Source organism: Anopheles ziemanni, chromosome 3, assembly GCF_943734765.1.
Source record: "Anopheles ziemanni chromosome 3, idAnoZiCoDA_A2_x.2, whole genome shotgun sequence".
Taxonomy (NCBI): Eukaryota; Metazoa; Arthropoda; class Insecta; order Diptera; family Culicidae; genus Anopheles; species Anopheles ziemanni.
The window spans coordinates 63,353,523-63,416,498 of record NC_080706.1 but is presented as its reverse complement, the minus strand read 5'-3'; the positions used below and the strand labels follow the sequence as shown (position 1 = coordinate 63,416,498).

The following is a 62,976-nucleotide window of genomic DNA, read 5'->3' as shown; positions in this document are numbered from 1 at the left end:
TTGCTGAAAATATTAAATAGTGAAGGGCCCAGAATACTGCCCTGCGGAACTCCAGAGTTGTTAATAAAGGCAGGGGAAAAGGCAGCTCCGATATTAACTTGAATCTGGCGGCCCGTAAGGAAAGAGGCCATCCACCTGACTAAATCGTTATGAATTCCGTACTTGCTAAGTTTAGCGAGCAGGAGCGAGCGCATAGGAGGGGGAGCGCAGAGCATACTAATCCCTCGATAATTTGTCATATCGTATCTATCTGCTTTTTTAAAAACGAGCAACATCCACGACCGCCTCCAGAGGGAAGGGAAGCTTCCTAACTGCAAAGACTTGATGAAGATGCTGGTCAAAATAGGAATAAGAGAGTTCATGGTTGATGGAAGTTCACTAGTTGAGCGTTTGTTTTTGACAAATCCCCAAAAGGACTTAGGATTACGCCTCATACCGAACACCACATTTCGTACATAGTTAGAGTAGGCAGACTTGTTGGCGATTTTGTAGTATCGTGCTGCATTGAGGAATTGTCTTTTTCGAAATGGACAGTCGTTCCTTTGGAGTTTCCTATAGGACGCAGCTCTACGTCTTTAAGCAATCCTCAGCATAGAATGGGATAAGCCTCTCAAGCCCTCTGGGATAGGCCTCCAAGGAGGCTTATTTGGAGCTCTCCGTGGAGGAAAATCCCGTGGTTGAAATCCCCCAAAATGGTGAAAAAATCAGAAGGATATCTTTCTCTGGTTCGGGCAGTGTCAAGCAGAAGCCCTCGATGGTTTGACGATCGTTCGAAAGATCGGGGGGAAGGTAGACCGCCCCAATAATAAAAGAGCGTTGAGCAGTTTTCAATTGGACCCATAAGCTTTCGGTTGTCGCAGAAGTTGTGGAACAAAGGCAGGATGCATATCTTGATGAAATTGCTATTAGCACTCCACCCTCTCTAGATTTCGAGCTGTTTAGCGAGGAGCGATCATGACGGTAAACAATGTATCTATTACAATCAAACAGTAGTGACGAGGGAATAGACTCATCGAGCCATGTCTCGGTTAAAACAATGACGTCATACGGTGCATCAAACGAGGACGTGAAAAACTCTGTAATTTTCGAGCGCAATCCCCGTACATTTAGATAATAGAATTCAAATGTTCGCTCGGAGCTCGTAGAATTTGGTGCGTGGGAGCGAGACCTGGGTGAGGGAGAAGACAACAGATCTCTTATCGTTGAAGAGTAGTGCGGGATTCCATTCTGGTAGTAGATGGTGGGTTGTGAAATGTGTTTCGTTTGGTGTCCAGTTAGACGTGAAGTTCGTGTGGTACGCTGGGTTGTGTTTCTGTACGAAGTGCAGTGACTAGAGGAGTTTGGTGCTGAGACGGTTACGGATGATGTAGGTTCGGCGTAGGACGCCAAAAATTTGCCGAGTTTAGGCGACGATCAACGAATTCGCGAAATACGAGTCCGTTCGGCCAGGTTTCAGGATTGAGTGCCTTCTCGCGCAAACATAAAGGCAAACCGATTTTGAAGGAAACGTAGGTGATAGTCGAAGGTTCACGAAGCCAGGGGAGAAGGGAATAAACGACGGTGTCCCCGGTCCCCACGTGCTTTTGTACCATTGTCTTGACTTGCTGTTTTGTTACATCAGGTGCAATGCGTGTTAGAAAGAGCCAACACTTAGGTTCTCTCTCAGGTACAGGTACCGTTTTGATCGCAAGCGATGGAGAGGTGATGTCAGCTGGTCAGCATTACGGTCAAGTTCACCGTAATCCAGCAGAACTTGCGACGGAATGCGACGGCCCAGGATTTGTTTACCCAGTTGGCACGCGAGCGCGGAGCAGACCTTGCCTTGTTGTCTGATTGCTGTTGTTCGATGGGACGCGGTGGTAGTCAAACAGCAGCAGGGTATTCGATCCTGAAACTCGAACTCGATTCCCGATCCAGCGCATCGTCAGCGTAACGGAAGGGATGGTGGCGGTGGAGGTGAACGATTTCACCTGCATCAGTTGCTATGCACCACCATCCTGGAATCTTCCCCGGTTCAAGCGGCTCATGGGCGACATTCTGACAGTGGCGCACGGACGACATCGCGTGCTCATGGCAGGGGACTTCAACGCCGCTGCAACTGAATGGGGGAGGACCAGCACCGACGCAAGGGGCCACGAGATCCTCGCACTGGCAGAATTGCTGTAGCTACAGGTTATCAACCGTGGAAGAACCCCTACGTTTACTAGGAATAGCGTCGCTCCTCCGGTGGTGAATGACATCGCACTGGCCAGCCGGAGCATGGCCGGGGCAAACGACTGGACCGTGCTGCCTGACTTTACACCAAGCGACCACCAGCCGATCCAGTACACGATTGGCGTATCAAGTCCTACACGCCAGGCACCGGCTGTCGGCACCATGCCACCACCATCGGGCCGGAGTACACCTACACCGGTTTGACGAGGTGGCACTTGAACCGGCGACCATGGTGTCGTCGCTGCGAAGGGCATGCGATGAGACAATGCCAAGGCTGACCGGCGCCAGAAACCGGAGCAACGTTTACTGTTGGACGGAGGAGATCGCGGGCCTGCGCACGGCATGCAAGCGCGCCCAAGTGACCCTTCGCCGCACCAGGGACCCGATGATGCGATCCTTGCGCGCCGGCACCTTCCGCGCTCTCCGCAAAAGCCTACGGAAAGCCATCAACACGAGCGAACGACGGTGCAATGCAGAACTCGCCGACACCATCGAGGACGGCCCGTGGGGAGAGGCATACCGCGTCGTGAAGGGGTGGGTGAAGGGCGCTCGTATGCCCCAGGAGAGCGACCCGGAGATATTGGGCGGCATCGTCGAGGAGCAGGCATTTTTTCACAATTTCCCTTTATTTACTAATCGTACATAAGGTTGTTGCACTGAACCTTGAAACAAAAGAAAAGACAAGCAATCACATTTTGTTAATGCCTTGAATAGGCAATTACAATTGTACCTCCCTTACCGTGAATGCTGGACCTCAAGGGCGCCATTTCCAGCGGGGATTCCTTCATAGCATCTGTGACAATCGTTAATGGTTCTATAAGCTCTGTAGTGTTCTTTCAAACTATCACTCACTTGACTATCTGGTCACTTTTCTTAGCTTAACGACTGTCTTCACTTTACGCTAAGCGACGGCTAGACACAGCGGTAATTGCACGAATATTCCCGCCGTCCTGCGGGAATCCCGCTAATTTGTCTTTTTTTCATACACATGTTATAAATAGCTTAAAGCACCAAACATACTAATTTATTCCACTATACTGTAGGATACCAATTTATTTCACGTGTAAGATATTATTTTATTTTTAGTGATATGTAGCCACACGTTTCAGCGAGTAAAAAGAGACCATCGCATTTGAACGTCTATTTATGTATAGACTATATTATGTTTACTACCCCCTTTTATTATTTTTTAGTTTTTTATTTTATTCAGCGATTAACATTGTTATGGTTTGTTGGTTTAGATAAAATGATTAAAACTTTATTACTAATTGCGTACAAAAATTACATGTTAAAATTATGACGCGCGTGTGTGTGTATCCGGTGTATTGCGGCCAGCGCTGCCGTACGTCCGTGCCGGTGCGCGGTTGGGAAGCGAGCGAGCTCGGGGCCGATCTTCTCGAGCGCTCCACGGCAAGGACTCTCCACATCGAAAAACCCAGTCAACAAGGACAGGGTTGAGCGGAAGCGTTACGCGCGCGCCCAAGGTGCCTACACAACAAAAATAAAATCATTCATTCATTTAACGCAGGCAGAGATAAGGAATTATTATAAGGACGACTTTCTTCGAACTGTCATTCGGTCGAGCCGGTTGGGCCTGAGTTTCGCTCCTGACTATTTAAGTTAAACGCCGTGTTTTGTTGCTCCCGCCGTCGTATTTTCCGCACTAGTAGTGTTTTTTCCTACCGCTAAGAAAGACTTCTTGCCGGCTGCCTTCACTATTTGGTTCCTGTTTCCGACGGTTTTGTCTAGCTTTGCTTGCTATCGCTGTTTCGTGTTTTGGCGCCATCGCTTGGGTATACACTTTCCAAGATGTCCTGCGCATGCCGCGGACGACCAGATTTTGTGCAGTGTATATTGCGAGGGAGCATTCCATCTGAGCTGCGCCGGTTTGTCCCGCGAAGCGACTAAGGAGTTATGTAAAAATCCCCAATTAGGGTGGTTTTGCGCCGAGTGTACGGAGTTCCGTAAAGGAAATAAAAACGGCTTGATTGGTGAGCTTGCTGTGTTGATAGAGAAGCAAAAGGCCGAGCTTCTCACGAAATTGAACGGCTCCCTTCTCACTCTGTGGGATAACCGTCACCGATGTCACCGCTAAACAAGCACTCAAGAGAATTGCTAACACTCACATATCAAACTCACCGCACCGCACTGCATCGGCTTCACAATTACAAGGCCGCACTCCCGTTTCCGTTACCACTGCCGATAATGCGCCGAAACGCCGACTGATCGACCGATCGCCGCCCGTCGCCGCCCCGCCCCTCCCTTAATGGCCCATGGAACGGCGGTCCCACCGCTCAATATTCGGACTGTCCCCCCGGAAGGGGAAGTGCGCACTTGGCTCTACCTGAGCTGTTTTGCCCCCAATGTGACGGACGACGATATCCGTACTCTGGCCAGGACTCAGGTCGGCACCAACGACGTAATTGTGCGGCGGTTGGTACGACTGGATCGCGATCCCGCCCGCCGACAGAGACAGCGCTACTCTCATCTACGAGGGCGCGGAGAATCGCTTTCCGTGAGTTTATTCACCGGCCTACGGAGACTCATCAGGAGGTCTGGCGTCCAAGCCAGCATACCTCGTCTCCAATGGATCAGCCTTGCCCGCTTGCTCCTTCGGTGATCGAGCCTCCTGCTCCTCGACACGAACGGGATGGCTCGCCTATTGTCATCGCGTAGCGCGCAAGGCCCTCGCCTAGTGTCCCGCACCGTACATCGCCCGCCACATACTCACCTCCATCATTATCGTCCCGCATGTGCCTGTAGATGCATCACACACCGCCGCCACTACCACTACCATCACTACAGCCGGATCCCGTTACGCTGTATCGGTGTATTATCAAAACGTGCGTGGACTCCGCACAAAACTGGACGATCTGCGTTTGGCTGCCACCGAGTCCGATCTTGAAACTATTGTCCTGACAGAGACCTGGCTGGAGGACTCCATTCCGTCTTCCCTATTGTTCGACGAGTCCTTCGTCGTCTTTAGGTGCGATCGAAAACGGCACACTAGTGCTCGTTCGCGTGGTGGGGGAGTACTAATCGCGTGCTCTGCTTCGCTTGCCTGCTCTGCCGTCGTGTATCCGTTCCCGTCATTGGAGGCGGTATGGGTACGCATCCAGTTTAATGGTGTGGCCCTTCTCCAGGGCGCTGTGTATGTGCCCCCCAATGCCCCGACCAGCACGTATGAATCCTTAAATGACTGTATTGGTGTGGCCCTCGAGCGCCTGGACCCTGCCGGCAAATTTTTGTTATTCGGAGATTTTAACATCCGGATCCTGCCGATCCGTCGTACTTCGTGCCATCCGACTTCGGGCCGAGGGAGCGTAGTCTTCGTCGACGGCTTGCATTTCAACGGGCTTGTCCAGCTTTCGGGAATCTCAAATGCTCGCGGTCGCTTATTGGTCCTCGTCCTTGGCAACCCTGCTACGTTCTGCGGCGTCATCAGCCCCGCCCCTGTCCCACTGGTTTCTGAAGACGTCCACCATCCCGCACTGGAATGCAGCCTTGATATTGGCCACCCGCCCACTACCTCTTGCTCGCCACCTGTGCGCCCCCGTGAGCTGGACTTCCACAAACTCGACCGCACTCGATTGGAAGCCCTCATCCGTAGCCATGACTGGAGATTTCTGGATTCGGATTCGTCGTTGGATGCTGCCACCGCTAATTTTACGGCAACCTTACTGTCCTTCCTCTCTTCTTGTTGTCCTGTTCGTAAACCTCTCCCCATTCCTCTGTGATCGTCACTTACGAGCATTGAAATCGGACCTCAAACGAGCGCTTCGGGCCTATCATTCTCAACGATCCGCCTTCCGTTTGCGCGTCTTCAAATATACAGCGTCCGCCTACCGTGCATACAATCGCTTCCGCTTTGCCGGCCACATTGCCCGCGTTCAGTCGAGGCTTCATATGAATCCGCGATCGTTCTGGAGGCATGTGGACAGTCGGCGTGGTGTTTCCCGCATCCCCTCCTCCATGTCCACCAACACCCGCTCCGCGTCCTCTCCGTTGACTGTCAGCAACCTCTTCGCGGAACACTTTGCTGGACTCTTTGTCCATCCCTCCCGCTCCACAGCATCCCTGTCTGAGGGGGTTGCACTTACTACATGCGACGCCGTAAACTTGTGCTCTATTGACATCAGTGAGGCTTCGGTGCTTGCTGCCCTCTCTCAGCTTAAACGCTCCTTCAATCCTGGTCCTGACGGTATTCCCTCCTCTGTGCTCATCCATGGTAGACAGGCCTTGGCCCCTGTTCTCGCTCGCCTGTTCGCCAGGTCGATCAGAGAGGGGGGTTTTCCCTCTGTGTTGCGGTCTGCCAGGATGACCCCGTTCCATAAGAGTGGGTGCCGTTCCACTCCTTCCAATTATCGAGGTATCTCTCTAACCTGTGCCGTGTCGAAAGTTCTCGAATCCATTGTTCATTCCTCCCTCCTTCCCTCAGTCCACTCCTTGATCCCGCCCTCTCAGCATGGTTTTATGCCAAGACGCTCCACTGATTCAAACCTTATGTCCCTGATGCTCGACCTGTATCCACACATTGCTGCCGGGAGACAGGTAGATGTAATTTATACCGACTTCAAGGCAGCCTTTGACTGTTTGTCACATAGGTTGCTCCTCGCCAAGCTTAAGCGGATGGGTTTCGGTGGGTCTCTCCTTCTCTGGCTTGAGTCCTTTCTGGCAAATCGGACTTATAGGGTCAAGGTTGGCGGGGCTCTCTCTGATCCTTTCGTTGGGCAGTCGGGTGTTCCTCAGGGGAGCGTCCTGAGTTCCCTCCTTTTCGCACTTTTTGTCACCAATTGCGCCGGGGTTCTGCCACCTGGGTGATGCCTGATGTACGCGGATGACATCGAGATTTTTCTTCCTGTATCCTCGTCTCATGATCTCCTCTCCCTCCAACGTTTTGCTGATGCCTTTTTCTCCTGGTGTATTGCCAATGGCCTCGTCTTGTGCGTGCCAGAACTTTTGCGCCGCAGCTCGACTGCGCATCGAGCGCGCAAATAAGATCCTGGGCCTAATAATCCGCATGGCTTCCGAGATTCGGGATCCTTTATGTCTGCGTGCGCTGTATTGCTGCTGGGTGCGTCCGATCCTGGACTATGGATGCGTCATCTGGTCTCCCGCTGGTGTCACTGCTCTGGATAGGCTGGAGAGGGTGTAGTTCTCTCGTATCGCCGTGAGGCGCCTTTTGAACGACCTCAGCGCCACCTTACCTCCCTATACTGTCCGGTGCCAACTTCCGGGGCTAGACAGTCTTAAGGACCGGCATAACCGCGCGCGTGCTCTGCTGATTGCTAACATCCTCCTTTCCAACATTGACTCTCCTTCCCTGCTTGCGGCTATTCCCTTTTACGTTCCTTTCTATCAACTCCGTGAGCGTCCTCCTCTATTTATCCCCACCCGTCGCACACAGTTTGCGCAGAACGACCCATGGTTGCGTGCCCTGCGTGCCTTCAATGCCGTGAGTGATCGGTTTGACTACAACGTGTCCCTTGTCAGCTTTCGCTCCCACCTTGTGTCCCATACGTCATGATCCTTCTTCGTTTCCTTTTCCGTTACGTTATCCTTCCTGTTCCCCGCTCTCGTTCCAATTGTATAGCCCTCGGGGCAAACAATGTATTTATAATAAAAATGAAATGAAATGAAATAAGCTAGCTCCTAATTTTACCGAGTATGCGCGGTCACATAGATAGGATCTTAACCAATTCATCATCAGATTGGGAAGCCCGAGGGTGCCAAGCTTTCTGAGAAGGATGGAATGTGGGATGCTGTCGAATGCTGCTTGAATGGATGCAATCTACACTGACATCAATCTGAATTCCGGCATCAATTGAGGTGTGCACGAGATTGGTGAATTCCAATAGGTTCGTTGTCGTTGATCTCTTGGGGAAGAATCCGTGCTGATTTGTAGAGATGTAATTCTTAGCGCTGGCAAGCAGTGGGTCGTATATCAGTAGTTCAAAAACTTTGGCGCAGGCGCATAAGGACGTTATGCCACGGTAGTTTTTCGCATCAGTTTAATCATCTTTTTTGTGTGTAGGCGTCAACCAAGACACTTTCCATGAAGCAGGGTACACCCCTATGCGGAATGAAGCGTTGAAAATCTTGCAGAGAATGGGGGCAAAAATATCACGACAGCTCTTCAATATCATCGGTGGGATACCGTCTGGACCAGGGGTGTGCGAGGGTTTTATTTTGTCGATAGCTTTTATGACCGATTCAGTATTGATGCCTGGATTGACTGCGGTAATTGGCGTATTTGTGAGAGCTGCTGTGATTACGGTCGGGTCTGTTATGTCAGGAAGGAAGGAGTCTTGGAACCTTGTCACAAAAATTTCGCACATTTCGGGCATTATGTTTCCAATCAAGCCGTTGTATGAGACAGAACCAGGAAGGCTTGATGGTTTTCGCCTACAGTTGACAAAGTTCCAGAGGGCAGCGACGAAACTTGAGCTCCATTCATCGAGCGTAGTTTTGGTAGCATATCCTATTGCTAACTAATACTAACTATACTAATGCTAACTCAAAAACAAAAAGTATTAAGCATTTGCCATATTTAGGCTTTTAACTCTATCTTACTTCTTTCGCATTATCTGTCTATAATTTATCCTAAAAGACTATCTAACTTTACTATACTATTCTACACATTTATTAAAAAACAAATCTGACTCTTCCTCAATTACTTCAAAAATACGTCTGATGACTCTTGTACGATGTTGAAACGGAAAATTTTCCAAATCCCTGGCAATATGTCTTCCAATGTCAGAACAATTGTTATGTGGTGAAGCATCAGGGGTTTTGTCCAGTTTTTCTATCATATTGACTAACATTTTATCCACTTTTGATAGACCCTGTGCCTAGGATTTGCGTTTTTTTCGTCGTGGCTCCACGTTTTCTTCATTTTCTACATCTTCTGGCAAAGATATAGCTTGGGAGGGTTCTAAAGAAGATGATGGACCATTCATCCACATTTTTTATGACTTCTTCCAGGGACTATTTGGACAGTCTGATTTTCTTCCGGAAGCTTAAATACAAAGAAATATTAATGTTGATAAGCTAACACTAAAATTAATTTCATTTTCTTATATTTCAGCTTCCCAGCACTGCGGCGAGGAAGACGGCATACATTTTAACACTACGCTAAGCAACAAGAGTGTTCCAATATTTTCGTCAATAAAATAAATTAGTTATTTCCTAGCATTATAAATAAGAGTTAGTTTTTTAATATTCTAAGCTTTCTAAGTTAGACTAGGTTTTAACAGTTGCACAGAATATTATAACTACAAAGGAACATATAGCATTGTACTTCTGGCTACAGTGGATGCAAACTATAATTTCGTTTTCACGGACGTTGGCTGCCAAGGAAAAGTGTCAGATAGTGGTGTTTTCATAAATAGTCCCATCCCATCTCTGATATGCTGCCATTACGTGAGATACGATCACGATCCGCAAGATATATGCAAGAAGTTCGGTTACATTTGGCCAAAGATTTTGCAATAAACAATCATCTCTACTAAATTTGCATTTACAATTATTGTGTTATTGATAATTACCGAATTTGTAATATTTACCGAATTTAATGTCTTTCTTGGTTTATTAATGTTTTTCATAAACTCCATCGATTTATACGCGAACCACGATGGTCGCCTAGTATCGGTTGCACCTGTTAAAAAAAATCCCATACTTTTATATTAACAAAAAAAAACCAAATTTGGCCTTACATGATCCAGTTGCTTTTCGACACATCATCACGCAATTTTCTTGAATACGTTTTCAGGCATTTCCTTTTTTTTGTAGCTACCGTAGAGGTAGTGCTGAATTGTTTTGCAATTACTACCCAACAATTGTTTTTAAAAATATTATTTTTGTATGCCTTGTCCCTTTCGTTCCACAAGCAACAGCAACAAAATGAGCTTCTTCATCACAATCTGCTGGCTGCAAAAAAAAAAAAAACAAAAAATGACAATAGAACCACATTTTAGTAGTCGAATCACGTGTCGAATGGAAAGCATAGCGCTTAACGTGTTAAACAGCATCTTACAACACAAACCATGTTTATTACGAACGCATAACGCTCGTAACGCTCCGTCCCACAGACATGAAATATTTCGGAATCTTCGGGCCTGCGGTCAACTTCGGGCTAAGCCGGGGGTGGGGGCCAACGTGCGTTCGGCTACTATAAAATGATGAAGCGGTTGAATTCTTCACTTCATCTATCAATAATTGCATGGATATTTGTTGTCCACGGCTTCAAAATCCTTGCAATGGTCCGCCTTGGTCCAATGACAGGCTTCGAAGGCTTAAAAGATCCAAAGCACGTTGGACGAGAAAATGTAGCAAGGCTCGATCGGAGACCAATAAGCGTGCCCTGGCTCGGGCTACGCTGATCTACAGGCGATGTAATTCCATGCGACACAGCCAGTACGTTAGTGGCTTACAGCGAAAATTTCGTCGGAATCCTAAAGGCTTCTGGAGTTATGTCAATCGCAAACGACGATGCCGTACTATACCTCGAACAATGCAGTATGGGAACCGATCTGCGTGCTCAAAAAAGGAGATATGTGAGCTATTTGCTGATAAATTTAGCTCCGTGTATGCCAGTGATTCCGCCTTCTATGTAGACGATGAAGCGGTACTATCTCACTTAGCGCATTCAGCTGTGGACCTGTCCAGCATGAACATCCCCATCAATGAAGAAATCGTTGCTAAGGCTATACGTCGTTTAAAATTTTCATATGTTCCCGGACCGGATGGAATCCCTTCTTCTGTGATTATCAACTGTGCGAGCGCTATCACTGCTCCTGTGTCGTCGCTCTTGAACCTGTCGCTTAGCTCAAGCCAGTTTCCCAGCGCATGGAAATATTCGTGGATGACACCCATTTTCAAAAAGGGTAACATTGGTCAGGTCGAAAACTACCGTGGGATAACGTCTTTGTGCGTGCTTGCTAAGGTCTTCGAACTAATCATACACGAGGCACTGATGAATGCGTGTAAAAATATTATCTCACCTCTTCAGCACGGCTTTCTTCCGAAGAGGTCAGTGTCGACGAATTTGGTTGAATTCGTTGATAAGTGTATTGCGGCTTTTGAGCAAGGAAACCAGGTTGATGCTGTGTACTCGGACTTCAAGTCAGCGTTCGATCGGGTTAATCACCAAGTGTTACTGTCTAAACTGCGTCATTTAGGGATTGCCAATGACTTTATTTCTTGGCTAGCGTCGTATTTGTGCAATCGAGTGTATAGGGTAAAGATTGGGGCAGTTGTGTCACGTTCCTTTATTGCGGACTCTGGAGTGCCCCAAGGCAGCAATTTGGGTCCTCTGCTTTTTGTATTATTCGTTAACGACCTGCCGCAATATCTTCAGTGGGATTCTGTGCTGATGTATGCTGACGACGTAAAAATTTTCAACGAAGTGCAAATCCCTAGCGACACTGACCGCCTTCAATCTGTGATACATAAACTGACTCATTGGTGCCATATTAATAAGCTACAACTTTGTGTGGATAAATGTTATGTGATTAGTTTCCATCGTCGTAAAAATCCTTACACTCAGACTTATGTGCTCGATAGTCAAGAGATTAACAGGTGTACTACTGTACGTGACCTTGGTGCCATACTTGACGCTAGTTTGACATTTCGTGAGCACTATGAGCATATTATTTGTAAGGCTAACAAATCGTTAGGTTTTGTTTTAAGGAACTCTACGGAAATCTCTGACCCTGTGTGCCTTACATCCTTATATGCGGCGCTGGTACGATCAATACTAGAATTTAATGTTGTCTTGTGGGCTCCCTATTACGACGTCTGGAACCAGAGGATAGAGTCCATTCAGCGTAAATTTACTCGCGTCGCCCTACGTAGGCTTCCTTGGTGGACTAGCGGCCCTCTGCCTGATTACCAGACACGTTGCCTGCTTCTCGGTCTGCAACCCCTTGAGCATAGGAGAGGTGTGGCTCAAGCCATGTTTTTGTTCAAATTGCTGACTGGTGAAATTGATGCACCATATATTTTGAGTCAATGTCCTGTTCGTGTTCCTGTTTATTCTACGCGTAATAATGAGTTCCTATATGTGAATCCTACTACAACGAGGTACGCTGAAAATGCTCCGATACTCGCAATGTGTCGTTCTGTGAATAAGTTTAGCAATAGAATAGATTTTAACCGAACCTCTGTTACTGTTAAGGAATCACTTGTCCAATGTTGGCATAGTAATTAGTTATAAATGTTAACTGAAGATTGTTTTGTAAACTATTTGGTAAAACTGACGATTCATTGGGGTAATTCACCTGTTGAATCTTGAATAAAGAATAATAATAAAAAAAAAAAATAAAAGCGAAAGCACAATCATTTGAAGTCCTTTTTCCTGTACCCAGACGGAATAAATAGAGTGAAGTTTTTAAAACTTGCCACTAAGGCCGTTAACGAAAATCACCGTTTTTATTTCTTCAGACCACCAACAGGAAAGAAGCAGGTTGCATTTGCAACAATTTTCGAAAATACATCCATTTCTGATGCAGACGCATGAAACGTTATTTTTTTAAATGACCAGATGTATGAATACTTACTGTTAATTCTTAAAAACTGGTAGTCTTTATTAAAATTAAGGCTGTTCACCGGAGGACAGAAATGGAGCTCTTGCTCCCCCCGCTGACAGAAGTCCATATAAAAAAACGGCTTTAACTCGGCTCCTGCTAGCGGATTTCCACGAGAGGTATATGCATCCCCCGCTGATGGGAAACCTTTCCGTGGAACGGTTGGCGGTTTTCCAACAACCGTTCACCTACACGGGAGTTAATTACTTCGGGCCCATGCACGTACCAGTTGGCCGACGATCGGAAAAGCGGTGGGGAGTAATTTTCACGTGCCTCGCTACACGGGAAATACACTTGGAAGTCGCCCACACGCTGAACACCTTATCCTGCATTCTTGCGCTTCGGCGGTTCATTGCGCGAAAGGGAATGCCGGTGGAAATACGAAGCGACTGCGGAACCAACTTCGTGGGGGCCTCCCGTGAGCATTGATCATGACAGGCTGATGGAGGAGTTCAACGCGCCAGGTCTGAAGTGGGTATTGGGTATTGGTATCGGTTGGGAGCACCTGATCCAGTCGGTAAAAAGGTGTATTGGTGAACTTCAGATGCCGCGACTCCCAACCGATGAAATCCCGGAAACGACATTGGCTGAGATTGAGGTTGTCGTAAACCCCTGGACAATGAGTTGGATTCACCACTAACGCCTAACCATTTTCTCTTCGGAAACTCCAATGGGACGAAACCTCCGATCGCCCTCGATGACGGTTCCACAGCACTACGCACAGCGTGGAAGACATCGCAACAGCTAACCAACAGGTTTTGGAGGAAGTGGGTTGCGGATTACCTGCCGACTCTAGCACGTCAAACGAAATGGTTTCACCCGGCACGCCCTATAAAAGAAGGAGATGTAGTGGTAATCGCGGACGGAAGCTTACCACGGAACAGCTGGCCCAAGGGACGGATCGTCGCCGTAATTCGAGCTAAGGACGGGCAAGTGCGGCAAGCAACGGTGCAGACCCGAAAGGGATTACTCCAACGACCGGCAAAAAAGCTGGCAGTGCTTGACGTCAAGCAGGATGGAAGCGGTGACGCGCCAGCACGAGGTCCGAAGTGACAGCTGTTAGTAAACAACGAGACAGGACGGAGTAAAGTAAATATGGCCCAGTCGACATAATTACTCGGGGGGCAATGTTACGAACGCATAACGCTCGTAACGCACCGTCCCACAGACATGAAATATTTCGGAATCTTCGGGCCTGCGGTCAACTTCGGGCTAAGCCGGGGGTGGGGGCCAACGTGCGTTCGGCTACTATAAATGCGAAAGCACGATCATTTGAATTCCTTTTTCCTGTACCCAGACGGAATAAATAGAGTGAAGTTTTTAAAACTTGCCACTAAGGCCGTTAACGAAAATCACCGTTTTTATTTCTTCAAACCACCAACAGGAAAGAAGCAGGCTGCATTTGCAACAATTTTCGAAAATACATCCATTTCTGATGCAGACGCATGAAACGTTATTTTTTAAAATGACCGGATGTATGAATACTTACTGTTAATTCTTAAAAACTGGTAGTCTTTATTAAAATTAAAGCGGTTCACCGGAGGACAGAAATGGAGCTCTTGCTCTCCCCGCTGACAGAAGTCCATATAAAAAAACGGCTTTAACTCGGCTTTTACTTGGCTTGTATACAGTCAAAGTATAAGCCACAAGAGAATGCACGCTGTGACGTCATCGCTCTCTGTGCTTCCTCGCTCACGCTTCGCTTGCTCTCTGCTGTTTCTTCTCCCACCCCATGCATGCATGTATGTGTTTATATTTTTTCTCCCTCCCACCCTCATTTCTTTCCCTTCCAATAAAAGCACGTGCAATTAAATGTGTGATAAAATCGCGTGGATGACAATTTATTTAATTAGCTGTCAATTATCCATATGTTTACAAACAGTAATATTAACAATTTTCAATATGTTAAAAGCACGACCCATAAGCACCCGCGATATTTAAAGTTGTTCAAGTTATCCATCGATCCAGATACCATCAAAAGTATACGAAGAGAAACCTGTGAAAGGTAAACGAAAAAAGAAATATGTTAAGTTCAAGCAACTCAATATATCTAAATTCAACTTCCATTTTATAGATGGAGCTCGAAGGATCAGTGCAGGAAGCCAGCAGATATATGGCCAACCATCTACGACCGACGACATTCGGGTGTGCCGGCGGATGTCAAAATCTGAGCACCGCCAACTTTATAAGTTGACCCAAGCGGTTGTTTCGGTAAAGGCCCAGATAGATGTGATAACCGACAAGATTCTGCCGTCCACCAGCACACCTGCATGTCGTCCTAAAGTGTTGATGAAGGCAGAATTAGCAGCACTTGATGCAGCATTAGGAGATGAATACAAATTCAATGAATTAGACAGGTGACTTTGCAGTGAAATAGGTGGCAAAGGAGCGTGTCAGCGGATGCATGAAGCATTATATTTATTGTTTAGTCCATATTTCCTAGTGGAATGCAGTTGGACAGGGCTAGGAAAGAACAAGGAGAAGATTAGGTTTAAGGACTACAAAAATGTGCAACAACTATTTAGAGTTGTGGCAACCGAAAATCAAATAATTGAAATGTGTGATTTTTTTGAACAAAAATTGAAAAATGCCTCAAGCCACCTGAAGGCAACAGGAGTAATTAAAAGTGTATGCCGTAAAAATCATACCAGAGTTAATCCTAGTTAATTTCTTTAGTTTAAGTTTAGTTATTATTTGTAAGGTTTGGTTTGGTAAGGTTTGAAATAGTTTAAATGAATGAATTATGAATTTATTTTGAAAAATAGTTATTATTAAATTTGAATTTTTCACGACTGACGGATGGAATGTTTTTATTTAGTTGCTGAGGGAATAGGTTGAATTATACTATTGCATTTATGAGCTATGAGAACTGTAAACTATGTTGTTGCAGAATGCAAATAAAACTTCTTGAACTATAAGAACAGTTTGTTTGTTTAAGTAGTGTTTGAAAAATTGTAATAAATGATGATGATGCCCCACCTCTTTCCCATGCACAAGATTGAGAAATCGAAATTTTTTATACATTTCAATAGCATATGGGTGAAACAATAGAGTTAGCCCACATATACGCGCGCGTGTCTCATATCTTGGCATTTACCGTGTCTAATCAAAATATTATATTTTCTTCATTTAATATGTTTTTTGCAAAAACTAAATCTATCATCATCATCATTTTTAAACCTCAGTTTAAATTGTTAGTTGCATAAGAAGTTATGTATGTTATCGAGAAAAAATGCCCAGTTAAACAAGCATGCATATCGTTAATGAAGCATCTACCTTTGACCCATTGTATTGGTATAGTTAGTCGGATAAGAAGTTGTTATTGAATTGAAAAACGAACATTCCTATTGTTAATGAAGCCTCTACCTTTAACCCAATGTATCGATATTGTTTGTCAGATAAGAAGTTGTTATTTAAAATGTTCATCGAATGAGTTACGTTAGTGCGTTATTAAGTAAGAAAAGTTACAGAGTTTCCCAAACATTACAAATGTTAATGCCCTCTTTAGCCCAGAGCGTTGGAAGTAGGTGAGTTGAATTTATTAGTATGGTTGGTGTAGTGTCTTAGAAATGTAAGTAATATGTAAGCGTAGTATAAGTGATCGATGTAAGTTAGACATAAGTATATGTGTAAGGATTATAATAAAAGGTCAGTCGTTGATCAGCATTCGAACAAGCAACAAGTCCGCATAATAGTTGGCGACGAGGAAAAAAGCGAAAAAGTCAAGTCAAGTCAAGTCGAGTCAAAATGTCTTTGATTGGAAAGATTGAGCCCTTTGTAATGGGAGAAACTATTAAGGAGTATTTGGAGAGGATGGATATCTTCTTCGATGTAAATGAAGTTGAGTCCGGGAAGAAAACAGTGATGCTGTTAACGCTGAGAGGAGCATCACTGAACAGTTTGATCTCAAAAATGGTGCTACCGGAGAAACCAAGTTCAGTGCCGTACGAAAAGTTAGTGATCAAACTTAAAGAACAGTTGGAGCAGAAAGTGAACGTGGTAGCGGAGCTGTTCAACTTTAGGAACTGTATTCAAAAGAATCAATCAGTGGCGGAATATATAGTTGAACTAAAAGCGCTCGCACAAACATGTGAATTCAAGTGCTGTCTGGTGGAAGCGTTGCGTGATCAGCTGGTTGCGGGTGTTCGCGATGATGGCCTGAGAAAGCGGCTTCTGCGTGAGACTGGTCTCACGTTCGAAGGAGCAGAAAGCATCGCGAGAACGTGGGAAGCTGCGGACGAGCAGAACGAAGCTTTTACGAGGAAGGAGCAAGGAGGAGAAATGGCGGCGATTAGGAGTGCGCCAAAAAGAAGCGTCGTTTCAAAATCTCACTACTACCGTGGAAGTGGTGCACCTGTAAAACCAAGTAATGATAATAATTGTCACAGATGCGGAAGATCGAGTTGAATATGTGAATGTGTGGTTTGGAATCTCTTTTATTAACTGAAGATAACGACTGCTTCCACTCGCTGCTAGCTTAAGACTCAATCACTTCAACGCAAGCTAAGGATACTATGATTGCTTCCTCAACACCCCCTCTCAATCATAGCCTCTTTAACAAGCACAGATCTTTCGACAGTTTCCGGATTTCGAACACCCAAAGTTAATCTATGTCTTTTAAAATTTCCTGCCGAAAGACTCTTTGTAAGCATATCTGCTACTTGTTCGCTGGTTGGTATGTACTTCACACTGATGGTACCATTTTCAATACATTCTCTTATGAAGTTGTACCTTATATCCAAATGCTTCATTCTTTTCTGGTCACGAGGCTCCTCTGCTATGCATATACATGACTGATTGTCCTCGTAGATTACCAATGGAACATTTATGACTATTCCAAATTCGCTTAGCAGATTCCTCAACCAAATTGCTTCACACGATGACTGACTCAATGATACGTACTCAGCCTCTGTGGAGGATAAAGCCACTGTTGTTTGTTTTCGTGTAGTCCAAGAGATCGTATTTCCGTATACTTGAAACAAATAACCACTGGTTGAACGACGATCGTCCATGTCGCTACCCCAATCTGCATCAGCAAACCCTACGATTGGTTCGACTCGAGCTTCACGATGGTATTCCAAACAATAATTCTTCGTTCCTTGCAAATATCGTAACACACGTTTCAGATAATTCCAGTGTACATCAGTAGCACCACTCTGGAAACGGCTTAAAATATTGATTGCTATACTTATATCGGGGCGCGACGTTAGCATCAGGTACATCAAACATCCAATAAGTTCCCGATACGGTTTTTCTGTTGCTGGTTCACTATCCTTTTTCTTTTTCACCTTGATATTCGATTCCATAGGAATTGATGCCGGTTTACAATTCTCCATTCCGAACCTTTGCAATAATGCCGAAATATAAGCTGTCTGATTTAATTTCAGTATTCCCTTATTTATATTTCGTAATATTCGTATGCCGAGAAAATTCTTTAACTCCTCCATATCGTCCATCTCGAACTCATTTTTCAAAAGCTGTTTTAAATTCAAAATTTCCTCCATTGAACTGGATGCCAGAATGATATCATCGACGTACAATACCATATAAATGCATACACCATTAATAATCCTAGTGTAAAGACAACTGTAATAAAGTGACCGCCGATATCCTTGATTTAGCACAAATGAATTGAAACGTTCGTTCCATGCACGCGGCGCCTGCTTTAGTCCATACAAGGATTTGCGCAAACGACATACCTTTTTACTCAATCACTTCAACGCAAGCTAAGGATACTATGATTGCTTCCTCAGCAGATCGCACAACCCACATACATGTCCTGCGCGTACGTGGCAGTGTTTTACCTGCAAAAAGTACGGACATGTGTCGTCGTGTTGCAGGAGCAAAAATGTACATGGGCAGGATAGATCACTAACACACATAGCGCGGATCAATGTAATAAGTAGTCCAGAAGTGCGCGTGTTAAAAGTTAATGACACGGACATTGCGTTTGAAATTGATTGCGGCGCGTGTAATACAGTGATGCCGGAGAATTTATATCGAGAAAAATTTTCAAATCTACAATTAGAACAAACAGATTTAAGATTGATTACGGCATCTGGACAAAGATTAACACCGTTAGGCAAAATAACTGTTAAAGTTATCGCGAGCAATAGAACGGTCAAGTTAGAAATAACAATAATCCCGACAGAAAACAGAGGGAACCTTCTACTAGGTCGTGATGCGTTAGATGTATTATTCCCTGATTGGAGAAAAAGTTTTAATTTAAAGCAAATTGATGCGGATAAATGGCTAGTAGAAATGAAAGAAATGTTTCCAAATCTAACAGATGGGAATCATAAACAAATGATAGAAGGATTTGAAGCTAGTTTAGTATTAAAACCAAATTGTACTCCAATATTTCACAAAGCGTACTCAGTGCCGTTTGCTCTAGTACAAAAAGTAGAAAACAACCTAGAGAAGTTAGTACAAGACGGTATACTTGTACCAACACGTACATCAGCGTGGGCGAGTCCTATAGTAGTAAGAGGAAAAAGTGATGGTTCGGTACGGATTTGTTTAGATGGAAAGGCAACTATAAATAAATAACTGACGGTAGAACATTATCCTTTACCGAAAATTGACGATATTTTAGCGAAAATTGCAAATTGGACAGTGTTTTGCAAAATAGATTTAACAGGAGCATATCTGCAAGTGAAGCTATCAGAACAATCGCAAAATATTTGTACCATAAATACCCATAAGGGGTTATACAAGTATACTAGAATGCCTTTTGGAGTACAATCAGCGCCTGCGATATTTCAAACGATTATCGATCAAATATTATTAAACACTCAAGGTATTGCGTATATGGATGACATATTGGTTGGCGGTGAAAACGAAAAACAATGTAAAGAAAAATTATGCGAAGTGTTGAAAAGCCTAGAAAAGCACAATGTGAAGATAAACGAGAAAAAGTCGGAATTTTTCAAACCGGAGATTGAGTACCTAGGGTATAAAATATCGAGGAACGGAATAACAACAAATGAGTCGGAAGTTAAAGCAATAATTAAAGCTCCAGTACCATCAGATGTGATGCAATTGCAAGCGTTCTTAGGAATGCTAAATTATTATAGCAGGTTTTTGCCAAATTTAGCAACAATATTGAGTCCAATGTATGAATTGCTACGCAAAGACAAAAAATATGTATGGTCAAATGAATGTCAGGCGTCATTCGAAAAAACGAAATCAATGTTGGTAGATAACAACATTTTAGTACCATTTGATCCTAAAAAGCCTGTTATATTAGCAGTTGATGCTAGTCCTTACGGATTAGGAGCAATATTGTCGCATGAAATTGATGGAGTAGAGAAACCAATATATTTTGCCTCAGCAACTCTCTCACAAGCGCAGAAAAACTATGCGCAGGTTCACAAAGAAGCGTTAGCGGTCGTTTTTGGTGTAAAAAAATTTCATAAGTACATCTACGGAATCAAGTTTAAACTAGTGACCGATAATTCGGAAGTAAAAGAAATATTCAATCCGTCAAGAACAACGTCGTCGATTGCAGTAGCTAGATTGAGTCGATGGGCAATGATATTAGCCGAATATGAATACACAATAGAGCATAGGCCAGGCAAAAGCATGAGTCATGTAGATGCATTAAGTAGACTGCCATTAGAGGAAGGTTTAGAAATAGAAGAAGATTGCGCACAAGTAAATGCGATTTCGTCGTCCTCAATCATTGACATTGAGATGATTAGTCAATTCCAAAAGTCAGATGCAATATTGAAACAAGTATACCAACAAGTTAAACATGGTTGGGCGAAAATTGTCAAAGCGGAATTGAAAGATTATGCTAAAGTTAGTAATAGCTTAGCAATAGAAGATGGTGTGTTGTTTTTCAATGATCGAGTAGTGATTCCAGATAAGCTGAAAGATAAAATAGTCAGTCTTTTTCATGATAACCATGATGGGTTAGTAAGAATGAAAATGTCAGCAAGGAGATTAGTATGGTGGAAAAGTATGGATAAAAGTTTCGAGCAATGCATAAAGGCATGTCAAGTCTGTCAGTCGAGACAAATCGTACCTAAACAAATAGTCACAACAAAATGGGTACAATGCTCAAGACCATTCCAAAGAATACACATAGATTTGTTTTACTTTGAAAATAGTACATTGTTAATTATAGTCGACAGTTTTTCAAAGTATATTGAGGTAAAAATTATGAAAAATATTAAAGCAGAAAATGTCATAGAAGTGTTAGAAATATTTTTTGCATGTTTCGGATTACCAGAAGAAATTGTATCAGATAATGGTCCTCCATTTAGTTCAGATCAATTTACGAATTTTTTAAGAGAAAAAGGTATAAAAGTCAGTAAGTCCCCACCGTACCACCCACAGTCGAACGGGTTGGCCGAGAGGGCGGTTAGAACAATAAAGGATAGCCTGAAGAAGTATCTATTGGATACAAGGTACAAACCACTAAGTCTTCAGAGGAAACTGAATCAAATATTTGAGGGTATTATGATCCAGTTCCGCGTTATTGCTCGAAAGTTTCCGCATATTTGCTCGAATAGCAACCTTAGTATTTATACAAGTATTTCAAGGTATGTAAATATATAGTTTTTAACAAGTTTCGAGCACTTTGATTTTTAATCAATTTTCAAAACGATCGAGTTATTGGTGTGTTTTATACTATGGCTAAATGGCTAAATAAATCAAAGTGACTTGTCAAAACACAACGTTGATATGAAAAGTGCATCCTGAATTATCATGTTCTTGGTAAATACCAAGATCTATAGAACCCACATATGCTTCGGACACATACGGTCTATAGAGATCCATCGACCAGGAGGTGGTTGAAACTGCTCGACGATAACGACGCGCGTCGTTTCGTATCCGCGCATCGTCTCGACACGCAGGTGGCGTCGTTTTGGATCGTCGAGACGCCCAGCCATTTTTTCGCTTTTTTCAAAGTGTTGTTTACCTTTTGTATGGGCCAGCGTCGAGAAGTTTATCGTTTCCGCGCTCCCAATCGTAATACCCTCAATTGTTCAAGTATAGGAATAGTCCATGTACGGTAACTAAAGTCACACCTTCAGAAAGAGTGTTTTGTTACGTACCACATACAGTAACAGCAAAAGTCAATCCTATAAAAGGAAATAAGAGACAAATGTCAACTATGGAAGAGTCAAGAAGTCAGTCTAAAATCGTAGGAAATCAAGTCGAATATGAAGAAGAAGAATCTGTATTTTACAGAAATCACTTTAAAGAGCACATGAGATGGATCCCTGCAATAGTCAAAAAGAAAATAAGCGGGTTAAGATATTTAATCAGTCTGAATGGAATAATACGAATGGTACATAAGAACCAATTGAGAAAAAACAAAAACCAGATGAGTTCAAAGGATGTCATAATGCCATCAAAGGTAAATATTTCACACAAAAGGAAAAGGAGTGAATCAAGTCCTCCACCGTTAAGACGATCGAAAAGGTTAGAAGGACAACCACGATTTAAGTATCCTAGATAGGAAGTAAACTCCGTTTAAGGGGGAGAATGTAGTGTCTTAGAAATGTAAGTAATATGTAAGCGTAGTATAAGTGATCGATGTAAGTTAGACATAAGTATATGTGTAAGGATTATAATAAAAGGTCAGTCGTTGATCATTCGTTGAGCATTCGAACAAGCAACAAGTCCGCATAATAGTTGGAAAGTGTGAAGCAGAGGAAAAAGAGCAATAGAATTGTGATCAACATGCGGATTAGTTGGAGGAAGGGTAAGAGATTGAGAAGGTAAAGGATAGGCTACAAATTTACAAAGAACCATATACCAAGGAACTTCGACTTCTCTAGAAGCACCAAACATGGATATTATAAACATGTAAGTCCGAAGACGGCATAATTTCCGGCAAATTCATACCCGAAGGTATTGAAATATTAAATTGATCTGTCCAGGATTCATATTGTGTTCCAACTATTATATAGGAAAGCGAAGAAATCTTCTTTGCTTTCTAAAATTTAACAATGTCACGATCTTTGGTTAAAAACCATTGATCTTTGAAATTGGGCAGTAGGGCAAAATTGGCAGTCAAACGGAAACAAAATCCATTTTTGCTCAATTTTTGAAAATTTTTAGCAGATCGGTTGGCAGCTATTTCTATTGAAGTAAGCTCTGTCATTCGGCATACCACTTGCTCAACGACTCGCGTACCCGATTTCACATACTGTTTGATAATCTGCAAATAATTTTCAAACGGATATGCAGAAAAATTATCGAGTGGCCCCAAATTCAACACATCTCCAGAAATATGCTGGAGGTTGTGGACATTTCTGACTAAGTTGCTTCGTCCATACAATTTACTAAAATCCTTAACATATTGATCAAGGAATTTTTTAGCCAAAGGCCAATAGTTCTTGTGTGCCGATGTAGAAAAAATCGTCACACCACAGTAGTACAACAACAAGTGATTGTACTGTTCTGCGAAAAAAAATCTTTCCAGACCACTGGGCTCAAATAATGGAGGAAGGACCGATATTCGGTTCCCTTCCAATAGCGGACAAAATTGAAGGATCGCATAGGGCGATGCACTTCAAGAGGAAGCCTTGTCTTTGCCATGTAATGAGACACGGTTTTCTTTTGATCGGAGGACCAGCGAGTAAAATTCTCAAATTCATGTGTTAGTAAACCCACCACCAATTTTTGAGTCACTCCTCATTCGCATAAATGTAGACGCTCACCACTGGAACGCCGGCTATCAAGTCAAAATTGTGAACATCTTCCAAAGGTGTTCGCCATTCTTTGTGATGCTCTTTTGTAATACGTAGACGGAATCCAGCGTCCGTGCGCAATGGTGCATTGACCGAGTCAAAAATAACTTTCCCCGGACCAATATGTTCTCCAATACAGGTGCATTTTAGGCATCCATGTTTTCCGTTAAAGCTAATTGTAGCTTTAGCAAAAGCGCGCGCAGGTGAATCAGCGATCAGGGCACGAAGTGATAAGCGTACCACTTTATCACCGAAACGCAAACCTCTTTGTTGAAGATCATTAACTTCCACAACAAGAGGTCGCAAAAATTCTTCTACTAGCTCTGGTTTTGAATTGCCACAAAGCACTGCGACAAGCATCACCGGAGCTTCGGACAATTCTTCCACCTTTATCAATATCGGCCACAGCTGCCGACTTGAACTTCTTAAAAGAGGAAGCCCGTCGATCGACACTTGGAGAGAAAAAGTGTCTACCTCGGGAATGGTATTTCTGAAAAAAGAAGATAAATCATAATTAGATCAGTTCCACAAATCTCCTAGGTATGCATGAATACTTACCGAAAATAATTCTGCAGGACTGTCTCGATTCCTTGGTACCAGAAATCACCACTGGAGATGGTCGCTAGTTCCAAACCTACGCGGGACAAACAAAAGTTACAAAAGTACGCGGGTTTTGACAAAAGTTCGCTTGCCTCGAGGTACTGTAAATCTAAGTTGAGTTTACTTATCAAGGCTGCCAAAATCATGTTCACAATGGGCCGAGACAGTTTTCCCAATACTGCAATGTATCTGAGACAGTCCTTCAAACTCAGCTTATCCATGTAACTATAGAAAGTAGTTACATGACTTGCTGTGATGTTTTCATCATAATCGTCATCATCATCAACTTCATCATTCAAGTTCTCAAAAAACAATTTCAAAATCAAATTCTACGTCCGCGTTAGTAGACCCATAACCACAATTTACATTATTTACATCCGCCTCCGTTGAATAATCTAAAATAAAAAAAGAGGATTTAAATTTTGGAAACATGTTGTTGCTCATATATTTGGAAAAAGGTACGACAAAATAAAACCATCTTTGCCAAACCAACACTTATACTTATCTATCAGCATTACCGTGGTCAAGATTTGGCCACGCCACCCCGGATGGTTCAGCCAAGTCTCCAAGCTGCTCCAACGCCATATCTGCTTGTCGGTCCAGCTCCTCCATAATTCGCTGTCTCTGCCGGCAAAAGTTTCCGTCGCACCGCAACTTCTTTGATGCCATTTTCAACTAAACTATCTTTTATATTTTCGCTGTAAGCTTCTAAAAAAAACAACACAAATAACACAATTTGTAACATTTTTCTCACTTCACTTCACAAAAGCACTTTCAGCAACACAAAAATACACATTTCGACCCATTTTTAGCAATTATACACATATAATTAATATAAATTGTTGGACTAAATTCGAAGTGCTGTTTACTAACCAAATCGGAATCAAACAATGTGTTTTTTGGCAGCTGTCACCGACACGCTCTAAGTCCATACGAGTTGAGAGTATACCTTGGGAAAGGAGAGAAATTTTTTGCGACGGCTTTGAAATTTCGATCGTCCAAAAACTAACACCCAGAAAAGGGAGAAAGAAATTTTTTTTTTTCGAATGTTGGAAAGGGATGACGTGATGAAATCGAGAGAGCGTAAGAGACTCTGTCAGCGGGGCTGATTGTGACGCGGATCCGAATGCCCTTTCTTTATCTCCCTAGAAACGTTCACTTTCGTGCACAACCCCGTATCTCCAAACACCTTAGGAAAACTCTCTTGCCATGACTGCTGCGCGTCGTTCGGTTTCTTCAGCTGGCAGCAAAATTTATCAATGGGAGTTGACCACAAACGAAAATGCGTCAATTAGATCAAGCTCTAGAAGAAGCAGGCGTGCTGGAGTAACGAAAATCTGAACCTGCTTGGTTTGGTCGGTCGCGCTGGCGTTACCCATAAAACTCCCGTCCAGTGCCAGGTCGATGCTGTGTGAGCTATTATCGAAGAAGGTGCTAGTTCAGGACTGCCGATACGCTGCCAGGTTTTCCGATGCGGTGTCAAGCTGCAATCGGACTGGCGAGCCGTTTATCAAAACAGGCATGAATTTCCGCCGTTGTTGCACATTGTGGATGTTTAAAGACAGCATTTGCGTTCTTCTGCGCCGGTTGAAACGGTGTTTTGACCTGCATCGAGCTGCTGTTTCGCAATGGCCCTCTTTATGCCCAATACCCGAACACGTTTCGCATCGGTGTGTACGATAATCACATTCTCGCATCCAATGATGGTCTCCGCACAGCCAACACGGATATTTAGGAACAGCTGTGTCGGTAGAATGTTGTCGTCTTTGGCGATCCCCTCTTGCGTTGACCGCCAACACGCGCTCCTGCGAAGGACCCTCGATCTCTCTTTAGATTCTCTAAACGATGACACTCGGTGGACAGCTGCTGAAGGGTTGTACAGGTTCGGTCCTCAGTACGGACCAGGAGACGTGTTATTAAGTCTGCTTCGTCCTCGTCCCTCAGGCCACACACGAACAACAGGCATTTCAATCTTCATCGCTGAGCTTGCAAAGCTCGAAATCTACCGAAGATTTATTGATGCGACAGGCGTAGACCAAGTGATCCTCCGTTCGCTTCTTGGTCATTTGAAGGCATCTGAAGCGCCGACTGAGCAGTGTGACCAGGAGGGTCATCGAAAAGTGCTGATAGCTTCTCAACCGTCTCCTCGAACGTGAATTCGGACGGACGACGGGGCAGGATGAAGGATAAGAAATGATTGTGCTCGGCCGTTCCCAGCTTTCGCAACAACAGTCGCACTTTGGCGGGGTCATCGATTCTCGCTGCATCGTTCTGGAATAAATCAGCATACCTCAAATACCACTGCTTAAAAGTGGTTCCAGTCTCTTTCTCGTATCGGAGTGGGGCGGGGCTTTGGTTAAGCAACCGCTGATGCAAAAATTCGTTCATATATTGTTGCTGCTGGGCCATTTGCTGCTGAAGTAAATTCAGCATTTGCACCATCGATGCATTATCCGGGCTGGACATCCTGGCTGGGGACGCGCTGAATTGCGATGGCAGCGGTGGTGCTATTCAATAAATAAAAACACAAATGTTCCTTAAACTCAATAAACGTGAAAACTTCCTTAATCCTCGTTGCCACAGTTAAGTCTTAAAAACTAGTAGTCTTTATTAATTTTTTTTTAAAAAAGCGGTTCACCGGAGGACAGAAATGGAGCGCTTGCTCTAATTGTGACGCTGACCCGAATGCCCTTTCTTCCTATTATCTCCCTAATCCTTTCCCTACGTATCTCTCTCTTAACTCTCTGTGCCAATATCATGATCACGATCGGCACCGAGATAACAGGCACTCGTGCTCGTCAACCGACGAGAGACCACTCTCGCGGAGAGCGCACGGGAGTGCTCCGCTGCGTAACGTATCCAACACTTACTTTATTCTTGTTATTTTGAGAGCTCATCCTGCTAGAAATGAACAAAATTCAAATATTCGAATTCCTGCTTTTTCAAATAATATTCGTCCGGTTCGACGGTACGGTGCCAGCTATCGCAATAAAACTGACGATGATTTTGGTTTGCTTTGATTGTATCGTGAACAAGTTATCAAGTACATTTCTCCGAATCAACACGGGTTCATGCCTCGCCGCTGGACTGTGACCAATTTGATGACCTTACTGTCCGTGGTTTACTCCAATCTGGACTCTGGGCGTCAAATTATTCCTTCCCATATCATCTCTCCATCGCTTCTCCGAATGGTGCTCCGCAAATGGATTGACTCTCTGCACATCCAAGTGCTGTGTCATATCCTTCAGTCGCTCCTCTGGGGTGACCCACTTCGACTACTGTATTAGTAGCGTTGCTTTGTCGCGGGTGTCGGTTGTCAGGGACTTCGGGGTGTGGCTTGACGCTGCCTTGTCCTCCTATGTACAGATTGACCAGGTGGTATCCAAGGCCAACCGTTTGTTGGGGATTATTTCTCGCCTGCCATCAGACGTGCGGGACCCGCGCTGCTTGATGGCGCTTTACTGTTGCTGGGTCAGACCGATCCTCGAGTATGCTTCCGTGGTATGGATCCCAACAGGTGTCATTGCCTTGGGAAGGTTGGAGGGGGTGCAGAGACGCTTCACGCGCCTGGCGGTGAGGCGTCTTCTCGGCTACAATGGCTCCTCCCTCCCGCCTTACGAGTCGCGGTGACCAGCTAGGCTCTAGCATACACCTGCACTTCTTTTAACACAATAATAATTGCACTTCAACTTAACATGGGACCGCTTTTGAACTACGGATTTGTAGTTTTCACTATATATTTTTAAATTACCAATTGCAATGTTATCCGTTCCGCTGAACCCTCCGGAACATTTGCTGAACTCTCCAAGAATTCTGCTTGCACTGCCTCTTGTAGCTCATCCAGATGTAATGTATAAATATTAGTGTAATCTTAGTGATAAGCGTAGTGTATAAGTATTATTGTAATATTAGTGATAAGCATAGTGTATAAGTATTAGTCCTAGGTTTGTAATGGGGTTTAGTGATAGCGTTAAGGAGATGTGCCAGTCGTGATTAACCAGTGAATAAATGCAGTCATCACACCAGAAAGCTGAGACATTTGCGATATTTAGTTGATCTCGATGCCATTCTTAAAGAGTTGTGCGTAGATCGTCCTATATAATAATTTTCCTTCCGAGGGTCGGCCATGGCCCAACAAACACGCGCGCGAAAAATAACCCTCATTCGATCGATGTCTGATTCGATGTCGCTACTAACTCAAAATCAGAAAAATGGGCCTGTTAAGTAAAACCGACCCTTCTGTGCGTAATTGTTGGAATTTTGTGCTGTTAGTGTGTGTAAAAGTGAGAGAAATAAATAGGGCGAGGTAGAACGAGAAAGTGAGAGAGAAAGAGAGAGAGAGACATACAGTAAAGATAGAGGCAGACATAGTGGGAAAAAGAGATCCTAAAATGGAAAGTATGACAAGGCGAGGCATACCCGGCTTGCAAAAAAACGGGAGAGAAAATGCTCTTTCCGTGCCAACTTATGAAAGTACTACTTTTTCGGGCTAGAGTGAGCTTTTACAGCGTGTTCTCTGGAAATGCTCTCTCGCTTGCTTACGCTCTTTCTACCGGTACGCGCTTTACGCGCTGGTTTCTTTCGTTGTTTTGGGTACACCAGTAGACGAAAAAACAAAAGGATACGTTTTGCTTTGAATTCTTATCCGTTTATTACATCGGATAGGAAAAACATATTGGGAAAGACAAATATAACCGTGTTGTTGCTAGCACTCTGGGGTAAGACACCAACACTTCTATTTTTTCTTCTACCACTTTCGCGAGGATTTACTACCGGACGGTTCTTGAATCCAACGTCCTGGGCCTTCGTAAGCCAACCTGGAGATGGCCATATGTCCGTTTTTCTGAAAACACTACACAAAATCACAATTTTTACTGTTCAAAACGCGCGACCGAACTGTAAGTTCACTGACTGCACAAGTTAGAAAATTAGATTGCGCTGCAAAGCCTGCTTTGGCAGTTTTTTTACTCGCGCCGATCGGCCAAAAGTACGCTGATCATCTGTATTTCTCCTGCACAATTCAACTCATCTTTCGATTCTCTCTCGTGTAGGCAAACTTTTGCTCACCTCACCGCGCTTCCCCACGTTTCAGGATACCTCAACGTGCTCCTCGCCTACGAAACACTCTCTTTGCTTGCCGGGTAGGGATACGGATAGCTATAGCAAGAGAGCGAGAGAGAGAGAGAGAGAGATGAGGAAAGAGAGAGAGAGAGAGACAGTGTGAATGCGATGGGAGATGTGGCAGGCAAAGTAAGAAAGAGTACGATGGGGAGAAGAGAGATTGTTGATGAGGGATGGGAGGTGGGAGGTGGGAGATGGGAGATGGGAGATGGGAGATGGGTGATGGGAGATGGGAGATGGGAGATGGGAGATGGGCGACGGGAGATGGGAGATGGGAGGTGGGAGATGGGAAGTGGAAGGTGGGAGGTGAGTAGTGGGATGTAGGAGGTGAGTGGTAGCAGGAGGGTGGTAGCAGGAGAGTAGATTGCAGTGGAAGGTGGGTAGTGGGTGGTGAGTGTTGTTTGTGGAGATGGGTGATGGATGGTGGGTGGTGGATGGTAGGTGGTGGGTGGTGGGTGGTGGATAGTGGGAGTTGGGCGGTGCGAGGAAGTGAGAACAACCACGCTCGCATACAGTATTAGCTTACAACGCAGCCAGTCGATTTGTACTCGAATCGCAATGCATGTGTTAGCGGATCTACGAATACAAGAAAACAAAAGAAGATGGGGGATAATTCCTTCCGCGAAACACAGAAGATGGGAGATAGCAAATGACAGTGTACCAGTCGAAAAGAGAAAGAAGAAACTGACACATAGGGAACAGTAAGCCGCAGAATGTGCAGCAAATGCGAGACGGATGGCATGGAGAGAGAAGGATGTGCACCGGCAATATCCGCTTTTCTGTCAGGTCAGGTAGCGAGTAATCAATGCAGTGCTCTTGACTTCTCTGAATTGTTTTATTTCTGTTCGAGTTGAAATTTTCCTATTGACCGAAACCATGAACAATTCGCATCGCAATAATGTGGACCTACCCAACTGACGGCGACATGCAACATTGCCCCGTTTCCACAGATTCCTACCCCCGCGAGTCCAGAACTGTCAGCTTTCTCTTGCACACTTTGTCTTCCTTCTCGTTCTAATGATGAACCGGTGTGCTAGGGGAGAAGTCACATCTGCCCTTTCACATCTTCCCTTTCAGTCTGACACATTACAATAGCGGAGCCGATCGTGTAGCATTCCCACACTGCACAGCAACCCGAATGTGTGTTGGTGCACTTTATGTCGGTCAATCATGTAGAGAATAAAAAAGGTCGTCTGTATGAATGCCATCACGCACCAACTGTCAATCGCGACGCGATGAAGTTTTCAGTCTTTGAAACATCCAGCGCTAGAACAGTCGAGTGAAAAAGTGTAAAGTGTTGTTCCTTCCGTAAGAGTGTGTTGAATTTGCAATGTTCATGGCGCCTAAACGGAAACTAATAGGATCCATCAACAAGTCGGGAACAGTGTCAGCTCATGTGCGATCGGGAAACGGATGGGGAGTTCGATCGTCCACGAATGCGTTGGCCGGATCTTAGAATCGGTAAGTAAACAAAGTAGTAGTGCAAAATCATAACCATTTATAACAGCGAGTCACTAATTCTATTCCTTAGTTTGTTTCGTTCAACAGAAATAACACCGGAGGAAGAAACCGCCCTTGGGAGAGCAGAATGTTGAAGAAGCGGAGGAATTCTACGAAAAATAAAAATTTCCGCGTTGGCGGCTCGAGCAGAATACAACACCGTCTTCTCCGTCTCATTTGACATCCGAAATGGATTATATAGTTGTGTGCGTGCCATTATGGTGAAATAGCACGCACACATTCGTAACCTCTGTTTGGCACTAACACCACCACAAAATAACCGATTGAATGTTGCACCCCACCCCCTTTTTTGGTGCAACACTTTGTCTCGTTATGGACATCGAAAATTAACAAACGAGATGGTAACGATATGATAACGAGACAAAATTCGCCAGTTGGGTAGCAGCAGTTTAATCCTTAGTTTACATAAGACGCAAGAAATTTGAGGGTATTATGATTGGGTGCGCGGAAACGATAAACTTCTCGACGCTGGCCCATACAAAAGGTAAACAACACTTTGAAAAAAGCGAAAAAATGGCTGGGCGTCTCGACGATCCAAAACGACGCCACCTGCGTGTCGAGACGATGCGCGGATACGAAACGACGCGCGTCGTTATCGTCGAGCACTTTCAAGCACCTCCTGGTCGATGGATCTCTATAGACCATATGTGTCCGAAGCATATGTGGGTTCTATGGATCTTGGTATTTACCAAGAACATGATAATTCAGGATGCACTTTTCATATCAACGTTGTGTTTAGACAAGTCACTTTGATTTATTTAGCCATTTAGCCATAGTATAAAACACACCAATAACTCGATCGTTTTGAAAATTGATTAAAAATCAAAGTGCTCGAAACTTGTTAAAAACTATATATTTATATACCTTGAAATACTTGTATAAATACCCAGGTTGCTATTCGAGCAAATATGCGGAAACTTTCGAGCAATAACGCGGAACTGGATCATAATACCCTCAATTGATAAGACACGTGCGACTGTCAGTTTTGCTGTCATTTCTTTTCCGTTTCGTGTCGATGCTACTATTCGTGAGCCAAATGAAAGCACATTCAGTGTTGATTTTATTGCTTAACACGTTAAGCGCTACGTCGGTCCCATGGGGCCGACAGCGTTCTTTCCCGTATGCCGGCGTCGGCCCACTCGGACCGACAGAGCCGTTTTGTTAGGGGCACATGTACTTCGGGACCGACAGCGTAGTAAGTTTTTCTGTCGGTCCGCATCATTAGAACCATTTGTTTAGGAGTCGTCGGAAAAATTTCATCATAAGGCTTTGCATATTCTAGAATAAAACACAAACACAGTTGAAATAATAATTGAACATGATTTTGTTCATCGATGTGAAGATATTATTGTTTCTATTAGTAGTCAGACATCGCTTTGTAGACAGAATTGTTCTAATTCTAAAGAAAACAGATGCCACACATGCTGAAGTCTTACCGTATTTTCATTTCTCTGTTTTGCCTGGTTCTGTTTCGTCGAGACCTGATTGAACGTGAATGCACTGCCTCGCTCGCCGTCGATAGTTTGCTACGAATCGCCGGCAGAACGGAAAGCAGTGCAAATTACGCGTAGCGCTTAACGTGTTAACTGTAAAAAAAAGCAGAGAGGAAAATATGTTCACAGAAATCTTATCAAAAAACGTAAAACATCACCACAAACAACTATTTGGCATCCGATTATTATCACCACCAGGTGCGCCAATTTTTACAAATTTATTTTTGATTTACTGACCGAAAACCAAATTTGTACAGATTTTGACAGTTGAATGACAAACTGACAACATTCTTTACCATATACCGTTAACAAAGGTTGCTTTGTGCTTCATGCAAGCATAACAACCCGACACTTTAAAAAGTGGTGCACCCGCAGAACATGCGCAGGCTTGCAAGTACTGTGTAGCACAGAAATTGGTACAATTAGCTATAACTTGGTTCAAGTACCTGTCTTTGATAAACCTCCTACTAACGGGGGCGATATGGAACCTTCAACGGGCCGTTAGTGGAACTACCGACGGGCCAGTTACCTGGCCTAAAAAACCTAGTAAATTATTAACTTGAGGAATGAAAGTGTTGAAATTACGAATCTTAATCCCATTTTAAAACCAGCATCAGAATATTCTATACTTACTATCAATAGATCTAAATACGAGGGTTGCCTTTTAAGTTTCGGGATTTGAAAAAACTGGTGATGCAATCTGTTAATTAACAATTTTATCGTTAAGTTTGACGTTTTTGAGGTTAAACGTACTCAGAACATACGAGCGCTTTTTGTGTTGTTAAAAAAATGTTAAAAGTGTCAATGTCCGCCAAATTGTGGAATTGGGTAGTGGACATTTTCGTGAAATTATTTTTTGCAACTTTCGACGTGAATTGACACAGCAGTAGTGCATGAATGAACTTAATTCAACTTTTGGCGATGAAGCTCCATCAATGATCAGTATTTATCGATGGTTTGGAGAATTAAATCGTGATCGGAATTCACTCCAAGATGAATTTCATGAAGGTCGTCCAAAATCAGTTGTTGTTCTGAAAAACAATGATATTTCAACACCTGAAGAAGCGAAGATCTCTCAAAAAAGACTCCATCGATTGAAACTTTAAACATTTTTATAACAACACAAAAAGCGCTCGTATGTCAAAACGTTCTAAGAACGGATAACCTCAAAAACGTCAAACTTTACGATAAAATTGTTAGTTGGTAGATTGCATCACTAGTTTTTCCATATCCCGAAACTTAAAAAGCAACCCTCGTACAATACCGAACACGCAAAACAAACCCTAAGAGAGATTAATTTAAACTATTTATCTAAAGAAAATCAAAAAGCAATAGAAACTATTCGCCTTAAATTTAATGATATTCCTTGTGTGGAACAAGATTCTCTAAGCACAACCAAACTGCTACAAGCTTTATTATATTTAAAAGAAAATACTGAACGATCATAAACAAAACAATATAGACTACCACAATATCAAAAGCCAGAAGTTGAAGAACTAATGAGGAAAATGATAAAGGAAAATGTTATTGAACCAAGCAAATCAGAATAAAATAGCCCTGTCTTATTAGTACCGAAAAAAGGTTCAAGGGACGAAAGAAAGAGGCGCTAAGTAGTATATTGTAGAAAGTTAAATAACGTACTCGAAGATGACAAGTTTCCTTTGCCAAATATCGAGGAAATAATAGATTCTTTAAGCGGTGCCAAACATTTCGCACCTATCACAAGGTTACTATCAATGCGAACTGGAGGCTGAAGATAGATCAATAACCTCATTTACAACCCAATCAGGGCAGTACCAAATGACTCACCTTCCAATGGGTTTGAAAGTTAGCCCGTCCATTTTTTTCACGATTAATGACAGTCGCAATGTCAGGACTCAATATGGAAAAGTGTTTGGTATATTTAGATGATATAATTGTGTATGGAAAAACAATCAATGAACACAAGAATCTCATCTCATTGACACAGGTAAATTTAAAGCTCAATCCGTAAAAATGCAATTTTTACAAAAAAAATTGAAATCTGTCTATTAGTAAATTTTGTCAAAAAAGTGCGCTACAGTGCCGCCTCTAGTGGAGCCAGCGGGAAATATTTTGTTTAGTAGTATTAGTAACTAGTAACTATCACATTGTGAAAGTTTCAGACGTTTACTATTCTTTTTTCGAAAAATGCCGTACAATTGAAATTAAACTGTCAGAACTGAGCCCGCGCAAAATACCCTCCAAATAATGTTCCAGGAAGTTGCAAGAACTCTCGGGGAAGTTGCAAGAACAGTGTACGTGGACTGGATCCCGCGGGGGAGCAGCTAAAATAGCGTTAATGAAACATTCTAAAACAAAATTTAAAAGAGTGGTTTGAACACTATAATAACGACCTCGTAAATCGAGCAATTTTGCTAGATCACAGATTTAAGGATCCAACATTTCTTGAAGAAAAATTTGAAAGCACTTTAGCATCTCTGATAGAGAAATTGATAGCAATGAATAACAATTATGGCTCAAGTAATGAAACGAGAGTGTATAATGGGAACAAATTGAAATGCTTACCCAAGTGAAATATTTCGGACGATGAAAGCATTTTTGTATGGAGAAAGCTTATTTTTCCTCTCTTCACTAGTAATTACTATAAAAGTGTAAAAAAAAACATGAGCTAGGAATGTTTGCCGAGTTAAAAGAGCTGAAAGGCAAGGAGAGCAGGTATGTTCTGGAAATCATAACAAGTGAATTTGAACATAACAAGTTAATTCTTAATGTATTGTTCCGCCCCCAGCTGGCTATGAAAGCATTTCCAAAGGAAATGGTCCAGTTCCCGATCCTCTGGCAAGAGGCATGTCGGCAGAAAATGTTGACATGTCATAGATGGATATTGATGAGGAAGACGATGGTTCATATGATAGCGATGAAGATACCAGTGATGATGAAGAGGAAGATATAGACGAGAGTTTTGATGCCATATCTCTCATCGAAGGTATTCGACATTGGGAAAATACACACAAACCAACCGTGCAATCGGTTAATATGGTGCTGCACTTGTTCAAAAAGGTGAACATCCGTTTACCATTTGACGCAAGAAAACTGCTAGGCACTAAGAAAGACACCGGGAAGGAGATTAAGAAGATGGACAACTTTGGGCAATTTTGGTATCAAAAATTGTCTGACTACGTATTTTCAGTAAGATTTACTACTGCAATAACTCTTTCACCATGCGATATATTTTATTTATTCTAAATCCCCCTCTTTAGATAAGCCAAGCCGACTACGTAAAACTTATCACTCAACGTTTCGGTCGACGAGATACCTTTGCATAAAAATAGCAAAGTCCAGTATTGGAGAATTTTATTTTCAATTCATGAAATGCCCCATGCGCCAGTTATCACTGTAGCGATTTACCATGGTGACACCAAACCCAAAAATCTTGGTGAATATTTGGGACCCATGGTAAACGAAATTAATTGTCTAACAGCAAATGGGCTCATGGTAAAGAAAAAGAGAATGACAATCAAGCTTTGTGCAATTATATGTGTTGTGTGCTGATACTCCCGCACGAGCTTTTATAAAAGGTAAATAATTACTTAAACTTATAATGTTTAATAAAAAATAAAACGCTTTTATTTTTCTCAGGTGTTACAGGACACGGAAGATACAACAGGTAAAAGAAGTGTACGGTTAAAGGGTTTTATAACAAAGAAGCAAGGCGAATGATTTTCCCGGGAATAAACGCAGCTAAGCGAACGGACCAGGACTTCCGGAACGGCACGCAGCCTGGGCATATCAAATCACCGACACCTCTCTTGCAGCTGCAAGGATTTGATATGATCAAGGACATGGTTGTGGCGGACTGGCTGCACCTCATAGACCTAGGAATAATGAAACATATGCTGGTAGGTTGGCATTCTGGGACCTTGGGCAAAGTAAAGCTCTCTAAAAGGCAGGGCGAGGCGATTTCGGTTGCTTTAGGCAAAATTCTAGTGCCGTCTGAAATCCACCGCACTGTTCGAGGCATGCAGTACGCCTCTTTTTTACATTATATTTTTGTCGTAGTTTTAAGTGATCATTTGCCAAAGGAAGCCTACCAGCACTTCTTGTTGCTATTTTGCGGTATAACATTGTTGGCATCAAACGCCTATAAAGATATGTGGGAATATGCTGGTGAATTGTTGAACCGCTACGTTCAACAATTTGATAGCGTGTACGGGCCAGCAATATACACAGTTTGCAGCATGTTTTCGAAGATGTATGTCGATTTGGGCCACTATCGATCATCTCGAAATACCCTTTCGAAAAAAAGCTGCAACATCTCAAGCGAACCGTAAGAAGTCCGCATAGGGTATTAGATCAAACAATAGATCGTCTTGGGGAGCAGGACGATTTTAATTCGCGCCATTGCAGATCCAAGGCTGAAAAACGGAGCTACCCAAAACTGAACAAAAGAGGAGGCAGCTCAAAGTTATATATTCGCCAGGGCTAATAATCGGGTTTTTCCTAACACGAGGGAATGAAATTGTTGTGTTTGAGGAAGCAACCCTCTTGTTGGACGAGGGAACCGACAGGTGGACCCTGAAGGGGAAAGTTGTGAAGAACACAAAGTCCATGTGCAATAAGCCCAACATTTTGGATTCCGGGGTAATAAATGTATTGGAAGGGAGGCTCAGTGCCAGAGACAGCGTCATAGAAATTGGGCTGCCTGACCTGAAATGTAAATTAGCTGCAATAAGCACAGACAAAGAAGAAGTTTTTTCCCCTTCCTTCATACGCTTTAACTTTAATGTACATATTAAATAAAAAACAGTAAATTGCGATAAAGTTATAAAATGTAGTTTTATTTCACCCCTATGCTATGCATAATGCTATAAGGCTCAAGTTAAAACGAACTCAAACCATACTTACTAAACTACAACTGAACTTGTACCTAAAACTAGTATTAAATAAAGATAATAAGGGAAACTATATGGCAAAAACGCAAACTAACATTAAATTAAGAATCTAATCGCCTTTTATGACATGAAGTTACTTTAAATTCATCTAAGTTAAGTCGCTCGTTAGCGTGCCTTAGATTTGCTTAGATTGTAAAAATTTAGCTAAATCCTACAACTAACTTATCCTATTTCTTTAAAAAATATCTGAAAATAAGCTATACTTACTTAAACCAATCCTGTCTTTCCCACTTAATCTAGATATCCCCGACCAATTCATTGTAGCGAAGAATTTTCGTTCGAACAAGAAATCGATTGTATCGTGCAGTCTATTATTGACATCTGCACGAGTGATATTGGCCTGCAGCCACGAAATAACGCTTCAACGTTATCGGCCGCTTCCTGAAGCAGACATACGCGGGGTCATTATCAACGATTTGTGCGCATCGCGACGGTGAGTTTGTGTCGGGTCGAAAGACGGGTTGCTGCTGCTGTTGCTCTTTGACGACCCACTCCACATGCAAGCGGAGCAGGTCGTGGAGGATCGTTTCGGCGCGATAAAGGTTGTGACCCATAGCAAAGGATTCAAGCTACTTATCGGTATGACAAGCAACAGTATCCTATCGCGAGACTTCACGCTCGACCTTATCGGTATCGAACACACTGACATCCCGTGGTCACTTGCAACTGCTGTTGCAACTCTACAGGGTGGCATCGTAGAAGTGATACACTTATTCGAGCGGTTTCTGCCAAACCCCTGTACCCAGTGTGTTAAACAAATTGGTATATTTTGACAGATTTACTTGTTTACTATTTATGTCCAAAACGTACACTCAGTGTTCAGTTCAGTTTTCTAGTAACTACAATGAATTCAAGTCGCGAACAAGTAAAAATTTTGCATTTGCAAGGTTTGACAAACATTCAGATTAGGCAGAAACAGTCTCATCTCAATTTAAGTCGATTATTTGTCTACCGGACCATCAAGCGATACGAGGAGACAGGGACAGTTGTTCCAAAGAAGAAACCGGGCAAAAACGGAGTGTCCGTATTCCAGCGGTGATCAAAGCGGTGAAGGAACGTGTCCGGCGGAATCCAGCTCGCTCGGGAAGAAAAATGGCGCGTGACATGAACATGAGTCACTTTGCCATGCAATGCATTTTGAAAAAGGACCTTGGTTACGAAGCCTTTAAAAAGCAGAAAATTCACGGCTTAACCACCAAAAATATTGCCGACAGGGTTACCAGATCTCGCTTGCTGCTGAAGACGCACGCAGGCCACAACATCATCTTTTCGGACGAAAAACTGTTCACTCTGGAGGCACCCTTGAATTAGCAGAATGATCGAGTCTATGGAGCATCTATTCGGGATATACCAGCCGATAAAAGAGCAGTCGAGCAGTATCAAAATACGTCAGCGGTTATGGTTTGGGGAGCTATCTCGACCAAAGGGAAGTTGCCGTTGTTATTTATCGACATAGGCGTGAAGATAAACAAGGAGTACTATTTGGAACACGTTCTCCAAGACCACTTGAAACCATACGCTATGAAGCTTTTTGGCAAAGACAGCTTTTGCTTCCAACAGGATTCAGCTCCGGCCCATAAAGCTTCAATCGTTCAGGAGTGGTGCAAGGAACATTTGCCATGTTTTATCAGCGCATCGGAATGGCCTGCTTCGTCTCCAGATTTGAATCCGTTGGACTTCAGCATATGGGGATACATGCTTGGGAAATTAGGCGACGTCAAAGGTTTGAATTTGGCCGGATTCAAGAGACGGTTGTTAAAGATATGGGACGAAATGCCGGATGAAGTTGTGCGTGCGGCTTGCAACGACTTCCAAAAGCGTCTACGGGCCGTTATCAAGTTCAAAGATTTGAAAGATTTGAAATAAATTGAGTCAAATGCAAAATAAGTAGTAATAGATGTTATTTAAATCAATTCCAAAGAGATATCGTACCTGCTTTCAATTTTATAACATAAACAAAGTGTATCACTTCTACGATGCCACCCTGTATTTGTGATCGATGGCAAGGACTGGCGACTGCAGATGCGGGAAGTGGACCAGGATACGGTGATGGTGGAGTTCAAGACGCCGAACATGAAGTGGGTCTTCAACACTCCCGGGGTGCCGCACTTTCGAGGATGCTGGTAGCGCCTAGTGCGCTCAGTGAAGCGGGTCATAGAAAAATGCATTTTCCCTCGGCGTCCTACGGATGAGATATTAATATCAACACTTTCAGAGATTGAATTGATTCTTAATTATAGGCCTCTTACTTATTGCACGGTCGATAAGGATATGAACGGACCCATAACCCCGAATCATCTACTGCTTGGTAGCGCGGACGGCAGTAAACCCCCAGCTCCCTTCTGCGATGAACCAACGGCAGTGAAATTGGAAAGCAGCCCAACGTAACGCGGATTTATTTAGGCGAAAATGGAAAGCGGAATATCTGCCGACGTTGACTCGCCGCTCTAAATGGTTTGAGCCGGTGCGGCCGATGCAGGAAGGCGACCTGGTGCTCATTGTTGATAACAACTTACCGAGAAATTGTTGGCCGAGTTACAAAAACACACGTTGGTTGATGCGTATAAAAACAGCAAGTTTGACAGCTTAACGTAGCTGTGCGACAACGGTGACAGGTGGCTCTATGACAGATGATTAAGCTGCGTTTAGACACGAGCACCTGATTCATACGTAAACTGAAATTAAGCCGTCGCCACACTAGGAGGGAGAACGTTGGAACCGCTCTAATTTTTGTAGATGTATAAAAGGGATCGAAGGATGCGCCTTCGTCCTCTTCGTCAAACGTGTATTAGAAAAGCCAGACGATTTTTTGGCGGTTGCAGTTACAATAAAACGTTTTTCGCATAGGCAAGAAAAGCTGGGAGCTTTCTTTTTTTTCGTTTCACTTAGAGCCCCATTAAAGACAATTTGTCTTTAACATTCCAAAAAATCTCTTGGAACTAACATTCTGTGAGATTCTGCCGGAGCTTTCACGCCGTAAATTCGTCCGTGAAACGGGTACGTGCGCGCTTGACCTGCAAATTGCCGACGCGAGAAGAGCGGAGGTTGAAAGGACGAGGGCACATTAGGCACTTAACCCAACCAAAGTGCCCGTGGCGACGCATGAACATCCTTCGGCCCGGAGTGATAAAAAAAAATAAACGAGAGCAAATCAGAGAACTCTTAGAAAACACGCTTCCCAGATTTAAGGTCAGAGGCAACGTTCCCTTTGATAATAGCAATGTACTACGAAACAATATATTCTGCTACTGGATTTGCACCAAATGAAATAATGTTTAACAAAACAAATGCGATTGATCTTATGGAAAAAAAATCAAACGATAAATACGTTATTTACGAAAGTTTCTAAGAATTCAAAAGAAAGCGTATGAATTTAGAGTTGTGTAAATCTGATTCAGAATCTGAATGAATCTCTGCCTTATAAGGGATTCATGAATCGTTCGACGAGAGATTCATGAATCTCAAAGACACACCAAACGATAAAAAGTCACCAGTCAAAAAAGGATTCGAGGACCCTTTTTTTTTGGTCGCACTGTTCACGCCTATTAAAGAGCCAGGGAGATTCATGACACATCCATGAAAGTTTCATGAAGATCCATTAAGGTTTCGAAAGATTCATTAAGCTTTGAAGATTCGAATCCGCCAAGATTCATGAATCCATATGAATGAATCTTAGGGGAAAGATTCATATGAATGAATCTCGCCAAAAGATTTATTAAGCACAACACTAGTATGAATACTTGAGTAGCCCCCCGAAAGTAAGTATAAATGAACCTGTGTACATTAAGAGAGGAACAAGAAAAAAAAATAGATTCTATGTTTATTAGATATAACTGTAAAGCTGAGAACAATAAAACTATAATAACCATTTGTAATTTTTCGCATTGACTGGCCGAGGACGTCCGTCTTCCACCCCCGGGAGGAATTATGTTATACTCAGCTATCCTGCAGGAACTGCAGCATTGAATTGAGTAGTATAAACGCTGATCCGCGAGATAAGTTCAAGCGAAGCTTCGTGAAGCCGCCTACCTGATCAGTCGATATAATAAATAAAAATAAACGAATTGACGTAACGGAAGTGGGAATGCAGGGAATGAGGAAGGGGAGGGGGGCAAATGAACACCCTCTGTAGTGACGTCGCAATGCTGAACCGTAATTGTGATGTCACGATTCGGGCACTCATAATTGCTGTGCGGCACTCATAATGGCGCATAAAAGGAGGACTAACCCCAGCCAGCCAAAATGAACGCAATTCACCCGCATACACCCATAAAACGAAGTATCTATAAGAATTGCTATAGCAGTTGCACTAGCCTTTGCTATACACATCCGGTGTTCATGAAAATTCATCGGGAATTCATTCCAGCAAAACATGAACCCCGCTTCCCCCTTGGTGGCCCTAACTCTTCTCTCGCACTAACGCCGCCGCATGGTCTTCGTGCTAGCTATCTGCATGCTCCTCACTGTGTCTGCGCTCCTGGTAGTTCCTTTTCGTTTGGGTCTTCAGATGTTCGTGGCTGGAGTCGAACACTAACCGGCGGCCATCGGTGAATACTGAAAGTACAATACACGATACACGCGTGGCCAAAGCCCGCGCCTGGATTGCATGGATTGTAATCGACTTTTTATCTACACGAGTGCTCACGCCCAAAACGTTTAAAAGTCTTTACTATCACCGGAGTTGTTGGACAAGAGTTGGTGCGTGATGGATGCGCTAGTGCCCCATCAGTTTTAAATAATGGTTAAAAAAATTATGGTCGGTTTTGAAATTCTTAATTTATTGTAACATATTTTTGACGGGGCCCGAGTATACTAGGGCTAGCTTGACTTAACGTTATAACGGCAAGACAAACATGTTCGCCATGTCAATCAACTTAATTTTGTTCATAACGCATTGCCTAACATTTCTACTTGATGTCGTTAAAAACATACAGCGAGTTATACCAAAATGCTAGCAATTATCAAATATCGAATTTCAGTGCAACAAATGCAAGCCAGCTACAGCGGGGACTCTTGCAAAGCATGAACCGGATTTAGCCACTCCGCACCATGAACACTTGTCTGGACAAAATTATAAAACTCAATTTCTTATTCGCTTTTGACAAAAAATGTTTGCTTGTTATACAGAAAGAAATATACAAATATACCTTTTTAGTTGGGCACAAATGTGTCACTACAAAATGTTCAACTTTGATTCAAATGCGGAACATTTTATATCAATTGTAATTCGCGGCATATTGCATTTTGTCCGTCACGGTGCCCAAAGTGCGGGTCGGCGCATGCGTGGGACGGCGTGGGTTCATGAACGTCAGTCGGCGCATGCGCCGAATTAGCCACTCCACACCATGAACAGTTGTCTGGACAAAATTATAAAACTAAATTTCTAATTCGCGTTTGACAAAAAATGTGTGCTTGTTATACAGATAGAGAGATATACAAATATGCCTTTTTAATTGGGCACAAAAGTGTCACTACAAAATGTTCAACTTTGATTCAAATGCGGAACATTTTATATCAATTATTATTCGCGGCACATTGCATTCTGTCCGTCATGGTGCCCAAAGTGCGGGTCGGCGCATGCGTGGGCCGGTGTGGATTCATGAACGTCGGTCGGCGCATGAACGATTGGATTTACGCAGTGAACGTCCGGTCTTACAGATACTTCTTTTTATGGGTGTGTGCGTGGTTCACTGCAGTGAACGCGCGAGCGGCCTTATCGATTATTCTGTTTAAAGGTGTGTGCGGGTTGTGCGCTCCCGCGTCTGACAGAAAATGTTCACCGCAACGAATTCACCGGTGTGAGCCCGTATACAGATACCCAATACATCCAAAGATCGAGCGATTTTGATGAATTTGAGGGTAAATCATGAATTTTCCTATTCATTTGGCTGGCTGGGAACACGTCGAAACTAGCAGGAATAGACCAGTATAATACTGTTGCAATATGGGGTGAAGTGTGATCTAACAAGTCGGACGGTGGTTTTGATCAGAGTTGGATAGCCAGTGTCAGTAGTTGCTGAAGTAGCAAAGGAGCAACATCATGGAATGTTCAGGCGGGAATTTGTTGCGACGATGGATCTGAAGAAAGGAATGGGTGGTTGGACGGTAGATGACAATGCGGAATGGGAAGTCGAAAACGATGGTGGAATGGAAAGGCGTGTAAACGGGAAAAGGTTATTTTCTAGCCGGTGCTTGGCCTCTAAACCGTTTGCGGAAAATCTTCCGATACAGGAGAGGAAAGCTGATTGGGCGCGTTTTAGAGGAAAATACGAAAGAATAGTGAAATGCAAAGGTGAAGTTGACTCGGATATGAAATTGATAGGCCCGAAAGTCTACATCAAATAGAGTTCTGGACAAAAAGACTAGAATGGCTCAAAATTCTGAACAAACTACCGGATCTACGGCCCTAGCGACAAGGAGTCATGACGCAGCGGTAGCAGACGAAACGGCCCGTTTGAGGGCGGCAACACATGCAAGACCCAATGCGATCAATTTCTTCATAGTATATAAGCATAACATGGCCATTCCAGACAGGACAATTCAGGCCAAGGAAGCGCCGACTCCTCCGAGTCGGTTCTTCGCAGGAGAAAATCTAAAAATAATCCTGCTGTTATCATATCCAACAGCAACATGAGATTCCCAGAGCTCATCACTTACACATTAACACCAAACAGAGAAGTTAGTGTTGAGGTAGCATGTTTGGCATTATGGCACATTCGGGGTCAAGTTGAAGCGACCCTAGTCAATGATTGGCGATCATATAATGTGGTAATAGGGGCTGCTGGAATAGTAATCATTGCCCAAAATAGTCTACCCCTTGTCAGAAGAGATCCACCTATCAATCTTATTCATACAGGAGTCTCTAACAATTGGAGACTTCTAACTTTAGCACTGACTGCTCCAGTTCGACTCAGAAACATAAAACTAGAAGTATACAAGGCATGAGTAAAGGCCGGAATAATCGAATCGATTCGAGCAGAATGCCCCAACCCAATGGAACAACAGGAGCTCATAGACGGGATTGTTAGGAACGGACGATACGTTTCGTTCCTTTTTAGGCTTTCGCTCGACCAAATTAAGAAAGAAAATAGAATTGAAAGAAGTAGGTCGAATACCCCCTTTAAAGTGCGACGAGATCGCCAGGCGCAGAAAATCGCGCCGAAAACATATTTTTTATGTTTTACAATAGGGAACCTTCGGACGAACTTGCGCGCTTAAAGAACCGAAATCTACAACGATAAAGATCGTATTTCCAACGCCCGTTAGTTTAGAACAGCGCGAAGAACACGAGAGTAGGGATAAGCGGCGATAGCCGATAACGCGGTACCAACGGGACCACCCGTAAACGTCGCTAGGCTTAAGGTTCTTGCACACATTGACAAAGTTGGCGCCAACTTTCACTGCCAATATGCAGATTCTATGGTATCGCCATCTGTCGAAAAATTAGCAATCAAATCTTGCTCAACCAAAAAATTTTGGTTGCAACCTCGCCAATGTTTGACAACTCAATATTACCTAGTACAAAAATGGTAAACAAACCAGTATACCAAGCGTAAACAACCATTCGCATTCAAACACAACTGGTGTTCTTTATTTTTAATGTAAAAACGAGTATAGAATGAAATTTAAAACAATGTTGTCGTTGACAACTTGCGGTGATACTATTTTGGCAGAAAAACAGAGGTTGTCAAGTATTGCTTTGGTATTACCTTGGCAGGCATTGCTAAGGTGTGCAAGAGTTCTTATATTTTACATGTGAACTCTCGGTACGTTCGCGATCGTGATCCTAAATAAACACGATAAGGAAAGGATACGTCGGTACCAAGAGGTTTAGGCGATGCGTGGGACCCCACGTTAGTTGACCGACTAACGAAACGAAGCAATAAGATAGAACCCACGCAACGACGCGACGAACAAAGTAGGCCAAGGTCATACAATTTTGAGTCTCAAAATGATAGAAAGAGATCCTCTATCCCACTTATGTTCATTAGGAAATAAACTATCTGAAAATTTCCGAAACCCTTCCAAACTTACGCTAGATTCTGCTCTGTTCAGCGGCACGTAACGCTGCAGACCGGCTTCTCGTAAGACCCTTCCAAAAGATTTAGAGAAAATTCCAAAGGCTTCTCTACGACTTCGGCAAGTCACGGCTCGGACGGAATTTTGGGAAATTCAATAAGTTTTCCGCTTTCTGCGTGGTCTTCTCCGTTGTCGGCACGTCACGACCCGGACCGGTCACGCTAATAAGCACCCCAAATTCGTCGTCCTAAAGGAGTTAAGGATACCTCGCGGAACACCTCCGTTAGCGGCACGTCACGCTGCGGACCCGGTTCTCGGTTTACCTTAACTTTAGATTAAGGTATCACACGTTGTTTGCACCGTTGTTGGCACGTCACAACACGGGCCGAACACGTTGATACCGAAATCGACGGACCTCCAAATCCGGCGAAAATTCTCGCGTGACGAACGACGACGCACTCAGTCGGGTCCACCTTCGCGCCCGCTCGGATAACCGCTTCGTTACAGGGATACATAAACGATTTACAATTTGGAACAACTACATCCACAATAGTGATTACACGAAGCTCTGTTCGGCATTAGATATGTTCCTATTCCGTTTGGACAACCATTTGAATTAAATGGGCTTCGTTATTTCACGTTCGTGACCAGATATCGGGATGGCGCGATACTAAACAGCATCAAGTACCTCAGCGACTCAACTGGCAAAAAGATACCAGACTTGGTCCCATGGATCTGGGCAGAAAAGGTTGGAGAGGAGTTCCAGAACATCCTTTGAAACAACTAAGAGTGAGGGGTCAATGACTCGTATCTTCCTTATATATCTGGGATGAAGATTTGCAACCGGAGCCCATATTCCAACACTGTAAAGCCGAACCTGCACCTCTTCATTTGGGACCTCAAACGAGAACCTCTAGCTCGGCTTGTGGCAGATGCTAATGAGAACGCCGCAATAATCAACGGTGGAATTGTTGCATAAGTTCTAAGGACGTCCAAGAACCTCACATACCTCTTCTACTCAGAGAACGATCCAATGGCACCATTTGTCATGCCGGAAGGAGGCAGTAGGGCCTATTACGAGACTCGAACAACATTCTCATCACACGGAAACCGCCGACTCGAACGTTAGAGAAAATTGCATTACGGTCACTTGTTCGAGTCGATTTTTTTCCAAGCGCAACTGTCAAAGTGGTGTGAATCGACTGTTGCATTTTGTAAACAATGAAACATTTGTGAAGAGTGCGGTGTGTGTTTTTTCTAGAATTTAAAGCGAAAAGATACTTTCGCATTATGAAAACGCCATATTTTACTTCAAGTCTATCCTATGTATCGGAATTTACTATTGGAACTCCCGTGAGGTCTCTTCGATTGAACTTTTTGACACTTGCCGTAGCACTAGACCACTACGGGTAAAAAATTGTCGAATTCGAGATCCCGTTCGAGAACCGTAATGCAATTTTTCCCAAATTGTTCGACAGATTACTTTGATCGACAAAAAGGTTCTCGAACGGGAGCCGAACGGAAACTCGAAGATGAGGCATAATGCAAATGTGCCGTTCGAGTCGGAAATTCTCGAACGTTCGAGTCTCGTAATAGGCCCTATTGACGACGTGTTGGATGAAGAGCCTCAGGTGGCTTGTCCTCGTACCTGGTGGTCCACTCCATCTAGACCCACGAGAAGATTCAATAGGGGAACGGATCATGGAATGTGAGACACCAAGACTGGAGTTTGGTGCATACAACGAAAGAGCAGATGATTCCTTTTTACACTAAGTGAATTTCTCATAAATATTGAATTACTAATAAGAGTTCATAAGAGTTCTCTTGAAAAAAAGAAAGTGTTTGCGGGAAGTTATGTACTGAATATTACAGAAAAACAAGAAAAGCGAGACGGAAATGGTGGTTGCGTATATAGCCTCACGGCCACGACAGCTGAAAAATAATTTTCACCCGAAAAAAACAGTTTTTTTCTCGCTTCAACACCGTTTTCACGTTAACCATCACTGTCTTCTATCAGAAGATTTTAGATGAAATTGATAATTCTTTAATTAATATATCAAATAAACGTTCATTATTTGGTAGAGTCGGTGATAATACGCACCACGGCAGAACAGTTAGTTTACATTTGAGGTGTCAACACATTTTCACTCTGTTTTCGCTACCATTTTCGTGGTTCATCTACAGATTGCGAAAAACTTTTTCGGCACTCACAGTTGCGAAAAAATGAGTGCTGAAAAAGTGTTTCGCCTCTCGTGGCCGTGAAGCGTATAGCCTCAAAAAGTTCGGTGAAACCGGTTCCACATCCCACTACACCATCTCTTGATTCACAACCTACAGTATCACAGCCGTCTGGAACAAGAAGCACACCAGCCGAGCGTAGAAATGGTCGAACCATCCAAATGTCCAGGTTCCTCGACAACGAAGCAGAAATATTAACACTGTTACGAAATTTGAACCAAGATGCATCTGGCATTCTTAACGAAGGAGCTGTTGCTTATGGAAAAATCGTGACAGATATGACAAAAAATGTGTCTGTCGATCAACGTCATTTGTTATTTAAAAAACTTTTAAAAGTATTTGATAATACTTTTGATCAAGAGGTTGTAGAGTACGGCGAAAGCCTAAAGTATTTACTCCAACACACACCGTCGACTGAACGACGTAGTTTATATAATTCAATAGTACGATTGATTAATGATGTGAATTCAAATAACCAAACATCATCTTTTTTGTCACATTAATATAATTAACCATAATCACATAGATCCTCCAAATGTAAGTAACCAAAAAACTTTATTAAAACAAATATATGAATTTTTCGCTACAATATGGATTAAGTTCAGTTAATGATTCATACAAATCAAGAAATTCCCAGAAGAAATAAACAATTCACCAAGTCTTTATACAGTGAATAATGTGTTTAACCGTTTTCTTACCCGAACATATTCCTTTAGAGCTGCAACAATGGCTTTGCAAACTTGAAGGATGATGCGGCTGATGGATCTAACCGATGCCTAAAAAATATAGAAATTATTAATAGCAGATTCTGTATTTCGCCCGTTACCATTATCAGCTGCTAGCGTTTGAATTACACTATGCGATATTTGCAACAATCGACTGCACCACATAATTTGTTTTTGGCTGGCCACAGGTGAATATTTTCATGAGTAAATATGCTTACTTTAAACAAGAACTCCAAACTCGAATATCTTTCTCCAGTAGCAAGGTATCTTAATCTTATTAGTAAACGTTCCTGCGCAGTGATTGCTTTTCGCATGTTGCTATCACCCATAGTAATAGCCGGTTGTATTAAATATAACAAATGGTCGAAGTCCGTTTTTGCCATCCTTAAGAACCTTAGCGTCGCCCCGTTGAATTGCTCCTCCATTAATGTTTGCAGCAGCCGGTTACCAGCTTGGTTCCTTTGTATTAAAATCGGCCTCATCCACCATTTCCGGATAGCACGTAACACTAGCCGTGGCTTTAAAAGGTTCATTCCTAATATCCTGGTCAAGATACCTTTCCATTTTTGGGATCTAAAGATCTGCAATGCTCGAAATTGATTCCTTAAAATAAATAAATTGATAAATGATATTTTAAAAAGGATAAAAGCATTTCGTTTTGTACTTTGTTACTTACATGGCTGTTCGATTATTATTTATTGTTCACGTACTATTTGACACAACTCGTGATAGCTACAGTGTATGACAAAATTAGCTATATCTGTCACGGTGTACACAGTGACCGGCAGGTGCCCACCTCGAATTTTTTTGATTTTCGCTCAACATTTTTTTCTCAATCCAACTAAATATACTTTTTCTTAATCGAACTAAAGTATTTTTCGTATATTGTTTTACATATTTCATATGAGATCCACTAATTAGTAAGCGAAAACAAACATATTTTGATTTTGAGAAAAAAAATAATAAAAAAAGTATCAGTAATAAAAAAACAGTGACAAGAAAAAGTGCCCACTTTGAAAATTATAGTTTTGCATACACTTTCCCATTAAAATCTTACTAGTTACTTGCATATTAATATTTTATGTGTTTGTAGAAAGAACTCTACAACGGAACCCTACAACGACCATAACGGTTTATCTAAAAACAGCGTCAAACGGTATGGGATAAGCAAGGCACCGTTTTTAGTTATCGCTCTTGCAACATTTGTGTCATTACTAACAGTGGCTTGAAAAATGTGTAAACCTAACTTGAGAAACAACTGGTAATTTTATTTGAACTATTCCCCAATATACCCAGCAGTATAATCCTCAGAGAGTCCCTGGCGGGTAGCGATCTTTGGACACTACACTTGCGCTCTCCGGTAAAATTGGACAAATCCCACATTTTTGGACCCCGTTTCTTCTTCTCTCTTTCCTCCTTTCCCCACCAAATTCCGGGGTAGGCCGTACCCTACAATTTGGTTTAGGTATCTCATCGATTTGAGGGTTATAATATCAGCTCGTTTCTATTCTCTTTATACCTAGCCGATCTATCAGCTTTAGGACGATCACCCAAAAATGAGTTTAAAAAAATGGTGAATGGGTCAATTCCATTGTACATTCGTGATTTGGTGGTTCGTGGTGTTCAAAATGGTGAATCGCACCGAACTGTTGCAAGTACGTATGAAATTAGCAAGGTAGCCGTTGAGAAAATTATAAAAAAGTTCAAAACGTACGGATCGGTGATGAATCGCCCAGGCAGTGGAGGAAAGCGCAAAACAGATGCGCGAATGGACAGCATGATAATCCGTGAAGTCAAGAAGAATTCAAAATTGACTGTTAGGGAGATAATGGAAACGGTTGAGCCATCAGTTTCCGAAAGAACAATCCGTCGGCAACTTGTTGCATACGAGTTGCACAGCAGATTTGCTAGGAAGCATCCTTACATCAGCAAGGCCAATAAGGCCAAACGTCTGAAGTTCGCTAAGGAGCATGCTGATAAGCCGCTAGAGTTCTGGAAAACGGTTCTGTGGTCGGACGAATCGAAATTCGAGCTTTTCAATCGGAAACGGCGTGAACGTGTATGGCGCAGATCAGACGAGGCACTTCAGGATCGTCGCATTCAGGACACAGTGAAACATGGAGGAGGGAATGTGATGGTCTGGGGTTGTTTTGCGTGAAGTGGCGTGGGGATCCTAGTAAAAATTGACAGTACTATGACTGCAGAGTCGTATATAAACATCCTGGAAGAAAATCTTGAGGCATCACTAATCCAGACGGGCCTGGAAGAGAAGTACGTTTTTCAGCAGGACAACGACCCAAAACATACTGCCAAGAAGACGAAGTCTTTCTTCCGGTCTTGCTGGATAAAACTGTTGGAATGGCCTTCTTAGAGCCCGGATTTTAACCCGATTGAGAATTTATGGGCAATTCTTGATTCCAGGGTGAACAAGACTGGTGTTTCAAATAAAAATCAATATTTTGAGGCTCTTTTGCGCGCTTGGGATGAATTAAATCCCGAACACCTTAAAAACCTAGTGCAGAGCATGCCAAAGCGCCTTGAACAAGTGAAAATAAAACCGTGGAGTTAGTTCAGGCGGTACTGAGGCAGTCCATACCACAAATTTCAGAAAAACTTTTTGAAGTAGCTGCCTTTTTGGGGAATGACTTGGACAAGCCGATAAAACATGGGAAGCATTTGGATTCCGTGAGAATGGAGAAAAAAGAACTGGAGCCCAAGCAACAAGTTACTTCCAAAGAATTACAGAAAATATCAAAAATCAAAAGGCATCAGTGGAATAAAAACGTTGGGACGAGGTGGCAGTTTCAAGAAATGGAATAATTTCATGTTAGTTAATCAGAATGGATGTCAGGATATAGAGCATGCCCTTTTAAAGATATGCCAAATTGCTAAAAACCATAATAGGAACAAAATCGCAATGTCAGGAGAGGATATAATTTTAAATTATTACTCATTACAAACCCTCAAGGAAATCGCGGACAAAGCCATTTCCGGGATTGAGATAATTTTGTATATTCCGCCAAAATATATTCAGGGCAAAAATGAAATTGCTAGCATCCTGAAAAACTATCATATGTCACCTTCGGGAGGTCGTATTGGACAGCACCGCTGTACCTTCGCCTGTAAAATTCGCGAAAAATACAAGTGGCATAACATGGAAGAGGATATAAAATAGTTTGTCCGCCGATGCGAGACATGTAAGATTAACAAAGTATTGAGGCACACAAATAAGAAGCCGTAATTACATTCACGCCGTCAAAACCTTTCGAGGGTATTGCTATTGATACTGTCGGACCGCTACCAAAGACGGCTAATAACAATAGGTACGCCATATCAGTACAGTGCGATTAGACTAATTACGTTGTATTAATTACAATTCAAAATAAGGAAGCAAATTCGATTGCTAAAGCCCTCATTAAGAACTTTATCCTAACATACGGCAACTTTCTTGAAATGAGATCTGACCAGGGCTTGGAATATAACAACGAAGTATTAAAGAAAATATCTGAAATTCTGGGGATCAAGCAATCATTTGCGACAGATTACCACACACAGACTATAGGTTCTTTGGAACGAAATCGTAGAAGCCTAAATGAATATTTGAGAGCATTTACGAGCGAGCATCATGACGACTGGGACACATGGGTTAAATTTTATGAGTTTGTATACAATACAACTCCACATACAGACACTAAATACACACCTTATGAGTTGGTGTTTGGAAGAAAGGCGTGCCTTCCGCACGACATACTCAAACGAGACGTGGAACCAGTATACAACCACGAGCAATATTTTCACGAAATGTGATTTAAAATACAAAAATCTAACCAAATAGCACGACCAAAAATTAAATTGAGCAAAAAGAAAAAAGACAGGTCGGCGCCAATATTAACACTCAGACGGCCGGGTACATCTATAGATGTAATGGCTCCGTTTCAGTTTGCATCCGATCACATCATTTTGATGTGCTGTCAACGCTGTCACCAGACACGCACCACATATTACTGGATGTAAACAAATAACAAATGGAAAGTAAACAAATTTCACAGGGTTCGTTGATGTTCGTTCGTAAATAAATAAAGATTGAAAAAGAATGATCAAACAGGGCGGCCAGATACGGAGGAACTAGTGCAAACGAACCGGTCGCAAACCGTTGCGACACCGTGAATTGTGCGGCCATCAAAGTGTTAACACAACATCATTAATTATGGTATAGGTAAGGTAGGTGTAAATTATGATATGATTATGTTTTAGTGTTAGCATTAGTATAGGTAGGAATAGGATTCTTAAGATTAGGAGTAGGGATAAGAACGGCCACTATAAATAAGGCGTTCTGATACGGAACGGTCTCTTTCCCGACTCGCCAAGACGTGTACCAAGTTTAAAATAAAGAAACACGTAATAAGATAAAATAACAAAGTGTTATCTTACAAAAGTATTCAGTCAAAGGTGTGACAAACTGCATGCATGGGGAAAGTATGGTGCGGGCCTGCCGTCGTGGTGGGGTCAACCGGTTTAACCTGGTGGTTTCAACCTGAATTAGTAGAGTGATGCCTCGATGGGGCGGGGTTATGTTAGTGTGCCGCAGACGGACCGGGCCTCGTAAGGTATCTGTAATCCTGGTTTCAAATATCTAGCGACTTACTCCTAGATGATTCACAAAACGTGCCAGAAGTCAAGATTATCCTAGATCGGTTATCCAGCTGACTATAGCATTCTTGATTAAGACTGACAAGACATTGATAGACAAGTACGCGTCCTGCCTTCCGCGCAGATAGTCGCCCGACCAGCAGCAGAACGGGACCAGTCACGAGTAAGGTTAGGACAAGCACGCTAGTGCAGAACGGAGACGGAATCCACCGTAGATCAAGCCGGAGCGTGGTTTTGCGGTAGATTTCATAAGAAGGGCTCGACAGAACAGCAGCCGAGCTGCTCCAAAAAATCAACATTCATCGTATCTAGTATTAAGATGCTACAGATTGTTTTAACACGTTGACTGCCAAGCGTTTTAGCACAGTTTGTTAGTACATTCTGTTTTAATAAAATTTGCTTATGAATTTATTAAACCAACAATTTTTGAAGGCAAGGCATGGCCTAAACAGGAAATAAGCCAATTCTTTACTTTACGTTTTTTTAAAAAAGGTCCTATGGAAAATGATTTGAATTGTCCAATACCCTCTTACACTCCAAAGGAACGCGCGAAAACTAAACCTGAAACAGGGCATATTGGATGATGTGTTGATATTGTTAGGAAACATAATGAAAGATTTGAAAAACCGAGATCGAGAATGTGTATTATCATTCGAAAAAATGAAGGCTAATAGAGTTTTTGAAGTATGATCCGGCCTGTGATGAAATGGATGGACCACACAACAACGTGCGAGATTGGGAAATAACCCATTTTTACAGGGTTTCATAAGGAAATGACCAACAACATTTTTAAAAAAACCATAGAGCGGTTTAGTAAAATTTATATTAACGTTGTAGTATTAGTAAGCGATAATTACCCTTCTAATGTTTCATGCTGAAAAGAGTTAGGCGCCCATAACCACTCTCATCCATATTTTGTAACGTAGAGCAATATTTATGTATGCACCACGCTAGTTGAAATTAATAGGAAATTGGTATTTAGATACAGGCATAAAAAAATCATAAAACTAGACAATCGTTTTTACTTGGTAGCAAACAAGAACCAGGCATAATTCAAACCTTTTTATAAACTAACGAAAAATCATTTGATCAAGACTCCGCAAGAACGTCAACATGTTCAACGAGCAGCAAAGCTACTTTCCAGAACCACAGTTATAACTTTAACATGTTGCGTACCAAGCGTTTTAGCACAATTTTTAGTACAATTTTTTAAATTATAATTTGTTTCTAATATTTGTTAAACCGTTTGTTTTCGAAGGCCAAGCTAAAACTTAGCTTCCCAAAAAATTTATATAAAATATTAAAATATTGTATGTTGCATTTTCATTTATTTATGGGTCAAAAACTTTTTAGAACTAGAACTGCTGTCACCCATATTTGGGTGGGGCGGTACGGAACGTGTTTACACGATATTTTCCAGACAACAGTGACGCTGATCAATACGATCGTAATCCATTGGAAAGTTGTTAAACTGATTGTAATAATGTTCCAAACCGAAAAAAGCTCAAATTTTAAGGAAATTTATAAAATGTTGGCATAAAACAGGGTTATGCTATTTTTGTTTCCTCCAGTGTACGTGTTTACTGGTCGATAGTATTGATTGTGCGGGCGAGAGCACTAGAATATGCATCATATGCTTGTGCGGGTGGAAGCAAGAGAGAAAGTACAGATTCTGAGTGAGAGATCCGAACAGTATTTGGTTTTTTTCGATTGGGATGGTGGCAATTCCAGCGCTTGGGATGGAGGCGCCAGGTGTTTCATGTTGGTAGCGTTTTTTTCGGTGGAAACGCCCGGTGTCTCACGGTGGATAGTGGAGACACCCGATGGCTGGGGCCGTTGGCAAGGTGGGACCGATTTTCCCTGGGTTTCTTGAAGGCTCATTCTCATCATCAGGGAACACGACGGAAATGCACGCATGAACTGGGATAAACATGTGCCGACACCAGCGTTACAAACGGCCCCAGGATAGGAAGTGGAAGGCGAAGATGCACAAAGAAGATACAAGAAGATAGATTTATTTGACATTTCAGTAGAGTTGCCACTAATTCATATTATGAGCTCTCAAGGATGACAGCTCGTGTTGTATCCGATTGTTGTGCGTTAGTACACTGGTTTAAAAGGCGCCACAGTAGCGCGATTTCCTTGGATCAATTTAATTTTTACATCGATATTTATAATCAAATATTTAAAACAAAAATAGCTAACTCTGTTGCGTCGAAAACAGTTTCATTTTTCCGAAAAGGAATCCACGATTTACCCGAAAGGTGGAAGAAAATAATAAACAATAATGACAAATACTTTGATTGACGAGAAAAATTAACTTATGAAAAAACGGCCGTTATTTATTTGCGCACTTGATACATAGTAGGCAAGTTGATCAATCATACGAAGAATCATAACCGCACCTCTGGCGTGCGATTGAGCGGGGCTAGCCAGTTCGTTGCAACCGGGCACGCAAACCGAGCGCGGCGACAGCGCCCTGAACTGACGGCCAGATTCAACACACTAACACCTGCGGCGAGATCTGAGTGGGTCGCTATCACTGTACATTTGGCGTATGTGATACTAACAACGTATGTGATACGTTAACTCAACCGCTCGAAGACTTTACTTACATATGACAACGTTCAATTGACTTCATTGACGATCGTCTATTAGGACATATGTGCTAGTTAGACCAAGTGGAGCAGAACCTACGAGACATCGGAAGCGACCGGGGTTGGAGGGTTGCAGCCATGGGTCGAGCTACCTGGAAAGCGATTGGTGACCAGGCCATGTCAGCACGACGTGCTCAACTGTGAGCGGGCCAGAAAAGAAGAAGAAGAAGAATTCAGTTTACTCAGCTACAAAGTTTACGCCCAACGAGTCGTTGCTATTCAATAACACCAGCAGAAGAAGACCACAGAAAATAGGTATTAAGGCAATCCAATTGTTCTGTAATGCGAAGGATAACATGAAAAATGTATTAAATAGGCAGATTAATAGAAAAAAACACGTGAAAGAAAAAACGTTTGAAAACATGAGAGGCGTGAAAAGACACAAGGCTAAAATTAAAAGGCTAACACGATGCTAGATAAGTTAATTTTCTCTTTCATTATTTTATTGACATTTTGTTTGATTTTTCATTGATTCATTTATTTACTATTACCTCCTATGTAAATACGTTAAATGTGAATGTACTCACAATATGTTTAGATTAACTTCATATAGGGCTAGTATTAACGAATATGAACTATTGTAACGATGTATGAAAAATGGTATTACTTCGAATTTCTTCGGACGAGGACGACCGACTTTCACCCCTCGGAGAAGTTATAACTGGTATAACGGGTAGTGTCAGGTGTGACCCGAGTATGTGACATCCACTTTCCGTCAGCACCTGTCATTAGAGATCACGAAGATGAAACGGTCTCTTCCAACTGGATCGTCAAGGAGAACGGACGTAATAAATCGATCATTCGATCATCCTAAACACGACACTTTATTATAGTTCCCGTTTTCTCTGGGCATACAAACCCTTGGCTTTCTTCGCATCAACTTAATCCTTAACTCGAACCTAAATAGGTTGTAAACGAAAAACCACGTTTTACTTTGTTTAGCACTTGCACCAAAACCAAGTAGCAGTGTATTCGCGATTTGTCTCACGCGCAACTATCGCAAAAACATATTTTTGATGCCATAGGAATATCCCGGTGGACCATGGAAAAGGTCTAGGAAAGCGAAAAGGTTGGATAACTATCCATGGGGCTCCGTCCCATCTCTCGAAACGCACCAAAAATTAGAGGCAGGAACAGCTTATGTTCTGGTCGAGATATGTGTACACATGTGTTGCAGGGTTTGGCGCCCGGCACAGGATCATTTAGATATGGACATAACTTGAGCACTGGATATGATGTGTGTGCATTATTGAGTAAGGGGATCCAGTTTCGGCAATGGTAATGAAATTTAGATGAAAATTTTCAAAATACACTGAGGACAGTTTCTCTGGCCGCACACCTAAATTCACACACCTTTTATTCACCACAATCAATAGATGTAACGGTATTTGTCTGGGAAGGGGTAACATATAGTTATGTGGATCCACTGCTTTATTAATCTGTGCGATATCACTAGATCCCAGCATGAGTACTTCTTCTTCTTCTTCTTGGCGTAACGACCTCTTGGTCATGCCTGCCCGTTAAGGGATTACGAGACTTGTTTCCCTGTTGTGCGTGGATAGTCAGTCCTCTCGTACAGGGGAGAGTCCGGTCTCGGTTGGGATTCGAACCCACGCCGTCGAGGTGGTGAGCCCCGGCGCTCATGGGCCGATTTTCTAACCGGCGCTACCGCTCGGCTGTCGCGGACCCCCGAGCATGAGTACTATCATAAGTATATCCCCCTGTTTACAAGTTACACCATAAATATGTGTGGGGATATAGAAACTAGTTGCAGTGTATAACGAAGGAGTTTTCGTACTTTTTTACGTTATAAAATTGTTTATTGTTTTAAAGGATGTTCAGAAGAATTTAGCAGATTTAATTTACTGATTCATTGCAAATAAATATTTTCGTTGTTTAAAGTTAAAAGAAACTTTGAGCCGTGGTGGCACTTCGTTTCTAACTGCAAATAAATAGATTGAACACATTTTCTATAAAAAAATTAGACCGATTTTTATTTTTTATATATAGTTTTGCTGACATCATGGTCATGATATTATGCTGACGCCAGGAAACACTCACAAGCCGGTGCACCAGCTTCGGCATCTTTCCGTGCTAGTAACGGAACATCAATTAGTTAGTTACCATCTTCTGTAACAGATAGACATAATTTACAAAATCTTCTTATCATTATTTTTTTACATACAAACTTATCATTATTTTTTTATTTTATATAAACAACTTTTGTTTCTGGATGTCTTCGAAGCACTACTTTACACAATATCTATATATTAAAATTTATCATATTCATGCATATACTCATCGATCAGAAAGGTAATAATTTGAAAAGCCATAAACTATTACAATAAAATTTGAAGGGCATATATGTCATACTACTGTGTCCAAAAAGTAAGGTGACTTTGGTACGCAAACTGTGCGCGTCCAAGGTATTGGCGGATTGTTATTTTTTAATTGTTGAAATATGTGTTTTTGACTTCTTCAGCAAATTTCATGTAAAAATATTCATCAGGATAGGAGATATGATTTTTTTTGTGGCCTACTACACGTATGACCCTCGTTGACCCGACCCTGGGCACATTTGGGGAGCAAAGAATTTGCTTAAAATTTTGTATGCGTAACTAATTTTTAGCTGCGGATTCGTTGAAATAGCTTTTGGCGATGCAGTAATGTCGAAAAAAAATGTTTACGAGGGGTTTAGTGAATTCCAAAATGGCCGCCATGGCCACAATGGCCAAAATGGCGTCATGGGACACATCATCCTCAACGATTCGTCATTCGACAAAGCTCACGTTCAAAATTTTAAGGAATCAATGTTAAATAATCGTCGATTGATGATTAGAGACTTCACCGATGATATTGAAATATCGAAAGTATCAGTAAATACCATTTTGGAGGAGGTTTTGGGCCTGGAACTCGACTGGTACCAAAATCGTTGATTTTTTTTTAAAAAAGGTGTTGCGTTGAAGTGGGTGAAACAGCGCTATCCGACTAAATTGACAAGACGAAGTGCATCATTACTGTAGACGAGACTTGTAACTATGCTCCAGACTGTAAAACAATCAATCAATCGAATAAATACCGTGCCAGGAATAAGCCAGGACCAAAAAACTAGCCAAACGAGGGTCATACGTGTAGTAGGCCACAAAAAAAATCATATCTCCTATCCTGATGAATATTTTTACATGAAATTTGCTGTAAAAATCAAAAACACATATAGCAACAATAAAAAAATAACAATCCACCAATACCTTTGACGCGCTCAGTTTGAGCACCAAAGTCACCTTACTTTTTGGACACAGTAGTATACTATCTTATGTAATCAACTGATTATCTGTACGCTCTCTTATTTATAAAGACACTTCTCGCTTTCGTAGGCTTTCGTTAAATGTGTATGTGGATTGTTTTTTTTTTTTATTGTTAATATACGTGTTTTTGACTTCTACAGCAAATTTCATGTAAAAATATTCATCCGGATAAGAGATAGCATTTATTTTGCGGGCTGCTGCACGTATAGCCCTCTATTTTCGCCCCTGGCCACATTTAGAAAGCAAAGAATTTGCTTAAAATTGTGTATGCGTAACTAATTTTTAGCTGCGGATTCGTTGAAAATGTTCAAGAAATTGCTGTAAAAGTTTTCCTTCTTGGCGAGAGAAAGAAAGCGCCTTGCTGCACCAGGTGCTGCATAAAGTACATACATATTACTCGTGCTACCCCACGAACTGGTGACCCCGACGTGATATCCCTCCGCTATCACAAATAGCTACTTACTCGAACAACGTGTTCTGCGACGGCGAAGTGATCGGAGCCCTTAACCCTCGCGGCCATCTTGAAACAGTGAAGTACAGTTGGTTTTCTGACACACACACACAGTCATCGCCACGTCGGACCTATTTTTTCTTTACTGCCTAGCTAGAACCACGCCGTCATTCCGAGAATGATCCGCCACAGTCCGGAACGAGACACACGCGTAGCCAACAATCGGCTGGCAACGAGGACGAAAACGCACTAGACAACAAGAGTGTAACGACAATCTCTAGTGGGCCGAAACTTGCACCCCCGCTAATGGACACCAGCAACCTAGAACCTTTTTGTCGATGGAGCATTGGTTCGCCGCCGCCGGTAGAATAGCCGCCCAGGATGCAAAACGGTTTAATTTTGTGATGGTCTAAAGTACCACAAAAAACATCAGTCGAGTTGAAATCAAAATTTGAAATGCTGCCTGCTACAAATAAATACGATTTTGCGAAACGAACGCTAACAGAACATTTCAGCGAATCGAATGAAAGAAGAATGCAACGCGTGTTTTCAGAAATGGCGCTGGGTAACGTTAAGCCTTAACATCTGTATTACGATATGTGGCAGGTAGCTAAATCTCCGATGAATTATTGCTTGACCGTTACGCTGCCCTGCTGTCCGCGAACAGCTGATAGCCAACCAGGGCCCAGCAAACGAAAAATTGGCCAACGCCGGCACGGTGATGGAATCACAACGCTGGTGAACTAACAATGCGATCGAAACTCTCCGGAAAAGTGGGCGAGGCTTGCGAGGCTTGCGAGGCCCATCAGCCTCCTGTCGTCCTTGAGTAAGGTGGTCGAGAGTAATGTAACTCTGAATTCTGTGTTCGGAATGTGAATTATATTTGATGTTCGGAAAGAAAATAGCGCCTAGCTTGCAAGATAAAAACCTTGTATTATTTTTTAACCTTCAAAAAATCAAGTTATTGGATCTTCGTAAGAGTACCGTTCGGGTACCCGTGTACCTTTAAGACTACTACCAGCCAGCCTTAGGTACCCATGTCGAGATCCGGAGGTGTAGTGCACGCGCTCAATACCTCCAGCCCCGCACCTCGACTATGCATAACGGGTAACGAGACAGGAACGCGCTTCTTGATCGATAATGGCGCCGAAATTTCGGTGATTCCACGCGACCGACGCGTTAGTCAGTAAACCTCGTAGCAGAACCGTCGGAGCTGTACGATGCGGATACCTTGCTTCAAATTTTGGCGGAAATGACTACAAACCTCCGGAACTGAAGCACTGGGTCCACTGCTATACGACATGCCAACCGTCCTCACCACAAGGGCCGAGCTATTCCTATTCGCGGACGACACTGCCATTACGGTGAAGGGGCGAGCTATCGCTTAATAACCAAATCGCCATACAAACAAATATTCAAAACTATCAATCTACCAATGGAAACTTACAGTCTCCCTGTAAGGGGACAATGTGCAAACATCCATCAAAAGTAAGTACAAATAGCATTAAAGAGAATCATGCGAATGATTCTTACAGCGTTTTACGATAGAACTCATAGCTTTTGCCATTGATCTCAACATTGTCAGTTTCGATGTAAACTCTATAGGGGACTTACTTACACACACAGCCATATTCTCAACACCTTGTGTGTGGATGTCAACTCATGCCGCTTCATTCTGATACCAACTCGCCGAGAAATTCACGCCATAAAGACAACAAGTGACCAACGCATAAAAACATTCTATGCCGAACCGCCATTCACTGCAATTGTAACCGAGTACCAAGGCATACCTACAATTAACGCAAGCGTCGAAGCGCAAACACTACCGAACAGCATACCACCAAATCCCGGCAGCGAAGGAGGATATCCCCAAAACGGCGATTACGACACCTTTCGGGTTATATGAATTTAATTATATGACATTTGGCCTACGTAACGCCGGCCAGACCCTACAACGACACCTGCATTCCATTTTCGGTGATCTACACTATGTGTTCACATACGTTGACGACCTATGCATCGCGTCTGAAAACGCTGACCTACACCAAGAGCACCTGAAAACAGTGTTTAACCGATTACGCGAGTACGGCCTGGCAGTAAATGCTGACAAATGCCAGATCGGAAAAACTTCCATAATTTTTCTGGGTCATCAGATCACTCCTGAAGGCATCCAGCCCAACCCAGAAAAGGTTTAAAAAAATCGTCGATTTTCCCAAACCAACAATCGCGATGCAACTCAAAAGATTTCTCGGAGCGATAAATTTTTACCGTAGATGTACCCCTCAAGCTGCAGAGAATCAAAGCGTTTTGCAGGGAATGATCAAAAAGAACGTGAAAATAGACAAGACACCGCTCATTTGGGACGATGCCACAAATAATGCGTTCGAAAACTGCAAACAAACGCTGGCAAACGCCACGTTATTAGCACACCCGTCTCCCAACGCCAAACTTGCTCTAAACGTTGATGCTTCGAACCACGCCATCGGAGCTGCCTTGCACCAAATTGGAGAGAAAGGCCCAGTACCGTTGGCTTTCTTTTCAAAAAACCTAAGTAACTCACTAAAGAAAGCCAGGCGTACGACCGCGAGTTATACGCCATGTATGCCTCCGTAAAACACTTCAAGGACCTCCTTGAAGGTCGTGTTTTCTGCATCTTCACGGACCACAAACCACTAACGACAGCTTTTAAACAACGCCCGGAACGACCCTACGCAGCAAAGACGTTTACTATTCATAAGCGAATTCACTACGGACATCCGTCACATATCCGGAGAACAGAACGAAGTAGCCGACATGTTGAGCAGAATCGAAACGATCCACACTCCACCGATCGATCACATCGACTACAACGAGTTCGCGGTAGACCAAAACACGGATGAAGATCTACAACAATTTATTAAGAACCCGCCAGCAAACACGACAGTTAACTTAAAGCTTCTCACCCTGCCAAACACCACACACCCACTATACTGCGACACTTCCACAGCAAACGTGAGACCGTTCGTCCCGAAAACATTTCGAAAAAGAATAATGACCAAACTACACAGCATCTCACACCCCGGTATTAGAACCACGACACATATGATCGCGCAACGCTTTGTTTGGCCAGCAATGAGGAAAGATTGCAAGGAATACGTAACAACTTGCATTACATGCCAAAAAACAAAATCACCAGGCACAACAAATCTCCAATAGCCCGAATCACGACACTAGAACAAAGATTCCGGCACGTGCACATCGACCTGATTGGACCGCTTCCTTCGTCTGAAAGATATATCTATTGTCTCACGATGATAGATCGTGTATCGTAGCCAGGAGCTGTACCACTGCAGAAGATCACTGCGGAATCCGTCGCGAAAGCTTTCATCGCAAATTGGATCACGAGATTTGGTGTACCCGAAAAAGTTACAACCGACCAAGGCAGGCAATTCGAATCTGACTTACTTCGCTCGCTTTCGACAAAATTAGGAATAAATCACCTTTGAACCTCTCCATATCACCCACAATCGAACGGCCAGATAGAACGTGTCGCCAACTAAAAGCAGCACTAACTTGCGCAAACAAACAGTGTTGTACTGAGGCCCTACCGATCGTACTTAAAGGAATGCGATCTTCTTTGAAAGAGGATATAAAAGCAACCGCAGCTGAACTCACATACGGTACCGTGTTAAGATTCTTCTTCTTCTTCTTGGCGTAACGACCTCTTGGTCATGCCTGCCCGTTAAGGGCTTACGAGACTTGTTTCCCTGTTGT

At 42.8% G+C, this 62,976-nt stretch overlaps 2 protein-coding genes across 2 annotated transcripts; one reads left to right on the top strand and one right to left on the bottom strand.

Annotated features, from left to right (window-relative positions):
• Positions 1 to 16,580: 16,580 nt before the first annotated feature.
• LOC131285224 (uncharacterized) lies at positions 16,581 to 22,910 on the top strand. Its single transcript, XM_058314080.1, has 5 exons — positions 16,581 to 17,193; positions 18,553 to 18,613; positions 21,188 to 21,253; positions 21,792 to 22,170; positions 22,878 to 22,910. The coding sequence occupies exons 1-5, from the start codon at positions 16,581 to 16,583 to the stop codon at positions 22,908 to 22,910; spliced, it is 1,152 nt and encodes a 383-aa protein (XP_058170063.1).
• Positions 22,911 to 23,446: 536 nt separating this feature from the next.
• LOC131285223 (uncharacterized) lies at positions 23,447 to 24,721 on the bottom strand. Its single transcript, XM_058314079.1, has 4 exons — positions 24,628 to 24,721; positions 24,485 to 24,504; positions 24,068 to 24,438; positions 23,447 to 23,999 (listed from the first exon to the last, which is right to left on the bottom strand). The coding sequence occupies exons 1-4, from the start codon at positions 24,719 to 24,721 to the stop codon at positions 23,447 to 23,449; spliced, it is 1,038 nt and encodes a 345-aa protein (XP_058170062.1).
• Between the last annotated feature and the right edge of the window lie 38,255 nt (positions 24,722 to 62,976).

Bases quoted from the DNA above. Each gene is read 5' to 3' on its own strand.
- LOC131285224 (XM_058314080.1), top strand. From the start codon at position 16,581: ATGGGAGAAACTATTAAGGAGTATTTGGAGAGGATGGATATCTTCTTC. The intron at 21,254-21,791 runs ATTTGAGGGTAT...GTAATACCCTCA, and splicing joins CAGAGGAAACTGAATCAAAT to ATTGTTCAAGTATAGGAATA. The intron at 22,171-22,877 runs GTAAATATTTCA...GAAAATTTTTAG, and splicing joins ATGTCATAATGCCATCAAAG to CAGATCGGTTGGCAGCTATT.
- LOC131285223 (XM_058314079.1), bottom strand. From the start codon at position 24,721: ATGGAGGAGCTGGACCGACAAGCAGATATGGCGTTGGAGCAGCTTGGA. The intron at 24,505-24,627 runs GTAATGCTGATA...TTTTTATTTTAG, and splicing joins GTGGCCAAATCTTGACCACG to ATTATTCAACGGAGGCGGAT. The intron at 24,000-24,067 runs GTAAGTATTCAT...TTCTTTTTTCAG, and splicing joins GTCCTGCAGAATTATTTTCG to AAATACCATTCCCGAGGTAG.